We start from the raw sequence: 68,065 nt of genomic DNA on the forward strand, positions 1-68,065 counted from the left end.
TAACCCTACTTCTAATATTATCAGGAAGCTAAGACAATACTGATTAGACAATTGTTATTAAAAAGGCCTTTAGATTATAGGTACTGTAGAAAAAAATAAATGAAAAGAAAACATCTATTCAAATATTATTTTTCTTTGCACTAATATATAATACTTGAAGGTAAAGTATTATTCTTTTAAATTTTGTGAAAGACTTGAGAACTGAGAGAGAATGTTATTTAATCGGTATAAATCAAATTTAAATAAACTACTTAAAAAGGGTACTAAATGAGTTAAATGTATCAATTATATAAATATCAGTGAAAATAATCTTAAATTATAATTTTTCATGTGATTATCATCACTTAATTAAACGATCACTTAAAAATTTTTGCTTTTGGAAATATACTACGTTCTAGATGTTCAATCCTATCATGAAGAGAAGGAAATATATTACTAAGTTTCGTATTACTTGGACTAAATTTTAAAATTAAATTAGATTTACTGAATTTATTTAAAATTTTTATTATTAAGTTTTCTTTTTTATTGTCAAGTTAATAGCCTTTCTTTATATGACTTTCTTTGTATTTGTTAGAAAGATAAGAGAGAATAATAGAAAAAAGATTTGTATGTATTTAAATGATGTGTAATGATCTAATCTATAAAAGTATTTTATAAATATTAAGAGAATCGAAATAATAAAAACTTAATATTTTATAATAAATATATAACTAAATATGCTAAATCTAATTAAATGCTAATTAATTTTAATCTATTTTAATGATACTACCTTTTAATTCAATAAAGTAGTCAAAAGAGGGAGATAAATATTTGAATACTTATATTAGGCATATATTAAAATTAGCTATTAAAATTAATTATCAGGATAAAATATATATTAAAAATAAATTAAATTATATATATTTTTATATATTAAATATATATTTATATATAAATACATAATAACTGATTTTATTAATAGCTAATTTTAATATACAAATAAAATTTTTGATATTAACATGTTGAACAAGAATAATGACAGTTAGACAAAATGAGATGGTAGCTAGTGACCACTTATAGTAGTTAATGCTACAATTAATTTTTTTCCGTGGTGTTAATTTGGTTGACAAGAAGTACACCTAATTATGCTGCTGTTTCTAATGCAGAAAATAGTGTTTTGACATTTCCACTTCACAACTATGAATTTAAATGCTACTAATGAATCCAACAACCACAGGATACATACATAAATCACCTTTTTATTTTTCTATTTAACATAGCATACTGGTGAGGCTCCTTTTACTCTTTCATTAGCAGATAGTAGTAGAAATGGAGCAAGAAATGGAAAAGAGAAAGATAGAAAAAGAAGAAGAAGAAGAAGAAGAGAAATGGGTGCTTGATGGATCTAAAGATTACAAAGGAAGAGTTCCTCTCCGAGCTTCCACTGGTGCATGGAAAGCTTCTCTCTTTGTGCTCAGTAAGATATATCAACCAAAAACTATGTCAAAAATTGTCTACTACTTTAACTAAGATGTTTCAATTTTGGTGCAGCAATTGAGTTTAGTGAAAGGATAAGCTTCTTTGGAATAGCCACTAATCTCATCTCCTACCTAACTAAAGTGATTCATGAAGATCTTAACACAGCAGCAAAGAATGTAAATTATTGGACAGGGACATCAACACTCATGCCTCTTATAGGTGGATTTGTTGCTGATGCCTACACTGGCCGTTTTCTTATGGTTCTGTTTTCTTCCTTTGTATACCTCATGGTAAATCTTTAAATTTCTTATCTATGTGCAAAGTATTTCAATTATAACCAAGTAACATTATGTTACTTTAGTCTACATTTGAATTCTGTCTCTGAGACAAACATAAATATTTTCTGTCACTGTTTATAGTCTTTTAATACATAGGATTTTTTTTTGTGTATACATGAAATGCAACAGGGTTTATGCTTGCTGACAATGTCTCAATTCATACCAAGTCTCAAGCCATGCAAAAGTAGCATATGTAGAAAGCCTAGGAAGGTTCATGAAGTGGTTTTCTTCCTTGCCTTGTATTGTATATCCCTAGGCACTGGTGGATACAAGCCATGCTTGGAGAGCTTTGGAGCCGATCAATTCGACGACGATAACAGGGAAGAGAGGAAGAAGAAGATGTCTTTCTTCAACTGGTGGAACTTTGCACTGTGCTTTGGATTGCTGCTTGGTGCAACTGTGATTGTCTATGTTCAAGATAATGTTGGTTGGGGAGCTGCAGGCCTTATACTCACTATTTTTATGGCTCTTACTGTGATTGCTTTTTATGTGGGGAAGCCATTTTACAGGTATAGGAGACCAGAAGGGAACCCTTTAACCCAAGTTTTGCAGGTCATAGTTGCAGCCATAAGGAAAAGGAACTTGACCAATCCTTCAAGTGCTTCTCTGTTGTATGAAGTTCCAAAGTCAGACAAGTCCCAAGGGAGGCTTCTAAGCCATACTAGCAGACTTAGGTATCACACTATCACGCTAGCATCTTATACTTACAATTGTTACAAAAAAGTTTAATCATCACTATTAGTAGACCAAGAATATGTCATGCCACCTATCATTGCGTGCCACTTAACATGACACGTCAACAAAATAGTGAAGGTTAACTAAATGACTAACAATTGGCTTATCAGAGATTAAGGATTAAATTGAATGTTTACTCTTGATTTGAATCAATAGAACATACATGTGTGCTAGTTTCTAAATGAATGTCAATTTTACAAAGAAGGACAGAGTTGAACCTATCAATGTTGATTGGACTTAAATTAATACTGAAATTCATTAATTCAATGAATAGGTTTCTTGACAAGGCTGCAATAATAGAAGACAAAAACATTGAGGAGAAAGAGAATCCATGGAGATTAGCAACAGTGACAAGAGTGGAAGAGACAAAGCTTCTTCTCAATGTTATCCCCATTTGGCTAACTTCAGTAACAGTTGGAATCTGTGTAGCACAAGGCTCAACACTCTTTGTGAAGCAAGCAGCTGCTATGAACCTAAACATAACCCACAGTTTCAAAATCCCTCCAGCTTCCATTGCCTCTTTCGCGGCTTTCGGCACCTTAGTAGCAGTCCCAATTTATGACAAGATCATTGTTCCGGTTCTGCGAAATGTCACTGGCAACGAAAGAGGGATCAGCATCCTTCGGAGGATTGGCATTGGCCTAACATTCACAGTCATAGTTATGGTTGTTGCAGCATTAGTTGAAGCAAAGAGACTAAGAGCTGCAGAGAAAAACACTACTAGTAGTGTTTTCTGGCTGATACCACAATACTTGTTACTTGGATTTGGAGATTCATTTTCCTTAGTTGGTTTGCAAGAGTATTTCTATGACCAAGTACCTGATTCAATGAGGAGTTTGGGAATGGCATTGTATCTTAGTGTAATTGGAATTGGAAGCTTTGTGAGCAGTTTTCTGATCATAATTGTGGACCATGTCACAGGAAAAGATGGTAAGGCTTGGATTGGGAAGGACATAAATTCAAGCCGTTTGGATAGGTTTTATTGGATGCTGGCAGTTATAAACGGTTTGAATTTGTGTGTGTTTCTGTTGTTGGCAAGAAGGTATACTTATAAGACTGTGCAGAGGAGAACATTGCAAAATGATGGAGTTGAGATCATTCCATGAGTCATGGAATGAGAGAACTACTCATTGTTAAGTGTACCAATTTCTAAGTTTATCAAGGATTGTGATCTAATAAATCTATTACACATACTTCTAGCTTTAATCTTATGATCTTGTCAAGTAAGCTTGCTTTTATAAATGTGAATGTGAGTTTGAATCTTCTCTACATATGCCAACATCACTAGTGGAATAAAGAAGATACATAAATCGAAACAAGGGAATGAAGCATGAATATTATTATCTGAATTTGGACTATAGTTATAGGAACACCCCCTCTGCCCCCCATGGGGCATGAAATAACAAGAGGGACTAACTGTCCAAACCAGCTTCTACATCAAACTTCAAACACTGCATTCCCACTCACTCATACAATACATCAACATGCATGTTCATGTTCATGTTCATGTTCATCCTCTCTTAACTTATTACAGTGGGAAGTGACCAGTCAAACGAATATGATCCAAGGTACAACGCAAACCATACTTATTAACTGCTTCAATTGCAGACCTAAACCCACCTCCATATGCTGGTGACGAATCATTGGCTATCTGGTTCATGAAAAACTCTCCTAACTTGTTCTCAACTTGAGACCTTGCTCCTTTCTTTGATGATGATGATGATGTGGAGTAGGAAGAAGATGAAGATGCTGATGATGTTGATGGCATGTATCTACTAGACCCTGGCATCACTTCTGACTCAAGCCACATGTATGATAGAACCTGACAAATACCTTCCTCTACTTCCGCATCAAGGTTCCGGTAACCTGTGATTGATGTCAAGGCAAGTCATGATTTTATCATATGAACATCACATCATGGAATAATGAGAATCAAGTAAGTTGAATAATGTTACCTTTAAGTCTCAACCAAGCATGCATCAACTCATGGGCTAGGATAGCACCTGTGAGTAACCTGTGTCAGGTGAATAGTGTCAACTCAACAACTGTTACAAGGTTGTCCAATATGTGTATGTATGATTTTGTTACTTACCTTGGAAGACCATAAAGAACAAGAATAGCTGTAACTTCACATTTTCTAGTCAGCTTTTGATGTTGAGTTCTCATTCCTATGAATCTATGCCCTCCCATTCTTGGCCATCTATGTACCTGAAAGTAATAGTAACAAAATCATGATTAGTAGAGATTGATAAACACATTCTAATAACATAAAACCATAAACAAGCAAGTGTTTCTAAACAATCATACACTGGTGACAGTTTGCTCTTCTGAGAGGCACAAACCCCTTGTTTCAGGCAAATGATGGAAACCCTGCAAGAAGATAAATGAAAATAGAGTAAGAGGACTTAAATTAATTCTATGATTGAGAAAAAAAGAAAAGAAAAGAGTGAATTCTGATAGTTAATTTTACATTCTTCTCCCCAACAATGGCTTCATTAAGTGCATCTCTACCCACAAGAAGCATAGGAACTTGCTGATCTATTCTCATGTTCATCCCTTCATAATAATCTCTGATGGCATGGTATAGAGGCTGGCATTCACCAGTATCCGTTATAGCAGATTCCATGCACTCAAAGCACAAAATCCGTCCATCGTCCAGTCTATAATACTTTTCGTTGCGCGACTTTGAGAAGGAAAACAAAGGATCAGAGAAAGGAAACAAGTTGGAAAAGTTGTTGCAATCAAGAGTGAAGTGAGTACCTCTAATCTTTCACAACTACAACAGCGAGCTGTATTATCATACTCATGTGATGGACAATACTTTTGGTACCAATAAGGATGGCACCTATACTCAATCAAACCAGCTGCATTTATTGGAATCTGAGAGTGAAATATATCAGAACAAGTGCATATATATACAATGAGTAGAATGTAAAATCATTCCAGATGAATTAGTCTTACATATTGATGGCAAACTTCACACTTAGGATGTGTTAACTCTTTAAAACAAGACTTGTGATATGGACGGCTCCCTGACAAAGAAAACTTAAAAAGAAAAAAAGAACAAGATAAGCATATATATGTATATGCAAATCCATCCTAAAAGGATGAACTTACCTCACGTTCAGTAATAGGGTGGCGACAAGAGTGACAACGGAAGCAATCTGGATGAAAATAAGTATCCATCCATCCCAAACAATTTCCATATAGTATCTCCTGATTGCACCCTCCACATATTCTTACATTTGCCAAACTGCATGCACATTCATTGAAAACATATGCAATCACATTTTCTGATATATACACACTTGATTATTCATCTTTGAAAGCAGATATGGAGATGGTAATGCAAGATTAGACCTATATCCTCTGGGATATAAAGGTGCAGGTGTATATGGAGGATGAAGGGCCTTTGAGTAATCATCAATATCATCACTGCCTGTGTGCCATCTATAACCTTGTTGAGCAAGTGGGGGGAAAAGGGGCTTTAGAATTTGATCAATTTGACAATAAGAAACTTGATTGAAAACAATAGCAGTACCTAGTACCTACCATTTGGTCTCTTGAAATTTTCACCTAAAGAAAGTGCAATTGCTCGGTTCAAATCCTCTTCATCCTTCCGGGATCTAGCACGGTCATCCTAATCAAGAACAACAATGTCATCAAGTACATAAATGAATGTTTTCGTATGGTAACAAAGAAATGGTGGTGTTTACCAATGATCTAGAAGGTGCTCGCCAAACCATGTTTTCCTCTGCAGGCTGCTGTAGATGACGACCACTACTATCACTCCTTCCTCTACTTGATGATCCAATTTTGAAAATCTTACCAAACCATTTCATAAACCCAGACTTTCTCTCTGAATATGAAGAAACAAAATCCCCTGCTTCCCACCAAATCATACAACACCAGTTAATTCTAATAACATCAATAAGTATACTATATTTACATGCTTTAACAAATCAAATTCGCATATCCATTTAGCAAAACCAATCAACAAATGGAAAAAAAGGACTTAAAGTTGAAAAAGTAGCTGGTGGGGTTATTAAAAACTTTCCAAAATGAACATCCATGAGCATGAAAGTGTAAGAGTACCATATATGCAAGGGTGTGAAAGATGGTTGATATCTGAAGAAGGAGAAGCCATAAGGATGAAGGGAAGGTTATTATGTATGTTAGAGGCGTGAAGAAGGATGCAAAAGGAAGCAGGGAAGGAGGATGACAATGATAGAGAGAGAGAGAGATGGTTAATAGTGGGGAAAAGAGGGTGAGAGAAACAAGAGAGGAATCTCAGGAGGAGGGGAAGTGGCACAGGGCAGAAGAGATTCTTGGCTTGTAAAGTAAATGAACAAAGAAAGAATGGCAGAAAGATAGCTTCTTTTTCCTCATCGAACCAGAATATTAACTTACGCTGGATTGCACACAATCAAACTCTAACGGGTAATAAATATCATCCTACCTTTATTTCAGAAAAAATCATCTTCTATCGAGTGATCAACTCACTCGTCCGTTTAAACAAGCAGCAGACTTTTAAATAAGATTTTGATCTGTCATTAATTAGTTCTTAACCTGAAAAATATCGTAGATAACTAAAAAAATATATCTACAAGTATGAAAAAAAAATGAGTGGTACAAATATATTTTAATGGAATATAAAAAAAAAGTAACGTGTTTAGAGGGATAGAGTGATCCATGATATGCTTGAAGGTTTGAATTTGGAAACATTCCTTTTATATTTTGGCGGTAAAAGGAAGTTGGGTGAAGTCAACTGTGTAGTGTAGGGACTAGGGAGGGAAGGGTCGTTTTCTAAGCTTATAGGTAGCTAGCTGCGGAATTATTCATCTTTTGTGTTAATCTACTAAGCATAGATATTATTATATATCAAAAAAATCAGAATTTATTGTTTTTAATCGTCGATTAATTATTAATATTTAAAATTATAAAATTAAATATATTTTTAAATTATTAGACTAAAAAAACTAAACTGAAATTTTTAAATTAATGATTAAAAATAATAAATTCTAACATTTTTTTATATATTATTCGTCCTTCACAAGAAAAAAGAGTCATCATGAAGCCATGGATTCTGTTCAACTCAGTCCTGAGTTGGAATGGAACTCAATTCAATCAATAGGTCTCTTTAGTGGTTTGATGACTTTCTTCTGCTTTCATACGTAGAATTGATTCCATGTCAACCTCCCTTTGTTCAAATTCATTTTCAAACAAAACTAGCCAATTAACCACTTAATATTTATTTATGAGTAATATTAAGTAACTAATTTTTTCTGTTAATATGAGTTAATTTTTTTTTAATTATTGTGCTTATTTTAAATTATAAACTTAAATATTAAAGTTGACTAATTAAAAATTAGTTAGTTATACTTTATTTATTTATTTATTATATTTTTTTCTTTTATAATAATAACAATTCAAATCTTTAATCTTTGTTTATTTTTTATTTAGTTAGTTAATTCTTGCAACAACAAAAATTGGTTTCCAATTAAAAATTACACTTGAATATATATTTATGTCTATTTAATCATTCTTTTTTTTTTCCAAATATTAACTTGTATATTGTTTACTAAACACAACTACCATGGCTTTTAAAAAATAATGTCTATCAGAGAAGCTCTAAAATTGAAAAAAAAAATACCATCACATATAACTCCCTAATTCTTAAAAGTAGAAACATAAACACAACAATATTATTTTAATTTATTAGACATAAAATATTATCTTATACTTTTGAAAAAATACAAACATCCCTAATAAAGCAATACCCTTAAACCCAACCTAGCCCAATTATTACTCTCTTGCGTCACATCAAACAAAAATATAGCTACTTAATTTATGCTTCTTCATAATAATAAGTCAATGAAACATGATCACGATGAGACTAAAGCATATATTAGTAGTCCTACGTATTAAGTATGAACTAGTGTATACTTAATAATAATTAAGTAAATCAATTATTTTCTTATAGAACAAATTGAGAACAATGGTTATTGTTGGACTTTGATGTATGTCTATTTATGGTAATAATAACGCTTGACAACTTCCATGTCTTTTCCATATTCCATTCCTACTGCGTTGCGAATATAAATCGCTATCCTTTTTTATTCCTTATAACAAAACAAACCCTTTTTCTTCTATTTTATATCTTCTATTTGACATGACAATCAAGCAACCAAAAAAGAAAAAAGAAAAGTTCCCTTCATCATTCTTAACTCATACACACATGAAATAATGGTCAACTAATCAACACGAATTTACGTAAGTAATATATTATTGATTATGTTACTATATACTAAAATCAGGTGCTAAAATTAATTATTAATATAAAATATATATTAAAATATAAATACATATTAAAAATAAATTAAATCACATATGTATTTATACACAAATATATTTATGCAGGTCCTCATGCATATTAATGGAGCACTTGTCCCAGTCTCATTTCATATTTTTAAATTAATTAATATATATAATATGTTTCCATTTTAAATTTTAAATGATCTCACTATAAATAAACTAAACCCAATTATTAAAAGTCCAAGCTGATTTTATTTTTCTATCATTTTGACTATTAATTAATCTAATTAAATTTAGTTTTATTCTATCACCAAATTTTAGCCATCACTCATTTATTCTCTTAAATTCTTTTCTTAGTTTCATATTTTCAACTTTCTTTTTCTTCCTTGTCTCGTGGTTATCTTCTCTTCATTCAAAAGGTAAATTTTAAATCTCTATTTTGTTTTATATAGTTCTCTATGACTCTATGTGTCTTTCAATTTCATTGTTTCTCTTTTTGATATTTTCAACTGCAAATTTTAATTCAAACAATTATAATTTAGGTATTAATCTATTTTTTTATTCTCTTCATAAATTTATATATTTTATTTTATTATCAATTTAGTGATCTTATTTATTTGTTTATCTTTCGTTCTATTCTATATTTCTATTATATATAATTATGTTGCATATAAATTTTTAAAGTGAATTCACCAATTTACTAATTTAGAATATATATTTTTTATTTTTAGAATAGTAATAAAAAATATTTTAAAAGAAAGCCTCCACTAGAATCTGAAGTCACTCCATTAGTCTCTTTTAATAAAAAGAAGTTCTTAGAATTTAATGTAAAAAGTCTGGTAGCTTATCCTGGACAACAACCTAAAATAAAGAGTCCACTTCGTAATTGAATAGGAGATGAGTGGTTGAATGATTATTTAGTTACATATATAAAAAGAAAGACATTCAATCAAGTTGATAATGAAACAATTATTCAATATTTTCAAAATATGAAAACAAAAAGAGAAGTATCTTCAAGATTTGAAACGAAAAAAATAGCGATTAATATAATTTTTTATTTTTTTATTTGAATAATTAATGTGCACTTTTATATTTTTAATTTAAATTAATATATATTTTAATAGTAATGTATATTATCCATCACTGAATTTATGACTAATTTTAGTGTACGAAATAACATTTTTAATATATCACCTCATGGAAGCTAACAGATAGAAAAAAAGAAGTGGGAATTGTAGATAACATGATGAAGCTAAGGGATGAATGGTGTAAATAAATTGCGGTTACTAATGTAATAGTGTGATCTAACATAAGCTCAAAAAGCCTAGAAGCATAATTTTCCCTTTTTGGAAGCGATAATGTAACAGCAAATTATATTAATAAAAAAATAATAAAATATATTTTTTCTCTCAAAAACTTAAAAAAGTTTTAAAAATACTCATAATATTTTATTTCTCAATTTTATTATAAAGATTTTTTATTTGCATCAAATATACTCTTAATAACTAAGTTTTTAACAAATTTAAAACTAAACCAACAATAATGCATGACAATTATTTTTATTTATTTGTATTAAAAGTTGTTCTTATAAATTGTTATTAAATTGATCTTAAATTTTTTGAAAAATTAGCCGCTATGATTATATTTGATACAAATCGAATTGTGGGATAAAATTAAAACAACATAAATTTTTAAAATATTTTTAAAATTTTTGTTAAATTTTAAAAATAAAAAATATATTTTATCCTAAAAAAATATTCTTGTAAGCGATGACAGAAGAAGAAAATGATGTGATTCCTAAATTTGGACGGCCAAGAAATGCATCATATTTATTTTGTGATGGCTTGGCTGCTATTCTAATTCAAATTCTTACAATGCAAGTTGGTGAAGTCACATAAACTTTATTTGAAATAGTACATTATTATTTCTTCCAAGGAACAAATGCTGATCGATGAGAGGGGGAGAAAAATGATACTAATTCTTAATTATGTTACTCAGATCTAGCTTTATTCCAAAGTTTCGGAAAAGAATCTTTCTGAAAATTAGGGTTGTACATTAACCATCTATTAATTTATTAAACTAAATTACTTTGGCTTTACATATGTTTAAAGGTTTAATTTGCACCAAGTAAAAGGAAGCAATATCAATAAAAATAATAAAAAGAAAAAAAAGAAAAGGGCTTTCTGTGGTTCTCAATTCTCACCAATTACAAAGACAGGATCTTCATTGTAAATCAGTCAGTGGTAAAAGTGGGTGGGGCACTGAAAGCTAGGGACTTTCAATTTAAAAAAAAAAGAAAAAAGAAAAGAGAGAAGCATTTTAGTTAGAACTTAGAAGCATGCTCCTCTACCTTTTATGAACATGGCTTTCTTTTCAGTTACCAAATTATACCATAGGCGCTTCTAGAGATCCCATTTACCAAAACAACTAGTTGTAGCCTTTATTATTGTAAGGTATTTTTGTTACATTAGTGTTTGAAAAAGTAATTGAGACTGAAAAATAAAGACTTTTGGATATAGAAAAAAAAATGGAAGAAAAGAAATTAAAAAAAATGAGAATAAAAAAAATAGAAGGAAAAGTAAAATTATTTGTTTGTTGTTTAAGAGAAAATAGATGAGAAAAAATAAAGAATTTTTTTATTTGGATGAAAAAAAAAGTGAAAAGAAAGAAAATTATAATAGTATAAAATTACATTAATATTCTTATCTATATTATATATAAATTATAATTTATTAATGATAAGGGATACATGTGTAATTTTATTCATATTGTCACATTTTTTTTCATTTTCTTTTCATTTGTGGGGAGAAAATAATTTAGTGAACTCCATACTATTTTTTTTTTTTATTTCTATTTTCTCTTCTCGTCCAAACAACAAAAAATTTATTTTTTCATTCATTTTCTCTCTTTTCATTTTCTTTTTCTTCAAATTCCCTCAATCCAAACCATATGTTAAGAGACAAATATTAAATTAAATTTTTATATTATATTTGAAACTAATCAAGAGGAGAGCTTCATGCAACAAAAGTGGGGTAAGGCCCAAACTTTAATTTTTTTTTAAATTATATAAAAAATTTAGTTTAGTTTTTTTAATTTTATTTTATTTTTATTATAAAATTAATTTTTTGCTCCTTCCTAATAAAATTTAGCCTAATTCTGCGCATGACACCAATTATATATGCAGCCATAAAGTTGGAACCAATTATATTGAGAAATTAAATTAATTAGTTTAAATTGTATTTTAATTGATCTATTGGAAAAAGAAAATATATTCATCAGTACGAAGTACTATAAGAATAATGCTTATTAACAGTAAAAGATTTATATAAAAAAGCACACGAATTTGTTGTAGGAGATGTTACAGTAACTGATTTGTTCCACACCATTCATTATTAGTCATCAAGAATTTTTTTTAAGAAAAATGAAAAACGACAAGAGAATTCGTCAAAGCATATATCCGTACTAAGACTTTAATAATATCTAGTAGCAGTAATAGTGCTCAGATCACATAAATAAGTTATTTTGCTTCCTAAAAATGATTATTAATTGATTGATAGAAAATCCATATGATTCTTAGAGTACGTAGCTCTTTTTCAAAGTGCATGCTTTTTCAACAATATATGCAATGCATGTATATATACATAGTAAAAAATCATGAGACTGCTCTTAGCATTTTTCTGAACCCATTGTTTTATTTTCCATGATGAAGATATAAAGCGGATTGCTGTCTTCTATATATATGTATATATATTGGAAGTTGATATCAATACAGCTTTCTTTTTCAATATATATATATATATATATATATATATATATATATATATATATATATATATATATATATATACCTAATAAATTTAAGTATATGTTCTAAAAGTTTTGAAACATTAGAAGTTAATTAGAGAAATCTGCCTTGGCAGCCTTAAGCTTTTACCTTTATATATATAATTAATGGAAACAAGGAAATAAAGAAGAAAAGTTATCTTCCTCAAATATGTATATATTATCTAATAATCCGTTTATTAGCTTTAAAGTTTCTTTGTAAGAAAAGCATATATAACATCCTACCGGATCACATGTTAATATTGAGCACCTTGAACACACTTCTATTTAAAAACCACGTTAGCATCTTGAAACTTGTGCATAAGCTAAGGTAGTTTTCATACTATGGTAGGGTGGGAAATGACATAAAAGTTGGATCAGCTACAATATTTTCTTTTCCTATGCTTGTTTTTGGTCGAGCTTTTCTTGTGCTTTAACAATCCACCCATTAATCATAAAGTAAAGTCGTACCAAAATGGGCCAAAAGGCCCAAAGGTAGGTCAAAGAAGATATTTATTGACAAATGGTGAGTTTGTATCTAGATCAGTTCTGTGAAAGTGAAGATTAGCCGTTGTGTTTTGTTTTACTTTGGGCCTAGGCCCTTTAATTTACCAAAAACATGAAGATTAGCCTAAGAAATTAAACTTGAGCTAGCTCAATTGCTTACAGCAAGGTTCTGAAAACCGGACCGAACTGGCCGGTTCGATCGGTTTAATTACGAACCGATAATATAAACAGTTCGATCCTCTTTTAATAACCGTCTGATAGAAAATCGTTTAAAAACTGACGAACCGGTCAAAAACTGGTCGGTTGGTCTGGACCGGTGACCGGCCGGTTCGAATAAAACGACACTGTTTTGTAGTTTTGTTTATTTGTTTTAAGAAATAAAAAAAGAAAGGATCTCGCTAGGGAGATAACGGACTATTTGTACAATGTGTACAATGGCTATTGAGTTATAAAATGAATATCTCCTATACTATTTAGAATAACCATCCGAATACAATGGATAATAAACATCTTCTCGAAAAATTAATTTAATTTTTGGATTCACCAAGAATCGAACTCTTGACCTTTCAAATCTAGCGCTTTAATACCATGTCATGATACCACTCATGGAAAAATGTAACACTAATGATTATATCTCTAATACTCCATAAAGAAAAGCCAAAACCATGCGTGAACAATACACCCCCTCTTCCCCAAATCATTCGTTTACTCCCTGGAGACCTCTGAAGCAAAGCAAAACCCTAGCCCTTCGTTGCCGCCATCGTGCCCGAGGTCCTCAGCGCCGCTGCCGTTCCCAGGTCCTCAGCGTCGCCGCTTCTTCCTCTTCCCCGTGTCCGGAACTCAGGTAGCTCGTCACGTCGTCTTCATCTTCGCTGGCTTCTCTGTTCGTGGCTTGGAGCAGCTCGCCGTCATCTCGCCTATCGCCTCGTCTCGCCGATTGCCGTCCCTTCCTCCATCGAAGGTTAGTGGCTTCGCCTTCGCTTCTTCCTTTTAATTTCTGAATGTTCGGTCTTCGTCTTCGTCTGAAGTTCTGAAATTGTTGTTCAATTTTTGTTCCATTTTTCTTGTAATGTTCTGTAATTGCCTGTTGGTGATGGCTGTAAATTTTTTTTTTTCAAATTTACTGATGGCTCGATGGTTCTGTTCGTCTATTTTAGTGTTTTACTGTTTTGTAATTGTTGGATAGTGATGGCTCTGAAATTTTTGTTCAAATTTACTGATGGCTCTGTTTTGTAATTACTAGTTACTGATGGCTCTTAATTATTTTGTTCAAATTCACTGATTACTTTGTTTTGTAATTGTTGGTTTTGCTGGGTGAAGGTTTAGTGTTTTGGAATGTTTTATAATGTGCTAATGTTTGTAATTGCTGGATTTGTTTGTAATTGCTGGGTGAAGGTTTAGTGTTTTGTGATTATTGCATTGGTTAATGTTTTGGTTTGTTTTATAATTGTTGTTAGCTGGTTGCTTGTTGCTGGCTCTGTTTTGTAATTTTGCTCTGGTTACTGGTCTGTTTCATAATGTACCAATGTTAGTGTAATTGTTGTTTTCTAATTGTTGTTAGCTGGTTGCTTGTTGCTGGCTCTGTTTTGTAATTTTGCTCTGGTTACTTGATTAAGTTAGTTTGTGTTTGAAATAATAACCTGTAATACAAAAATTTATGACATAGCTCTTGAAAATGGTTTTTTCCCCAAAAATCTCTTAGGGTGTTCAAACTAAGCTAGTGTATATATGATTGTAGATGATCTCATAATAACTGTTGAATCAATTTAATCATAGTCTCAGTGAAACCACTACTGAAGACCCTGCTTATGCTGTGTTGACTTTTAGTTTAAAGGAGATGGTAATTCATTGGTAGGGTTTGTCCATTTTGGCCTTAAGCTTAATTTGGTGCTGAAGTGATGGCTTTCTTTGTGTTTGTTGTCTCCTTCGATTTATTGCAGGTATCAATGGATAAAATGAAATGAAAAACCTGCTCCATGGGAAATTACTCCAATAATTGTATCTAATCATGTATCTTGTATTGAACCTATTTTCTACTTTTATGAATTATTTTCCACTATTGTGGCATCTGAGTCTCATGACTCCATACCTTGTATTGAACCTATAAGCAAAATTTCAATGTGCTGACTGCAATCATTTTGTGTCAATACTAAGATGCTTATGGTGTTAAATGTTTGATAATTTTAATAGTGCCCTTTACTCTCAACATGAACAATTATGAATGTAAATGGGAACTATGCCAAAATCAAATTACAATATTTCTCGCTTGGGCCAATTAGTGATTACTATTCTATATTGGGAAGTTTGTGTTGTAGAGTGTTGACTTGTTTGAAAGTTCACTTTATTTTTCCGATTCAATTCAGGAATTCAGCTGGTAATGTAGCAACAGTGGCTGCTAGTGTTCCACAGCATCAGATCCCTTTACATTCCATTGTTACTAATCTTATTTTAAGATTTATATTAGACTATAATTATATTTTAGGATGTTTATAATTTATTTATTATTCTATTCTAAAACAGTTTTTCTGGTTGAACCATCGGTTGGACCGGTTGGACCAATAAATCAGTAAACCAGTGACTAGAGCGGTTTGATGACCGGTCCGGTTCTCAGAACCTTGGCTTACAGTAAAGATTTTTTATTAAAAATTCGTTATTGAAAATATTGTTAAAACATATATTAAATACGAAGAATTTCAAATATTCCTTAAACATCAATCTTCTAATAATTTTAGTGGTTGATTTTAATTATAAAATAGGGTAATTTACCTAATTAAATAAATTGTGTGAATAGTTTACCTGTATACACAAAATAAAAATTTGTTATGTGCATGTGCAATTTCATTTTTATATAAACCGTGTGAGCTAACCACGGTTTCTAGTTTTAACGTAAACCGTTAGAGGCTAGGAGGATTTATGGTTGGAAGAGATTGGGTATAATCCGTGGCTACCTACCACGAATTAAGAAGAAAAAAACTTAGGCATAAACCGTGGTTGCTTCCCACGGTTTATGAAGAGGAGGCCTTGAACGTAAATCATTATTCCAACTCTCATTTTTGTTTATCACTTTAATCCATAACTGTCATTGTGTTAACTTTTGAGTTATTGAAAATTTGCTAAAGGAATTTTTTTTTCTTATTTGATTTAGATATCTAGATGTATATCTATTATATAGATCCTTATTATTTTTCAGACTTACTTGTTAAGTCATATTTTATTGCTTTTAGACTTTAAGATATCAAAAATTCAGATTTTTTGTTAATCAAATTATAAAATTTGCCAACAATTATAAAAAAATAATATCAAATATTTTATATCTTCTTAAAATAGTAATATTATATGGACACTACTATTTTAGCTACTGTTAACATATACAATTGAATATAAAAATATTATATTATTGTTGAATATCTTTCCTATTCTTAACACTTATTTGTAATAATTTTTAATATTTCTCTAGATCTAATATGTCAACTTCTATATCTCTAACTAATAAAATTATTAAGATTTTCTTAAAATTTTATTTAATTTCAAAACAAAATTGTAATTTTTTATTTTTTATTTTTTTCTAATATTTATAGGAAATTAATTTTTATGTTTTTTAAATTATAAATTTGAGATAAAAAAATAAAAATTTTAATAAATAATAAATTATTAATAAATAAAAAAAATAAAAATTTTATAAGTTATTTATTTTTTAATATATAGAATAATAAAATTTTAAGATAATTTAAGTATGATATTAAAATTATTATGTTGTTATTATATGTAATAATTAAGATTAAAATTTATAAATATTTATAAATTTATTTATTTTTTTAATCTTATTTAATTTGAAACAGATATAAAAATTTAAATTTAAAGAACTATTTTTTTGCATAATTTTAATTGCTAATTTTTTTAATTTTATATTTAATATGTTAAATCATATTTTGTTCTATTATTTTAAAAAAAAATTATTTTCATTTTTATTATTTTTTTACTATTCTCCATACACATATTTATCATTATTTTTTTTAATTAAGTAAAATAAAGATAAGTAGAGAGTATTATATGTACTCCATAAAACAGGAAAAAAGACAACATAAGTAGAAGTTATGTGTAAAATAAAAAAATAACTGTACAAAAAACAAAAAAAACTAATAATTACATTTTTGACCAAATTTTAAAATGACAATTATATTAAACACTATTTATCAATAAGATTGAGATGGAAAAATGGAAATTGGATACCAAACTCTCCTATTCACTTTATATATTGTTATAGATTGTTATTGTTAGTAGAATTATTCCTGTTGGTACTGTTGTTATTTCTATTGTGACAATAATCTCTTCACCAGCTTGAATCTCACTCACATATATATAGAATTTCTCTTCTCTTGCAGCTAACAAAGGTTTATGCCTACTCAAACTCCTTCATAAATCGTTGATGCTTACTATATTTTATGTGCATTTGCCTCCCTTAGTAAACTGTGGTAGCTTGCCACGGTTTATGATATATTCCATTCACGAGTAAACCGTACCTAGTAGCCACGATTTATGTATTAAATTGAAACCGTAGTTGGCTCCCACGGTTACATAAATATAAAAATGCACATACACGTAAGAAGTTTCTGTTTTGTGTATATAGATAAAAGATTCACTCAATTTATTTAATTAGGTTGATTGTCCTATAAAATATATAATATATTAATTAAAAATTAACGATTAAAATTACTAAAATATTAGTGTTTTAGAAATATTTAAAATTTTTTATATTAAATAAACCTAAAAAACATGCAAGAAAATTATATTTCACTAGACCACTTGTAGAATTTAGCTATACACTTGTTAAAGTATTAAATATAGAAAGTTTGTGTTAGAAAGACTAAGCATTTAAAATTCTTAAAATATCTAATGTGTGTAAAAAAATATAAAAAATATAAAAAATATAAAAAAATTTCAGCAAAATAGTCTTAACAAATGGCTAAGAAAATCCTAACTTAATAGTATTTTATATTACTTTAAAAATCCAAATTATTAGTAATAATATTTAGGGCGCGTTTAGATGTGATTTCCTCTTCCAAGTAAAATGGCTTAGTAATTTTTGAAAAAATAGTAAAATACAGAACAATGATTGTGTGACGTGGCATTATGACAACCCCACCAACCGCAACATACCCTGAGATAGAGAGAGAGAGATAAGAGAAGAAAGAAATGGCAGTGCCATTGTTACGTCTTTGCTCCTTCTCACTCTCACCAACCCCATACACTACGCCTTCCATCTTTCATTCCTTCAATCCCACCACCACTTTCCTCCGTTTCAAGCTCCATTCCACCCTGTAACTCTCTCTCCCTATCTTTCTATCTCTCTATCTCCTTTATCTGTAACCCAATTCACTTTTTTTGGCTTCTCTTTTTTTCAGATTTCACTCCACAATACCCATGTCTCAAGGTATTATATTTCCTCTCATTTTTACCCCTATTGTTGAATTTCAGACGTGGGTTGTTTTCATCTACTTCTTTTCATTGGGTGTTTCTTTTCTATACGTCAATGTGCTCTGCCTTCAATTCAAAGTAGTTTTTTTTTTTTTTGATGTTCTTTGCACAAGGAGATAAAGGGTCCACAAAGTCTTCATCAATGACTCCCTATGAAGAAGCATTGGAGGCCTTGTCTTCTCTCATCACTAGACGCACTCGTGTTGGTGATGTCAATTTAGAGGAACGATTCAACGTGCTGTTTGAGTACGTGAAGGTATGGTGTTTGTGAATTTGCTTCTGAAATACTTGGCCATTTTCTTGGGACATGCTTAGTTGCTTGGTGATGTTGACAAAATGGCGTGCCATTGATTGCATAGATGCTAGATTTGGAGGAGGCGATTTCAAATATGAAGATCATCCATGTAGCCGGTACTAAAGGGAAGGTACTTTCTTTTTTACTTTGATGGTTGCTTGGGACTGAAGGCATGTTAAGGGCACTTGAATCGTTCATTGCCTTGTTGCTCACTTGCTCTCTCTACTTTCTTTTATCTGTTGAAGTTGCTGAGACTTGAAACTTAACTGCTTCTTATCATTAACTTTATATAGTTTTGGAATTTATGCTGTATTCTAATCAGTGAGAAGTTGAATTTTGTGGTCTCAAACCGAGGTCTAGCTATGGATTCTAGTCTTTATCCAGCTGTACTTTAGTGTTTACTCTTGCATTTGTAATGAATTACACCGTGTTTTCACAGGGATCTACATGCACTTTCACAGAGTCTATTTTACGAAACTGTGGTTTTCGCACTGGGCTCTTTACTTCTCCTCATCTAATTGATATCCGAGAAAGATTTCGTTTAGATGGGTGAGTATTTCAATTTCACAGATTGATTTATTTCCTTTTACTATGAGTAAGTCTTTTTGTTATTCTGCATATTTGTACGATTTTTGTAACAAACTTACCTTTTACGTCGCTATTCGGTAATTACTTTACCATAACATCATCACCCTTGAAATCTATGCCTTAAGCCAATTTTGTATACCTACTAAATTACATTGTATGATGTATTTGAATTAAGATAACTAGTGCACTCTGATTTATCAGCATTATTCTTGCTTCTGCAGTCTGGAAATCTCTGAAGAGAAATTTTTGGCATACTTCTGGTGGTGTTATGATAGACTAAAGGTATCTTTCTGTGAGTAAATACTTGATTAAAAATTTAAAATATTTATCATAGAAGGTCTTTTAAGGTGTAAACAAGATTATGCTTTTCTTTCTTTTGTTCTCTTTATATTCTGAACCAGACAAGTTGCCTTTCTACTCCCATTGAACTACTGGTACATTTTCTGATTTATCCTTGCAGTCTATGAACTACTTTATTTATAACTGTTAAGAGCGAAAAGATGGATATTTTCTGTGAAATGCATTGAAGTTTTGAAGCAATTTTATTTTTACTACTTTTGGATCATTTCATTGATTTTGGAGGATCAATGATTTTCTGAGCATGTTGATATTACTCAAAGTGATTAATGTTAATATTTTATTATCCGAGTGCATCTGGATCAATAAAAAAGAAATGGTTTAATTACAAGTATGATAATCCTAGCACAGCCAACTTCTGTTCTCCGCACTTTCAATAAAATCTTCTATTTTCATAGTCCCAGTTTCAATTTGCATGACAACAATACCATACTATTAAACTAATACATGCCTGATTATCAAAGTGTTCACTTCAAAATGATGTTTTCGGACTCTGGTAAAACTTTTATATCTAGATGTGCTTGCTTATAGTGTTAACATAGCTGGAGTCTTATTTCGGGATGTACAGGAGAAAACTGATGACAAGGTTCCAATGCCTCCTTTCTTCCACTTCCTTGCTTTACTTGCCTTCAAGATATTTTCAGCTGAGCAGGTTTCATTACCGTGCCTTGAATTGCTACACATAATGCTCCATACCGATAATAATGTGTACATTTTTCCTACAAATGAACAAAACTTATTTTATTATCACATTTCATGTAGGTAGATGTTTCCATAATGGAAGTTGGTTTAGGTGGCAAGTATGATGCAACAAATGTGGTATGTATAATCATTTCAGCAGAAATTTGTTGGTTTCTAGAATATTGCCACTATCAAGCTGTTTGAATAGCTACTATTCTGGAACAAGATCATGTGGTGTGTCGATATTTCAGGTGCAGGCACCAGTTGTGTGTGGTATAACATCCCTTGGGTATGATCACATGGAGATTCTTGGTAAGTGTTATATTTTTATAATATGGGAACCGCTATTTGATGTGTTTTAATGAAAATCATGAAATAGCATGAGATATAATAACCAACTTATATTTGCCATGATATGTATTTTGCCTTCCCATACTGAGCAGCCTAATATCTCATTTGCTGGTGAAATATGTAACTTGCCGCAAGTTACATAGGTGAATGGTGGGACACATTTTTACCTGTTAATGACAAATATTTACTATCATATGCTGGAATTTAATTTGTTCACCTAAGTGATGGTATGTCCGACTGCAAGAAAATGGGAAAATAATTAGACCTTTTAAGAAGTTTTATTGTATGTGTGAAGTATTATTTTTTAAACTTCATGTTGCATAGCCACTGATTTTGTCTAACCAATTGGGTTTACTGTTATCTGTGGGGGATTCCATTAACAGGGAATACTCTTGGAGAAATTGCTGGTGAGAAGGCTGGTATCTTCAAGGTAAGTTTAGAATAAAAAAGTTTCTACTTCTTTTCTAATGAAGAAGAGAGCCTGCCGCTAAAAACCAAGGCTATCAAGAGTGTAAACCATCTACTTTAATAAGAGTTGTGTTCATACCCAGCTGATAAAGGACTCATCATAGCCCTGCACCATTTCGGTTCCTTCTTTTTGTAAAGAAAAAATAACAACTCCTTTTGAAGTTTATATCAACAATGTCCTCTGTCATGTGCAGCGAACCTGTGATAATATCTTTCTTTTCTTTATACTTTCCTACCTTTCCATGTAATACCCAATGCTGAATTTGAATCTTTTCATCCTAAAGATTTTTTTTTCCGCATTTTATAATTTAATGTAGCATCGGATTCCAGCTTTTACTGTGCCTCAGCCTGATGAAGCGATGCATGTACTTAAAGAGAAGGCTTCTCGGTTAAATGTAAGTAAATTCTTCTATGTTCCTCCAGAATTTAATCAGAACAACTAATACCTAAACATGAGTTTGTCTCATGAAATTCCGATAAGAGGGTATTAGTTGGTGAACGTTTATTTTACAATAATATTACAACTTAATTATGTTTATTAATTGGTTGCATAACTTGTAACCTTACCAAATTTGGGAAGCAAATTTCATCATTGTTTTTTATCCCATGTACTTGAATCTTGAACTATCTGTTTATATGTACATGACTTAATTGCCCTGCCCAAAGATGCGTCCTATGATTGTGTTGGTACATCTGCTTGCTCTGTCAAATGGATGATATATTGTTATACCATATAGAATTGTGGTTGTCCTTTTTTGTGTAGCTTTACTCTTTGGTTCTCATGTTCAATCAGCTCAAAAGATCCTGTTAACTATAGGTACCTCTTCAAGTGGTTAACCCGGTAGATGCCAGATTGCTAGATGGTTCAACACTGGGGCTTGAAGGTGAGCATCAATATACAAATGCTGCTCTTGCTGTCGCGTTATGCTCTATGTGGCTGAAGATGAGCGGGCATCTTCAAGACACTAATTTGGAACAAACAGTGAGTTGTTAACAAGAAAATAGTTTGATTTTGACCCTTTACTTCTTTTCCTTTTTGTGCTCTTTCTTTTCACGCTGCTGAAGTGATTCACCTACATGCATGAAGCAACACACTTTGCCAGAGCCATTCATAAAAGGGTTAGCAACTGCAAGTCTGCAAGGAAGGGCCCAGATTGTTCCTGATCAACACGTCAACAATGAAGCCTCAAATGAACTTGTCTTCTTTCTAGACGGGGCTCATAGTCCTGAAAGCATGGAAGCATGTGCAAGGTGGTTTACTCTTGCCATTAAGGGCCAGGACCAGACTTCGTTTCATCAAAAAATGGATAATTCTAAGTTCTCTACAGAAATGGTGAAGATGAATATAGGTGAAAGAGACCATAAAAAATCCACACAGGTAGAGTATATTGATTTTAAATATTTTCAAAATGATCTCTTATTGATGTTCGCAAGTACAAGCTTAAAAATTTGCAGTCAAAGTTTGATATCTGTCAAATAGTTTAAAAAGTTAAATCTGATTCACAATGTCGCTTGAACATATCCCGTTGCCATGCACACAAATTCAACAAATGTCTTTGTGCCATTAAAATGAAAAATTGTAGAACAAGTTGCTTTGTAGAAAAAAAAAATGCTAGCATAAAACTCTTGGAAGCAAATTGCATGGCTCAATTACCGAAAGCATGTCTGTAAGAAATACAAAGATCAGGTGAGATGGGATGTAAATGCTAATGTTTTGACTGATATTGTTTCTGTGACATGGAACTTCTTTAAATCATTGAGTTCTATGCAGATTTTGCTGTTCAATTGTATGTCTGTTCGAGATCCACAGTTGCTTCTTCCTCAATTGATGAAAACATGTGCTGATCATGGTGCGCAAATCTGGACTTTGCTAGAACATGGTTACATCATGATATATAACATGAACAATTATGATTAAGATTGCATAATTCAAAAATGTTTAGTAAATAAGTGATCTTCTCCTCATTTAGTTCTGTGATTATTTAGTTCCATGTGGAGGAAAATGTGATGCTGAATATTTTATATGACCAACCATTATGATTAAGAACTAAAGAGCTAAACTGAAATTATAGGTGTCTACTTCAGAAAGGCTCTCTTTGTGCCTGCTTTATCAATGTACCACAAAGTTGGATCTCATGCTTTAACCCCGACCGATACTAACATTAACCTGTCATGGCAGTTAACTCTTCAAAGAGTGTGGGAAAGTCTCATGCAAGGGAACAAAGGTATAAGATACAAATTACACATCCATAATTCACTCATTCATTTAATTATTTGAGTTTCGTTTCCAAGTTTTGGGAAATGACAATTTTTATTTTCCTGAATCTAAGTTGCTTCTGATCCGCTGGCTTAGTAGGCAAGAGTACTGATGCCGCTTCAGAAGAATTAAAAGATGATATGGGGATGAGTGCCAATAATTTCGAACACAGCGCAGTGTTTCCCTCGTTGCCGGTGGCTATCAAGTGGCTTAGAGATAGAGTACAGCAGAATCAATCAACTCGTTTTCAGGTAATCCTATACATTGATAATTCATGAATAGCTTATACAAATGAGCATGTATACTGAGATTTATCTTAACGAAAATGATTGCTTGAGTTTGATACTAAGACTTGTAATAGTTGAAATACAACTCTAGTGTTATTGAGTGTCAATTTTTATTTTCAAATTTTATTATTTATACATAGTATAGGATCTAACTGCAACATTTGTGTGGTAAATAATACAATACATACATCAGGTACTTGTAACGGGTTCTATACATCTTGTTGGTGACGTGTTGAAATTAATCAAGAAGTGATCAAGTGCTACCGTGCCAACTATTCTAAGATCTTGTCCCACAAGAGATCCCTCTCAATCATTCAGTATCCATTGAGGATTTGAAGAGCTATCACACATGGTTGGAAACTGCTAACACAATGTTTTCAACACAAGCAACCGACTAACCATCTTGGTTTTGGACAATTTATTGTAGATGAAGCTTGGTGGTTTATTTCAAGATGAGGCTGGTTTGGGTTTCTTAGTGGGATGTCTTTCAATTTTTTTTATTTGATTCTTGTAGTTGAAAAGGTGAAAGATGGATTAAGGAACATGGATAAAAAGATAATCCACCTACCTAGTCTAGGGTCTTATTTGCACATAAACTTCATTAAGTTGTCACTATCATACTAATGCTTTCAACAATCAACATGTTTGGATTCATAATGCCAACTCTTTACAAGAGTGCCCTTTGTGATTGTGTTATATATATATTGAAAGATGCTGAAACTAAAGAATAAAATAAAAAATGTTATAAAATGATATTATTGTGGATGTCATGGAGTATGGAGCATTATCATACATAATAGAGTATGAAACATTATCAATTAATGAAGCATGAATTTTCATAGCGTATTTTCAGTAATTAGTAAGTAGGTTAGGTAAATAATATTCTGTTATTATTTAATTCAAAACCTTCATTTATATCCTAAAGAGAAGGTTTCAAGACACATCAAATTTACAAGTTTACATTATCTTAACTCTAGTGTTGAATTTTTGTGTAATAGAAAATCTATTCTCATAAATTACCACGTGTTATATTGTGAGGAACTGAGAATAATATCATCAAGATACAATTCTTTATATTCTCATATATAAATTTTTATCTTTATATGTCTATGTTCATCATACTTTCACAATAAAAAGACGATAAATACAAGGTTATATCGTATAAGAAAATAACTTTTTTTCGCGCATAATTTCAAAGGCTCTGTCAATGATTACTATTGGCTTTTCTGGAGGGCCTTGTGGTAAACACCTTATGTTGCTGCCATGAACAAAATTAACTAATTGTAAAAAGAGAGAGCGAATTGCTAAAGCTATGAAAAGTGAAAACAGAAAACTATAGTAAGAGTTTTCACTCGTGTTGCAACAAAGTAATGGGCCTCGGCTCCAAACTATGGCCCAATATGATTCGAGTTAGTTTTCAGTTAGAGACGTTGACCGTTGAAAAGCAACGGTTTTTTGAGCTTTTGACTTTTTGTTCAAGTGCAATAGAATAATCCCAAATCCGAATCTAGGGATTCAGAATTCTGATCCAAAACCAATCATCCTTACAATTCGCATTTCCCGTTTCCACCCCAATGATTGGCGCTGCCACTGTGAGACTGAGCTGAGAGACGTTGCTGCTGTGAGTTTGCGTTCCATGGAAGAGTCATACACCACCGGCCTCCCCACCAGCCATTTGGCCGGTTCTGTTCCGGTGAGTCCTCCTTCTCCTCTTCATAGCAGTTGAAGTGGTTTTATATAATTTGGAATTAAATTTTATTAAGTTATTTGATGCCAATGAACTTTTCTGATCTAATTAGTAATGAACTATTCCTGTTTGAGAATCAGGCTGTCACAGCTGGAGAAAAGAGTACTACGAAACAAGATGGTATGTAACTATAGCATTAATTTTTTAAAATTTTTTTCAATTGGAGCTGTGTATTATTGTAATGCCTTGCGTTGAAGCTTGGTTCCCCTGATAATGGATGCAGCCCCTTTGGCAAATATGCAAACATTCCCTCCCAGCAATGCAGGGGGAAGAAGAGGACAAGTATATCAACCTATTACAGCTCAAACTGCTGGTATGTCAATCTTATCTATCATACTTCTTTATAACCAAATATGAGATGCATGTTTCTATTTGTAGCTCTTGTTTTCTGGTGTTATATTCTTGACAATTGACATGCTACATACCTTGGTATGTCTTCAGTATTTTTTTGTCGACGGATGGATTATATCAAAAGAGAAAAGGTAAACCTCAATCTTGTCTCTAAACAAAAACATGGACATCAAATTAGTTCCTCGGGATTTGAAAGTAACAAATTTGTCCTTCATCATTCAGTTTTTTATGCTAGGATTAATCTGTTACCCTTTTTCTGAATTGTGAGGGAATTTGTCATTTCCAAATCTGTCACTCTTCCATGTGTTTGGCCAAGGATGAGATTGGGAGTCTGAAAAGTTGGGGTGAACTTGAGCATATGGCTCCCAACTAATTAACCTTGTTTCTAGATTCTAAGCAATCTTCTGTTGTATTGGTTGACCTAGAGAAGATTCATACTGCTGATTTATGCTGCAGTCAGATGCAAGACTGATTCCAATTCTGTATTTTTATTGTAACTTAATTCATAATAGTGCCATTCCTTCCTGTCCAAAAAAATGCCATTCACTGATCTTTAATTTGTTGATCGGTGCAGAATCATTTGAGCAGCAGCCAACAACTAACTGGCAGGGAGTTTTTAGTGTCTCATCGTACTCACAGTATTTCAATGTGGACACGGATGTTGTTGTAGACAGAATGATATGTTCCTTGAATCCAGTCCGTGATGATTTTTTCAGCAAGATAGATGCTAACCCTGATTTGTGAGTTTTGACTTTTGACTCGTGCAGCACTCCTGCTATGATTTCAGTAATCAAAACTAAGTTATCGGTTTGGTTCAGATGTGAAAATATTATGCATCAAGCAAAAATAGAACTGCTACCATAACATTTACTGGGAGAATGCTGCCTGTTTGCTTCTGCCATCTGCTTTCTCTTCATTTTATCATTTCCTCATCTTGGTCCTGTGTGTGCCTTGTTCTCACTCACAATAAATGTCAAAACCATTCACTTCCGTAACCATGATTTGGAAAAATGGGTGTCACGTACGAAAAATACACAATAAATTCAATTATGGGAAGGACATTTTGCTTTTTGAATACTGATGGTCTATGATTGAAAACATACATTTTTTTCCTTCCCATCACCCTAGCCCATAAAGCATAAGCGCGTCACTTTCTACTTGTCCTTATCATCCCATCACAGAGAAGCAGACACAGTTAAAATTTTACTACTCACAAATATATGCTGCCACTCATGGAAAAAGGAATAATGAAAGTACAGTTCTTAAAATAACCACCTTGATAAATTAAAATTGTGTATGCCTAAGGGGGATACTAACCTTTTATGATATGGACTTAGATTGTGCAGTTAGGCAATGGCCTTTCCCTCTTTTAGATCCACGTTAAATGAGCATCTTGTAATGCCATGTTTTTCTATTATTGTAGGTATGGAATGGTATGGATCTCAACAACATTGGTTTTTATTCTTTCCTCAGTGGGAAATCTTGCTACATACTTTTCAGTGAAAAAAGCTAATGACTGGAACTTTGATGTCAGTTATGTGCATTCAGCTGCATGGTCCATATACGGCTATGTCTTAGTGGTCCCAATGGCATACCACTTCTATCTTCAGTACATGCGTTCAAATAGTAACCTTGTACGCTTTTGGTGCCTGTGGGGATACTCCCTTACCATTTTCGTCCTGTCCTCTGTAAGTTTCTGTTTTCTACATATGGCATATTGTGTAATTAATCATTTAATCTTGTATGCACCATTGCTGAGATTCCCTCCCACCCCCTTTTGTACTAATTCATATTTCGGGTGCTGGAGATGTGATCCTATATGGAAAAGTTTCTCTCAGTACAAGTTCATGTTCCTGTTCTGTTCAATATAATAGCTATAAGGCTCAGATTGGCTAGCCATGACATGCATTTTATTTTATTATATATTATAAAATGTTTTCATGATACATTGTTATTTATCATCTTAAATGTTCAAGCTTTAAATGTACATTGTGACAGAAACTTTTGTGTAATTAACTAGCTACTTATGATTTGAGATGTGTTGTCTTCCATCTTTCTAATGCTCATTACTTGTGATATTTTCAGTTTTTATTGCTTATCCCAGTTGGGGTTCTGCGGTGGATGATAATAATCACCTCTGGTGGTGCCTCAGCTACCTTTGTTGCCTTGAACCTGAAATCCTTCATCCAAGAAAATGATCTTTCAATGGCTGTAATTGCTGCATTTGGATTGCAAATAGCATTAGCAGTCTTCATCAAGGTTCGGTTCTTTGCATAGCTAAATGGGGCTGCAGCGCTGCAGAATAATACCCCCAAATTAAACAACAATCATTGTTAGCCTACTCCACTGAGTAACTTCCTTTAACACATGACTGGAATTGTCTGCATCATCAGAATTGGTTTTTGTGTTTTGGATGATGATGGATGCAAGAAGAGCTACAAAGAAGTTTTCTTGGGCTCTCTACAATATTATTTGTTTTTGTTTTTTTCAATCATTACTATTTATTATTATTATTTTATTTTTTTATTTTTTTGTGGGAGGAGAGAGGGGGGGAACAATTGTGGGTGTGTAGTATTTGCATTTAAAAGTTTCCATCTTTTTGTAAACATATCAGATCTCTAATTTAATTTCATTTCTTTGGTGAAAGCTAAAATGTGTGTAAATGTCTTTCTCGTTTTAGCACAAATTAGCCACAGTAAACAGTAATACACATTCATTTTAGACAACTGTTTTAGAACAATATAAATTTATATATATTCAAACACCATTTTTATTATCATTAGATTAAACTGTAGAATTTTCTCATTTGTTATTCATCTATTTTACTTGTCCATTGTAAAATCTAAAAGATGTCTAAAGAGACAACAAATTTGGTATGCAAATAACATCTATTATTTTTGTTGACAAGAATGTGAGGAGGGAGGGTCCTATATTACGGAATATCTACCGCTATTCATATTCCATACGTCAAAGCAAGGAAGATATATGAAAATGAGTTTTCTATATTTGTGGTGTTATAACTAAGTACCACAGATACTAAAATTTTGAAAGGATTCATTGCTTTTAACTTTTAAAAACTAAAATGATGTGATAGACATTAAATTATGCCTATTAAAATGGTAAGCAGATTTAACAATGATGATCTCATCAACTCAAAACAAAACAAGGTGGTCACTACTCACTGGTCATCTCATCTTAAACTTTGCTTTAGATGTTGGAACTTGAATGCAAGTGGTTGCCACTTAACATGTGTATTAGGAGTGTGGTTTGAACTCAGGCCCACTTTTTTACACAGTGATGGCAGATATACTTCGAATCTTCAATCAAAGTTTATATTTTGTCGTCTTACCAACTTAACTTGGCTCCCAAGTAAAACTAAAGTATGTAGTTAGGCACATAATAATTATGAGATAAAATGTGCATAATAACGAGCGTTTGAATCAGAGAATTTAGAATGATTGCAAGCTCCTCTATAAAGACTTTTCGAAAAAAAAAAAAAAAAAAAACTCAATAGAGATTTACAAATAAAAGATTCTGAAATTCCATCCACTTGTATTATATATACATGAATGAATAGCTTTTTGTACAAGTTTAATAACATGGTTGAATTATAATTTCTTATTATGATAGTTGGCTCAGCAACGTACACGGTGTTGACTCAAAAGCTCATTATGCTTAAAAAATAAAATGCTTTAATATTAAAATTTAAAACCCCCCAAACTTTGTTATATTTAATTTTGATTTATTACCAGCAAAGTAATGATGTATAAGACTGTGTTTCGTTTTAAAAATAAAATATAAAAAATAAAGATATAAAAATTAATATTTTTATATTTTGTTTTGTGATAAATTAGAATAAATTATCAAAGTTGAATTTATTTTATTTTTTTATTTAAAAAATTTAAAAAATATATATATAATTATAAAAAATTAATAATAATAATAAAATAAAAAATAAATTATATTTTTTATTAATATTTTTATATTTTTTTATCAAAATAAACACAATATACTAAATAAATGTCTTTAAATATAATGTCTATATTTATATCTCATTTGTCCGATCTTATGCCTCTATGTCTCCATCTCATGTTTCATGCCAATAAACAAGCGCAGATTAAATCATATGCAACAGCGATAGAGAAAAAGAAAAGAGTAAATAGTAAATATGGTTTATTTTCTGTAATTGCAGTTACACCCTTATAAATACATATCATAAGAAAAGTTAATCACATTGAAAATTGATTCACCCGTGTTGTAGTTGGTGATAGCCGCGACTGTTTTCTCTTTCTTCTTCTCTCTTCTCTCTCTCTTCGGAGTTTGGAGTTTTATCTGTGTGGAGCACTTTGGTGGCTGCAAAAATGGAGAACGTGGATCCTTCGCGAGATTTTGTCAAAGACGTGAAGCGCATAGTCATCAAGGTCCCTCTCTCACTCAATTCTCTTCATTCATCTCTGTTTATTATCACGGGGCAATGCTATAGGCCCAAGCATGCAACCATTGCTGATGCAAATGGGGCTTTAAGGTTTCATTTGTTTCCATTGTTGTAAGGTTGGAACTGCTGTTGTTACCCGCAAAGATGGACGCTTGGCAGTTGGAAAATTAGGTGCACTTTGTGAACAGGTTACTTCTCTAATCTCTAATTCCATGCATTATCCTACACTTATGCCATCTTCCTTTTTTTTTTTTTTTTTGAGAACTAAAAATTGGATTTTTATTAACAAATGGCAGATTAAGGAACTTAACTCTCTGGGATATGAGGTTATTTTGGTCTCTTCTGGTGCTGTTGGCCTTGGACGCCAAAGGCTTAAATACAGGAAATTAGTTAATAGCAGGTAAGCTAAACTTTTCCAAATCGTGGCTACAAATTCATTGTTGTTGTTATTATTTGCCACATAATTTTTGGGGGGCTTGAAGGTGGTTGAGATGTTCATTTACATGGGTGCTCTTTTATGAGCTCTTTGCAGCTTTGCTGACCTTGAGAAGCCACAGGTTGAGCTTGATGGCAAGGCGTGTGCCGCAGTTGGACAAAGCAGCCTCATGGCTATTTATGATTCCTTGTTTAGTCAGGTAATTAATGATTGGTGTTCATTTAATGCATGATCGTAACTGTCCATTTCATTTTGGTATTTATATGAATTTGGTCAACTTGACAATTCAACGATGTTGTGTCTTTCTCTACTTGCCTTGCAGCTGGATGTCACATCTGCTCAGCTTCTTGTTACAGACAACGATTTTAGAGACAGAGATTTTAGAAAGCAACTTACTGAAACGGTGAAGTCGTTGATGGCACTTAAAGTTATTCCTGTTTTCAACGAGAATGATGCTGTCAGTACTAGGAAAGCTCCATATGAGGTTTGTTATTCTCCTTCTTGCCAAAATTTGTTGACTATGCCGAATTTAACCCCGGATCTGATTATTTCATGCTTTGCTCTGTTATGGACAACTAGTGGCTGTAAGTTTAATCTAGAACTAGGCTTATGCTAGCAAGAATCTGAAACTAGAATTGTGTTTATTTTCCCATTCATTGGTTTCATGAGCTTTATGTTAGACTTATATATTGATCCTATATCCAGGGTTCTCTTTGGATTCATCTGTGTGGTAAAAGTTATCTATTATTTTGCCCACAAGCTTAATACCACCTATATATAATCAAAATTAAATCGTTAGTGTTCCCGGTGATTTCTTCAAACTTTTGTATTAAATTTATACCATATACTTGTACCATTGTATCATTTGTGCCATTGAAGTACTTAAAGTGTTACCAACTATTTCCTGCAGGATTCTTCTGGAATATTTTGGGATAATGACAGTTTATCAGCTTTGTTGGCCTTGGAGTTAAAAGCTGATCTTCTTGTTTTGTTGAGTGATGTAGAGGGTCTTTACAGTGGGCCTCCAAGTGATCCAGAGTCAAAGCTCATTCATACATACATCAAAGAAAAACACCAAAATGAAATTACTTTTGGAGACAAGTCTAGGGTGGGAAGAGGTGGAATGACAGCCAAAGTGAAGGCTTCTGTTCATGCTGCTGAAGCTGGCATTCCTGTGATTATTACCAGGTACACTATTTCTGTTTCGTTTAGTTTATTTTTTGAAAGTATCATTGTTGAAGGCAATAGGCAATTTTCAATAATACCATTTCAGTAAGAATATTTTATTGAAGTCATGACTTGTGAACACTAATTTTTCAAACAATAGAAACGATAAGAAATCTATATTAACTACTTAATACCTACTCTGTTTTATTCTCATCTTTGGAATTTTGTTTTTCCTTGATTCTGCTACCTTTTTTATCTTTTCAGTGGCTATGCGGCAGAAAATATCATTAAAGTTCTCCAAGGACAACGTATTGGAACACTCTTCCATAAAGATGCACATAAGTGGGCACCAGTTAAAGAGGTGGATGCACGGGAAATGGCAGTTGCAGCTCGGGACTGTTCCAGACGACTTCAGGTTTCGTTTTTATCTTCACATTCAGCAAAATGTGTGATAAATCATGGATATTACTAGATTTAGTGTACCGTTCTCAGTTCAGCATTATAATCTAATGATCTTACTTTACAGGCCTTACCTTCAGAGGAGAGGAAACAAATTATGTTAAATATAGCTGATGCGTTGGAAGCAAATGAAAAGGAAATCAGGACTGAAAATGAAGCTGATGTTGCTGCTGCACAAGAAGCAGGATATGAGAAATCCTTGGTTGCTAGGCTGTTTTTAAAACCTGGGAAGGCAAGACAATTCAACTAAAGAAAAAATTATTTAAATACTGTATAATTATTTGAATCTTAGCGAACTACAATTCCTGATGATAAATATGTTAACTAACAGATTACAAGCCTTGCAAACAACATGCGAACTATTGCAAACATGGACGATCCAATTGGTCGAGTGTTAAAACGAACTGAGGTAATGACAACTCTATTCTGGAAATGTACATAATTTGGCTATTGTGAATGTGATTATTCTTCTAAGATCACCCTGAGTAGAACCAGTTGCCTTCGACTTGTTGTAATTATTAGCGTTTCCAGTTTTATTTGCAGTTGTGTAAGGCAGATATCCAAATCATGTGAACGTGATTTTTGCTTGGTCATAAAGGACACTGCTTTGATTTTTAGACAAAGTTTTTCATGGATACCATTGATTGTTCTAAATTTTAATGATAGGTAATTGTTTATTGTCTGTCTGAGTTCTTAAAACTTCTGTTTGCCTTTTAGCTTGCAGATGGGTTAATTTTAGAGAAGATATCATCTCCTATAGGAGTTCTCTTAATTGTTTTTGAATCTCGCCCTGATGCACTTGTACAGGTGAATTGAACATTTTTTTTTCAATTTTTCTCCCAACTTTCTCGTAGAACCTACTTAATCATTGTCGCTTTCAATTGGTGATGGCTGTGATTATGTGTCATTCCTGTTCAGTGGGCTGTTAAAACAATCACATAAGTGGCAACCAGGACTTTCTTTATCATGTGAACTTGTTTAGATTTAAGCAATTTCTAGATTTTATGTTATTTTATCCATATTCTAAGCTGCTGGCCTCACCTGAGCAGATAGCTTCTTTGGCGATCCGGAGTGGTAATGGGCTTCTTTTGAAAGGAGGCAAGGAGGCTAAGCGATCAAATGCAATTTTGCACAAAGTTTGGTTTCAAATTAAATGATTATTGCAAATTATTTTAGTTTAAACTTTCTATTTAGTTTGACAGTTCTCTTTTCTTTTCTTTTCCTTTTTTCCCCCCGTAATTTAACATCTTTGACACTGCAGGTAATTACTGAGGCCATACCTGATACTGTTGGCGGAAAACTTATTGGACTCGTTACAACAAGAGCAGAGATCCCAGAGCTACTTAAGGCAAGCACACAATAGAGATTAATGTCTGAGTTTTCTTATACACTTGTTTACTGTATATATATATATATATATATATATATATATATATATATATATATATAAAACTCCAAAATAAAAGAAGGCTTACTGTAAAGATTGGCAATATGATCGAAAATTGGAATTGGCAACTTGCACTCTGTTTATCTTTCAGCTGGATGACGTAATTGATCTGGTGATTCCTAGAGGCAGCAACCAACTTGTTTCTCAGATAAAGAGTTCCACTAAAATTCCTGTTCTAGGTCATGCTGGTAAGGACTTTCTACTTGATATGCAAGCAAATTCCTGATTCTGGTAGGCATAAAGAATTCAAGAGATTATCATAATAAACCCTCGTCATTGCCAATCAGATGGAATTTGTCATGTCTATATTGATAAATCTGCTAACTTGGAGATGGCAAGGCGGATTGTTCTGGATGCAAAAATAGATTATCCAGCAGGCTGTAATGCCATGGTAATTTGTGATTGGAGGATGATGCAAACTTGATTTGCCACCTATTTTTCTTTCTCATTTGTCACTGTTTGATTTGAACTTTTAGGAAACACTTCTTGTTCACAAGGACTTAGCAGATAAAAATTGGCTCAATGATATTATTGTTGACCTACGAACAGAAGGTAGGACCTCAAGCGAATATTTCCTTTTATTAGACTGCTAAATTATATGACTGACTATTTTTCTGTAAATTTTGAAGGGTGGTTTCTTCAAGTCCATTTAATTGTAATCATTCCAACTGCCAAGTGTATTTTGTGATTCATAATTGTCTCTGGAATGGCTAAATGGTGTAAAATTTTTGCAGGTGTTACATTATATGGAGGACCCAAGGCAAGCTCTCTGTTAAATATTCCACAGGCACGTTCGTTTCATCATGAGTACAGTTCGTTGGCCTGCACTATTGAAATTGTGGATGATGTGTATGCAGCTATTGACCATATAAATCTTTATGGAAGGCATGTTACCCTTATTTCTTGATAAGAAACATGTTGAATCATAATTTATTTCTGTTTATTTTCCCTCTGTTCCACTTCAAATTTGATCTGTGGTAGTTCAGTGAGCTTACATGAAAATTTTGTTGCAATCTCTCCGTTGTGGCAGTGCGCATACCGATTCCATTGTCGCGGAAGATCATGAAGTGGCTGATGCTTTTCTACGCCAAGTTGACAGGTAATATTTGGAACATGTGTATTTTGCTTTTCCTTTCAAGTTATCTACTTTGCTGTATGCCATTATTATGTGTAGTTTCGTATTCAGTATCTTGCAAATAATTTTTGCTATATATTGGCAGTGCTGCTGTTTTTCACAATGCTAGTACAAGATTCAGTGATGGGGCGCGATTTGGATTAGGCGCAGAGGTATCATATTGTTTCTATTCTTTGAATAATCTCTGACACTAAGTTTTTTTATTTGAACAATGCATAATTCTTTCATGTATTAATAGGTTGGAATAAGTACAAGCAGGATTCATGCTCGGGGCCCTGTAGGAGTTGATGGCTTGTTAACAACCAGATGGTATGAATTAATGATCAATATAATACTTATGAATCAGTACAAAAGATTATAGTTTCTTTAGAACTAGCAATTGCATTCACTCAGTTACCCTCTTATTTAGTTAGTATGATCAATTTCAAGGACATGAACTAAAACTTAGGGAAGGTGCAGAAAATTGGGAAGTAGATTTATCAGCTATGAATATAACAAATATACCTGATAGGCTTATACAAGATCATAACTGATACTGGAACTACTGATTTGGTTGTGCAGGATTCTAAAAGGGAGTGGACAAATAGTTGATGGTGACAAAGCAGTTAGTTACACTCATAGAGACCTTACAGCTACTTGATTTGTAGTTGTAACTACAAATTCACATCATTCTGAAGAAGGGATAGGATGCTTGGAGGCGATTGGGTTGTCCTTTAGAGTGTGGCAGAAACTGTATAATTCAATAGAGGGAGGGATATCTGTGTTATGTATTGTTGCTTATCCGTTCATTGTGTTATGTTGTATACGCATTGTTAGGAAATTAATGTTCTTTGTTTAGGATTCTTTTTATTCTTATTATTTTCAAGTGAAATGATAATAGCTCTGTTTGTTAATGCAAATAAAAAAGATGATTTTATTGCTCTTCTTGAAGGTTTGATTTGTAATAGGATAGAAAAGAGAGGTAAAGAGTGAAGTGGATTAAATCAAAACTTTTATGTTTTTTGGTTATCCACGGTATTTCCTAGCTCGACAAGCCAATGACTAATCCGTTGTGGATCTAAACACCTTTTCATAAGTACAAAAAGTTGGCGTTGTTTGATGTTTGATCTATGTTGTTGACTCCATCTGGTAGGATAACGTGGTGTTGTTTTTGTTAAAATAATAGCATAAAGCTTCATCTGCTTTGCCGGCAAATCATGTCAAGCAAGGGAAATTATTCATTCATATTAACGTTTTGTTGTTTTTGTTCAAATAATAGCATAAAGCTTCTTTTGCTTTGCCGTCAAAGCATGTCAAGCAAGGGAAATTATTCATTCATATTAATCTTGTTTAGATATTTGAGATGATCTTATTCTCCATTGGATGAGATATTGAGATATAACTCGAAGCACCAAGAATAGAGAATGTAGGTATGTGCAGAAGATACTTGATGATCAAGTCAATATAAGTGAATTTCGATATTACTTTTTTATACAAAAATACACACTATTTTTTGTTCTTATAACCTATTATTATCACCATTTTGAACTATGATTACAAACACTATTCCAAACTATATTTATCATTCCAATTTATAATACCACAAATATTCATAAGCTCAACCCCTCGTATCACCACAAAAATACTAAATTAGAATCTGCTTAAAACTAAATAAACACGTATGTGGAGTACGTGTTTTGCTCTCCTAACCAACTTATCCGATAAAATCAAATAATCACGTGTCAACTCAAATCGGTACAGGAATCTCTCCATAAATCTCTCTACACAAACTCCAAACGAATCACTAAAACACAGTTACCGCATGATTAGCCATAACACTTTAAAATAGTTACGGAAATGTTGATAACCATTTCAAATACAACAACTTTATAAATATAAGTGACTCACTAGGTTATAGGTACGTTATTCACTCTGAATATCATCCCTTGTACTCATACGTTGGAGTGCCTTTGCAGGTGCCCACCGCTGCCGTTCTTGAAAGAAGCCGACACATAATCCACTTGATCTGAGGAGAGGCGAGCTTGAACTTGCAACTCAACTAGCTATATCTTAGAATCGCTCTCCACCCAAGAACAGAACCCTTTTTAATTTTTATAAGGGGGTTGAGAATAAATTCGATGATTATTCAGTTTAGTTGGCCGTCCATGAGAATTAAGTTATAATAAAATAATTTGATCGTTAAATTCATAATTGACTTATAATGTTATAAGTACTATTACACATACAAGTCTTTTTGGCATACAAGTCATACAAGTTACTTACATAACACGCGCGTGAAATCACATTGTTCTTCTTGTATCCCGCGTTCCTTCTCTTCCTCCTCATTTTCCTTCTTCTTCTTCTTTGCGTTTCTCCTCCTTTTTCTTTGCGTGTTTCATCTTCATCGTCGTTTTTTTATTACTGTTGTTGTTGCTGCATTTTTTTTCCTCCTTCTCTTTCTATTGATTTTGCAACATTATGTATTTTTTTCTTCTTTGTTTGATTTTTTCCTCCCAAGAATAATTATGAGAATATGAAATAAAAAGATAAAGAAAAGAAACAGCAGAAGATGAGAAAGAGTTTTGAATTATATAGAACTTATCAGCACACATACACTGAAAATTCTTAAATAATACACTCGAATATCTTCGTGTTACACCCAAATTTACTGCAAATATAGAAAAATGTTTTCTCTAATACTGCATTTTTTTTCTATATTTCATTCTTTCTTTTAGTTGAATTAATGTAAGTTCATCCTCTTTCAAGTAATTTTGCAGCATTATATATTTCTTCTTTTTCTTTGTTTAATTTTTTTTGTTTTTATTCTTGTTACAAGAGTAAAACAAGAAGAAACTTGAGAAGGTAAAATAAAAAAGAAAAGATGAATAAGAAAAAAGAAAAATACAAAGATAGTGATGATGATGAAAAAAGAAGAAGAAGTAGCAGAAGATGAGAAAGAGAAAAAGTAAGAGTTTTGAATTATGCAAAATTTATCAGCACACATACACTGAAAATTCTTAAACAATACACTCGAATATCTTTGTGTTACACCCAAATTTGCTGCAATACAGAAAAATGTTTTCTCTAATGCTGCATTTTTTCCTTTCTTCTTTTCCTTATTTCTTTTTTTTTAGTTGAATGAATGTAAGTTTATCATCTTTTAAGTAATCTTGTAACATTATGTATTTCTTCTTCTTTGTTTATTTTTTTATTTTTATTCTTGTTAAAAGAGTAAAACGAGAAGAAACTTGAGAAGATAAAATAAAAAAAGAAGATGAATAAGAAAAAAAAGAAGATGATGATGGTGATGAAAAAGAAGAAGAAGAAGCAGAACATGAGGAGGAGGGAGAAGAAGAGTTTTGAATTATGCAGAACTTATTAGTGCACATATACCGAAAATTCTTAAACAATATACTCGAATATCTTCATGTTACACCAAAATTTGCTGCAAATACAGAAAAATATTTTCTTTAATGCAGAACTTTTATATTACATTCAATTCAAACCATCAATGATGAAACATTATTCACCTATAGAATCATAAACTAATAACGAAAAAATTAACTAGAATCGAACTACACTTCAGCCACTTGATTGGATTCAAAACAATAATTAATTTCGTTCTGGTTTAATTGATAACCTGAAATTGAATTATTCATTATCTTCAACAACGAGATAATTGATGATGGAGAAGAAGAATGAAAAAGAAGGAGGAGAAGAAATTTCAATGAAAAAAAATGAGGAAGTAGTGTTGATGACGACGATAACGAAAGAGAAAAGAAGAAGAAGAAGAATGTGCGCGCGTGAAAATAAATAACTTGTATAGACTTGTATGGCAAAGGATTCGATGGTCCCAGAACGTTTGGACCATTAAATAGTACCATAACAAAACATGTTTTTTAAGTTTTTCAATAGCTAAATAGTCCGTTTCTAATTTTAAGTACAAATTAACCTCATATATTTGATTTAATCATAAAAACTATTTTTTATTTTATAAATTATTATTTTATCATTCATCTATTATATTTATTAACAATAAAAAACAAAAACAACATAACGAATTAGATCTTTCATTGATCATAATAACTTTTTGGCAATCCCAATCGATTAAAAGTTTATCTTTGATCTATTACATCCATCGAGGATTTTGAAATCGTGTTTTTTAGAAAATCAATCTATTGGATTAACAAAACGATCGATTGAATTTCAGGTTCCCATAACTCAATCGATTGGATTTCAGGTTATCACAAAACAATCGATTAAAAGTTACAAGACAGTATGATTTTCGCAAAAATCAATCAATTGATCATATTACCCAATCGATTGAACGATGATTAGAATGTGGATTTTTTTATAATTCAATCGATTAATTTTTCCAGCTATGTGCTTTTATTGTTAATTATCCTCTACTAGTAATCAATATCATCTTTTATTTTTACTATAAAGGATAACACTGTCCTATCGATTAGAGAGCTTCGCAAGTATGGTCCTCAATTCGCCGGGCACAAACAAGTTCGAGTTTCTAATGACAGATCTGAAGCAGTATTACCTTCCAAAGAAAGTTCTTCATGCTCAGCATTACACGCTTCCACCTCCAAAGCAAACCGATGTGGTACCTACTCTGAAGTAAATAGAAGTTTCTCCATTATAGTTAACGGCAATTTCATAAGGAATCTGAAAATTGTTAGAGAAGTATTTTGTTGAGCTGATGTGCTTTTTAGATTTTTTTGGAATCTTGTGTCATCCCAGTGCTAATTGCAGCTGTTGCAGCCAAAATAATTCAGTATTTATTTATAGGGTTCATGCTATATGGTTGCATTTGCATACGATGATTACTAAAATAATTTCCACATTGAAATGGAGTAAAGTCTCTTATTGAAGTTGAATTTTGGATCTATTCTTCTAGTAGTAAATCAATTACGTTTGATCGTGTACAGTTCCAAACATTTAGATGAAGAAATAATTGATCAAAATCTGAAGTGTTATTAATATGGGCTGTTGGTGTACTGCTTTACCAAACAATTGAATTATGGAACCTGAAATTCAATCGATTGTTTTGTTAATCCAATCGATTGATTTTCTAAGAAACACGATTTTAAAATTCTTGACGGATGTAATGGATCAAAGATAAACTTTTAATCGATCAAATTGCCAAAAAGTTATTACCATCAATGGAAGATCTAATTCGTTATTATTTTTATTTTATAAATTATTATTTTATCATTCATCTATTATGTTTATTAACAATCAAAATAAAAAAAATAACGAAATATATTTTTCATTGATCGTAATAAACTTTCTGACCATTCCATTCGATTAAAAGTTTATATTTGATCCGTGACGTTCATCTGTTTTATCATTCATCTGTTTTAACTGCTTTTGTACTCTTCATCGTGCAAAATGACGAATTGCCGAGTGATGTTGGTGTCATCCCTGGAGCTGTAAAACAGATGTTCTATATATTGAAGGCTCAGAATACAAAGCACAACATAAAAGTAATGTTATTAGAGCTTTACTATGAGAAAATAACGGATCGTGTGTCTCTTAAAAAAACTGTAAAATCTGAAGATGATAAGTCTAAAAGTTCTATCGCTCTAATGGAGGATTGGAAAGGGGGCTTCCATTGTTAATCTAGGAAGAATTGATTAAAAATTTGTAATTATATACTTCATATATGTCTTACCAATATATGAATAGATTATTAAAATGCTTTGATATATATTGCATGGTGTTTTTTTTTCTAGTCAAGATTCAATAGAGAGGTCAAATCTTGAACAAATGAAAAGAACAAAATAGAATGCAAATAAATAAAAATATATGAAATTTTTTTACATAAATTAATTATATAAAATAAAATATAATTCACAAGACATAAAATTTGTATGGCACTGTTGTTGAAATAATAAATGAAAATGACATTACTTCATCATAAAAATATGAGTTTTTTAAATTAAAATATCTCTATAGTGCATAGAAATAGAAAAAAAATTGTAAAAGCTTTCAATCGATTGAATTGTGAGATCTCAAGTTGTTTTGAAGCATTCAATCGATTGGATAGTATAAGCAATCGATTGAATTTTTAAAAACCCACATTTTAGTCATCGTTCAATCGATTGTTTTATGATAACCGTAGTTCAATCGATTGAGTTATGAAAAACCTAGAATTCAATCAATTGATAATCCAATCGAACAGCCCTGGACGAACGTCACGGATCAAATATAAACTTTTAATATTGAAATGGCTAAAAAATTTATTACGATTAACGGAAGATCTAATTCGTTATTATTTTTTATTTTGATTATTAATAAATATAATAGATAAATGATAAAATAATAATTTATAAAATAAAAAATAATTTTTATAATTAAATAAAATATATAGAATTAATTTATAATTAAAATAAAAAATTATTTAATAATTATTAAAAAATTTAAAAACATATTTTATTATAGAGCCATTTAATGGTCCAAACCTTTTGAGCAGTCGAATCCTTAGCCTTGTAGGAGGAGAATAATTTTTTAATAAGTTTTTGAGAGAGAGAATGAAAGCTTACCCAAAAAAAGGAAGAAAAAAAAGCAGGGTTCACCGAAACATGTTGGTCCTAGAATTATTGAGGATTGAGTTGTGTAAATTACAAAATGGTCCAAATTAATTTCCCCTCCCAATTCATTTCCCGCTCTACAAAACCCTAACCCCTCTCTCTTCCCTCTCAGCTTAGAAACATGGGGCAGAAACAGCAGCATAATACAGATCCCAACATCGAACCCAAGAAGCGACGCCGCGTTGGGTTCTCCGCCGAAGACGACGGTGTTGAAGCCAAACACTGCATCAGAATCTTCCTAGGTACTCACTGCATTTTGATTTGGCCATCTCCACTTTCTGACGCGAAAAGGTTTTACCTTTTGAAAATGGGAATGTTTAAAGAGATTAGTTCCGGGTCTAGTTTAGTAGCTTCTCACTTTTTCAAAGTGAGATTGGTGTTTTTAACATTGTAGGTTTCCAGGAATATGTTATATTGTTTATTTGTTCAAGTTGGACATTTTCATGTATTTAAGAAGCTGACTATGAAATTAAACATTATTTGTGGGTTCGATGGAGGCATGGAGCCTTTGTTGGTGTAGTTTCTGCACTTTATTATCTTGATTTTGTTATTCAATTGATTTGTTTTATATATGTTTGAAAATATGAAAATGTTTGGTTGTTTGGCTTTGGTACACGGTCTTGCATTTATTTGGTTTATTATTTCTTCCCGTTTTCAGTCTTCATATGATTGAATTCTAAGAATTGATGTGCAGTGTCAAAAAAAGAGGAATTCCTGGCTCCAGAGAGTTCGGCCATTGAGCCTGTGGATTTGAATGCCTTTTTTGGTGATGATGGAAAAATATATGGATACGAGGGGTTGAAGGTCAGATATGTTTGTTGTAAAACGTTCTTATAATCTTATCTGAACATTTCATTATGGTATATGATGTTATCGTTCTATAATTATTTATGCAGATTAATATCTGGGTTAGTAGCATATCGTTTCGGGCATATGCTGATATTACCTTCCAAAGTTCATCTGATGTAAGTGCTGAATTCGTAGACTATTGAGGGAAAATGGATGGTACCTCGTCGGTGGTTTTAAAATTTACAATTTTTCTGTTGTTTGTATTCCTTTGTATTGTTTTTGACACTTTCTGTAAATTTACCATTCAATGTTTCAACTTTCAAGAGAGGCAAGGGGATCACAGACCTAAAAGTTGCTCTTCAGGTTGGCATCAATATCCATTGTGAGACCGATATTTGTGTACCTTTTACCTGTTATAGTGTGGCTTATGTTTTTTTTTACAGAATATTTTTGCTGAGACTCTTGTTGAGAGCAAAGATGAATTCATTCAAACTTTTATCACAGATAAGGATTTTATCAGGTAATATATGTTCATCACTTTCTTTGTGCTCTAAAATATCCCATTTTCTCTCTGAAGCCTTTCCGTGTTTTTAATATATTAATTGAAAAATGGATTTTAAAACTGTATTACTGTGGATGGTATTGCTAAATTTTATTGGTTTACAGAACAACTATCTCAAGTGGCAAGGTTTTGCAGCAGAAAGTTTTTAATGGGCAGATCAGTGATTCTAATACGGATGCAGATTCAGTGACATCTAAAGTTGAGGTTGTAATTTAAATTTAGGTTTAATATATTGTCAATGCTGATGGCAGAAGCATAGTTGCTTAGTTATGCACATGCATATTTAGGGTAATATTTTAAAACTGTGTTGTTTGATATATATATCTCCTGAAGTAGGTTGTTCGTATGGTGGTAGGCAGCATGGCTACTGGGCACCTTTACAGTCGTCTAATACCTCTTGTGCTTCTTCTTGTCGATGGTAATTTTCACCCATTAGTATATCATAGTATTGCTTGTCTATAGGGATATTCATCCTTCATATAAATGTTTTTAACAAGTTCGGTTTATTTGTCATTTAGGTAGCAGTCCAATTGATGTTACGGATCCACACTGGGAATTGTATCTTGTAACCCAGAATGAAACTGATCAACAGGGAGAGACTCAATGTAGGTTGATTGGTTTTGCTGCTATCTATCGATTTTACCACTATCCTGGTGGTACTCGTTTGCGACTTAGCCAGGTTTGTTGTGTTCTTGAAATTCACTAATAGCTGTTGGACCCCCAACCAATTTCAACATGCTTTTTCATAATATGCTGAAACACTTCTTTCTGGTACTGTTTATATATGATATTTTCCCTATCAATGGCATGGCAGATACTGGTATTGCCTCATTACCAGCACAAAGGCTATGGCCGATATATTCTTGAAGTGCTAAATGATGTTGCCGTATCTGAAAATGTTTTTGACATCACAATAGAAGAGCCATTAGATAACCTGCAACACATCCGCACATGTTTGGATATACCTCGCCTGCTTTGTTGTGAACCAATCCAGCAGTCAGTAAAGGCTGCTGTTTCACTGCTAAAGCAAGGAAGACTATCAAAGAAGACTAATCGTCCACGACTAATGCCACCTCCCAGTGCTATTGAGTATGCCAGGAAAACTCTGAAAATTAACAGGAAGCAGTTTCTCCAATGTTGGGAGGTTTTGCTCTACCTTGGCCTTAATCCTGTTGAAAAGCACATGGATAACTTTTTGAGCGTTATCTGCAACCGCATAAAGTATGAAATCTTAGGAAAAGATTCTGGCACTTCTGGGAAGCAACTCATTGACGTTCCAACTGAATTTTCAGAGGAGATGTCATTTGTCATGTTCAAATCAGGAGTGAACGAAGATAATGCTGTGCAGGTGGATGACAGTCAGCCAAATCAAGAAGAGCAACTGCAGAAGTTGGTTCAAGAAAGGGTGAAAGAAATACAGTCGATTGCGGAGAAGGTATCCCTGCATCGCAAGAGCGCAGATGTTGCTGTAAATTGACAAGATGGCGTCAGGGTGGACAATTGGAGGTTTTGTTTCTGGACAAATCTTATGCTTACCTTGGTAGGCATTTCTGAATCCATCCCTGGAACCAGAAAACATTGTTTGTGGTTCTTTTTAATAGGCTATATTTGAAAATTTTTCCTTCTAGGCTGTAGAGGAACCAGTGTGACGTAGTTTTTGCTTTTTAGGATTTACAAGCATGTAGCGGACATGAGATGGATTGATCGGAGTAAATTGTGTTAAATCTAGTGCTGTTGAGCAGTTTCTTATATCCTAGACATAAAGACGAATTCAAACCAAAAATGATCTTTGACGCACTCAGCTTAATATTATATTTTACACGTGTAAAATAGGAACCGGATGCTTGACACTAAATTATTCTGTATAAAATCTAAAGCATCAAGTGATAAATGGTTTTTTTATTTAATAAATTTTGTTTTAAATTTTCCTTCTGCCACGTTCGTCGTAAGAAATACAGAGGTGATAAATTGTAGTGTGCCTTTCCCTTTCGGGACAATGTCGCATCAATTATTTTGTTTTCTAGCTAGATTTGATTCTATTTCTAGCTCATAATATACGAACGATTTTAGATAGAATTCAGAAACAGCTAAATAAATAATTTCTATACACAGTGAAAATTATATGACTTTGAACTTTTGAAGCATGACTAACTTAATGCCATTTAACATTTGTTAATCATGGCACCGACTGATTCTAGACAAACTGACGTGTATAAATGCAGGTAAAGAGAAAAGAACTGTGATGAAGGGAAAACAAATGGATGCCAAATAAAACCAAAATACAAAATGTAAACTTAATAACTTACCACCAAGCCACATGCTAAGAATTTAGTTGACATTCATTTAAAAGAAAAATTTGAAAGACATCAACATCACATGACTATCTCTGGCGTCACAAGGCTTGACTTGATCTCCTTGTGGGGCAAAATAAGGCAACCATTGGTGTAAATTTCATCACACACATGCACATCTTCTCCAAGGACAGTCATGTTCTCCAAACGAGCCCATTGCCCGATAGTGCAATGCCAACCAATGATGCTGCTTGATATGCAAGCATGATTTCTTACACGAACTCCTCGCATTATTGTGCAGTTTGAGAGCCTGACACCTGACTCAATAATGCAGCCAGGGCCAATGGCAACATCAGGTCCAATGAGGCACCCCTCGCCGATTTTGGCAGTTTCATCCACAATGACATTCCCCACAATGTTGGGACCTGCGGCCAACTTAGAAGGAGTCTTTTTCCTCAATGAATCCAAATAGAGTCTCAGGCCGGTAATGTAGTCCTTTGGCATTCCAATGTCCATCCAGAATCCGGGCAGAACCATTGCATAGAGCTTTTTCTCTTCCGCTATCTTTGGAAACACCTGTTTCTCAATTGAAGTGGGCCTCAGTTCAATCCGATTTAAAACTGAGGGGTTCAATAGGTAGATTCCGGCGTTGATTTTATTACCAACAAACAACTTTGGTTTTTCTACAAATTTCTCAACCTGCCCGGTGGTGTCCTCCATCACAACCACACCATATTTGGATGGTTCATCAACCTACAAAAATATACTAAAAAATGATATTAACTCTGGCATGTTTCCAATACTTCAAATTTTTAAATCCGGTTACCTTTGTCACCATTATGGAAGCCTCTCCTCCATGAGCTTTGTGGAATTTGATCATTTCTTTAAGTGGGTACTCACTGATAACATCACTGTTGAGAACAAAAAATGGATCTCCAGATTCATCTATCAACTTATCTCTGGCAAGAGCCAAGGGGCCTGCTGTCCCCATTGGTTCAGCTTCTTGAGAACAAGTGATTTTGATGTCAAGCTTTGCTTCAAAATCCTTCAGGAAATTCAACATTACCTACAAGGAAAAGTATTGCCAAATTCAGAGAAGAAAAAAAAAAGGGAAGCCTTGACCACATAGTGTGATAAGGAGGGGTTACAATCCTAACCTCCGGTTGGTAATTGATAGCTAGTACCACTTCACTGACTCCAACAGCCTTAAGGGCTTCAATCTGTAAAATAAATAAAATGAAAAAGGTAAATCACTATGATGGTCTATTAATCCCTCTTAAGACAATTATACAAGAAGGAGATGCATAAATACAAATTTGGCTCATGCACATGCACATATTTTAAATACATGCACGAGGTTGGTTATTGGATAAGATAAAAATTGTAGGTAGGGACCATTCATCCATCTAACAGGCTATAGCTTTCGTGTATCCAAAATATAAAAATCAGAAATGTCTTATTTATACAAACTTCTGAAAAGATGACATATCCATGATATCTTGAAGAAACTACATTAGAGATAGCACACGTGCTACTCAACAAGCCCAATCACTAATTTACTCATACAGGCATAAGTGAGGTATGAATTCCAGAAAGAGGAATCAGAAAACCTTACCTGATGCAGAATCATGGGTTTGTTAGCAAAATCAACAAGAGGCTTGGGAACACTGAGTGTCAATGGCCTCAACCTTGTTCCAAACCCACCAACCAGAATCAGCGCCTTCATTGTTATATGCCTTTTGCTTTTCCTACAAATTCTAAATTTAGAATCAGATCAATAAAGGTCAACAGAGAACACAACCTCAAATGTGAGAGATTCTGCCCTGTCCTATAAATATACATCCAAGTAAAGAAAGAAGTTTCTTAAGACATTTGGCAAAAGTAAAAAAACAAAAAGAATTCGCACCTCAGCTAGCAGGTGTTCTTGGGAGTGTGACTCAAATACACATAAAGATAGTGACTGAGATATTAAAAAAAAAAAACTGAGAAAAACAGTATGTTAATTAAGCTTTAAGACATAGGACCTGAAAATATTTAATACACATCCAAAAGAACCAACAAAAAGATCAGGTTATGCGTCTTAATAAGAATCATATATGTATAAAGGGAAGTAAGAGTGATGCAGGAGGTTTATCTGGAGGTGGAAACAAAGACAAAATCCAGCTATTCATAGGCACTAACTTTCAGTGAGAATGACAAAAAATGGCTTAACTCTGGAGAGGCTTGATTCCTAAATGGCATTGTATCTAAAGTGTAACCATACTACAAGGTAAAATTCAGTATTGTGCTGTTAATTTATAGTACAAGGATGCTTCCTTATTTCAGTTCTAAAATATTTCCTACATAGCTTTCACAATGACAAAATGTCCACTGGAAAAGAGTTCAAGTAATTGCATTAACTCTGCATTAGAAAACCAAATATGCTACAGATAGGGAGTTAAGTTCGACTACTATTGAAAGAAATCCATAGGAATAATCTAGTTCCAAATTACACATTTTGGTACACTGATAACTTTGCCAACAAATTTTGAACTACAAGAAATTTGTAAGAATATGGTTATTATATAAATCAAACACAAGATTGAGTCAGGCCAGTTCAGCTCAGGGCATGGGATAAAAGGCTTCTTCTTTACATTGTTTTCGGACACAGATTTCTCAAAAGAGCAACTAAACACATCACATCAGGACTTTTTTACGTCAGAATTATTCTGTTACATCACAAATGCACCAGGCATAAAATCGAAGAACACGAAAAGACATCTACTAAACAGATAAAGCAATCCAATAACTAAAAGAAAACAGAAAATTTAAGAAACAGTAACACCAGCTGCACCAGATCTGACTAGTACAAAATGAATTTCATTCACCCTTGTTAAATACAAAGTGAATAACAAATCCACATTACAAATACGAACATCACGTGAAAAATATGAAATATAGAGCAATCACGAATTCAAACATGAAAAGCATAATTCATAATCGGAACAAACATAAACAATGTTATTGTAAGAATAGCCTCATCTCAATCAATCAATCGCAGGAAACTAATATCAACACAAAAATACGAAAAAGAAAAATCTATTACTCAACGTGAACCTGAATCGAGAGAGAGAGAGAGAGAGAGAGAGAGAGAGAGAGAGAGAGAGAGAGAGGGGGGGGAGAGAGGAATTGAATTGACCTGAGAGAAAAATAAAATGAGATCGGAGAGATCCGAAAGGCGAAAATGGAGGGAGTGAAGACGGTGAATTAGTGGGTTGTGGAATTGGCTGAAACAACCAAACCCCGTAGACCCTCTGTGTTGCGATGGCGTTGGTGGATTCTGTCTTCTTCGTCAATCGTCATCTTCTGTTTTTAATGAACTCTATCACTTTTTTTTTCTTTTTCTAGAATACTTAACAGTTAAACTGATTTATTCCTTTTTAGTCCTTCAAGGGAGGGTAAGCTAGTAAGGCCTTGTTTGGCGGAGCAGCGTCGGTGAGGTCTTAGCTTTTAGTTTTAGGCCTTTCTCCACTTTGGGTTACTAACTTGCTTATTTAAACATGAAATATGATTTTTTTCCTTTTCTTTATTACATGGTTATTTTATCAGTAATGTTATATCAGCAACACAAATAACATATATCAAAGCTTCGTGTATAAGGAGTAAAGTTTCTTTTTATCTTTTTTTAAATTGCAGTCAAAACCTCCACGGGATTCATGTCATTTGAGCCTTTCCCTTTTGTAAAAAATTTGGTCATCATTTTACACATTTGAGTCATTTAATTTGGCAGCAGCCCTAGGAGACTAGTAGTTTTAAGATTGTGCGTCCGGCCAAGACATCTGATCTAAAATTTGAGATTTCAATCATGCAAACATATGTCCGCTATTATTAGTCCATAATTATTTGTGCCACTTAATGATTAATTACTATTTGGATAGAGGAGATAGGAACACGTTTCAAGCACATGTAGATGCTTCCATTTTTAGGCACGTGTGGTAAGCTGTCATTTATAAGACGCTTGGTTTTCCAGCGCACACCTTAATTAATTCCATACATTTTGCCATTTTTAATGCCGTATGCTTTGTTTATGCTTTTCTTTTCTTTGGCCTACTATAGTTTATGCCTGCCTTTTCTTCCAACAAGAAAAAACTCTTAGATCTTCGTAATGAAACAACATAATTTGAATGACTTGACTTAAGTAACCAATTCATTACAAACTTTCCTGCCTTCTCTTCTGGTATGAATGGACTCCACAAATGCTTGATGTAATGCGGTGCCGACGTTATAAATTATAAAACGATCAGGATTTAAGGTCGAACATAGTACATCAAATAACTTTATTTTATTAAATTTTTTATTAATTATATATTTAAGTTAAATTACATAAATTATCTTAAACTTCAAAGCACTCTCTCATTATTTGTTTATTCAGTTCCAATTATTTATTTATTATTTTTTATTATATTCTTTTATCTTAAATTTCAAAACACTCTACCATGCATAATTTTTACACATCATACAAATATAAAAAATGAGATCCACACTTTTTCTTCTCATTTTTTAAGCTAGGTACCAATTCTTTAGGAATCATGAAATTCTCCTAAAAGTAAAGGTAAAAGTCATGAATGTTTATAGAGACATCAATAATCAACCATATTATTTATACACTAAAATCAGCTACTAGTATAAAATATATTTTAAAATATAAAAATACATATTAAAAATGAGTTAAATAATACATATATTTGTACATAAATATATAGTGACTAATTTTAGTGTGTATTTTAGTGTGCAAATAACATTTTTGATCAATAATAATGCAAAACCTACTTTTCTGTAAATTTTACAAACTAGAAGCAAAACAGAGCTACTTCGTCTTTGTGCAGAGTTATGTGCTATGGACTACTGGGCTTCGTAAAGCATATCAAACTTCAAATGTTAAGGAAATAATCATTCAAATGGATAGAATGTAAGATGATACACGGAGCATTTCTTTAGTCCTTATAAGCAGCAGGGGTTAAGATTGTACAAATGGTTCTTTCTACAACACAACTTGTTTCGATTTAATTGGTAAAAAAGCGAAGAAACGAGCAACAAAACCCTGAAACAAGACATAAATGAAGTGAATAAAGGAAAGTGAACACAACTTTACATTCAATTCTCCACATCCTTTGCAGTGGCAATACTAATGATATATTCAATCTCCTCTGCCACCTCCTTCATGGAAGGACGGTTCTGCCTCCTCTCCTCCAAGCATCCAAGCGCAAGAAACGCCAACGCCTTCATCGTGTCAATCTCCACGGCACCAGCCCCATTCTTCAAGACCGGATCAATCACCTCCAGCAGCCTCTCTTCCTCCACCATCCTCTGCACATAAACAGCCAAGTTCACATCATCCGCATCCCTGTTAAAATCTATGGCCTTCTGCGCTGTGAGAAGCTCAAGCAGCACAACACCAAAACTATAAACATCACTCTTATCCGTCAATTGGTAGTTCCTATAGTATTCAGGATCAAGGTAGCCAAGAGTACCCTGAGCACAGGTTGAAATGTGGCTCATATCAGTTTGGGCCAACCTAGATAAACCGAAATCGGAGACCTTAGCATTAAGCTTGGAATCGAGGAGAATGTTGCTGGACTTGACGTCTCTGTGGTAAATAGGAGGAACAGCCATGAAATGAAGGTAAGCGAGGCCTTCAGCGGTGTCACGCGCGATTCCAAGGCGGTGCTTCCATGTCAAAAGGCTGCGTTCCTTTTGTAATTGACCCTGCAAGTGGTCGAGGAGTGTTCCGTTTTCTATGAACTCGTAGACCATGATTGGTTGCTGGAGCTCCACGCAGCAACCAAGGAGGCCCACGAGGCTCCGGTGGTTGACTTGGCAGAGTATGCGGACCTCGTTCAGGACTTGGTCCGTTCCTTTGGCGTTGCCGAGCTTGGCGATTTTCACGGCCACTATGGTGCCGTCTTGGAGGGTGCCTTTGTAGACCTCCCCGTAGCCGCCTGCTCCGAGGAGGCGATCCGGTGAGAAGTCATTGGTGGCCTTCTTGATTTCCTTGCCGCTAAAGAGCTTTGCGGGCCTTCCACCACCGCTGGCGTTGAGAATGCCTTCGCGCTCTCTGGCTAGGCGCTCTTGCGCTTCCACAATACGCCGGTGGCGCTTGTAGAGCAGGACAAAGATTGCGGCCAGGATGAGCCCTGCTCCGATCCCGCATGTTAAACCTGCCGCAGATAATTAAGTTAATCTTCTATGGTTAAAATGTATACGTTTTGTTAGTTATTAGTGTACATATCAGTACCTTAAAGTCTTAAACAGAGTGTGTCAGTTATTGTATGAAAATCTCAATGCAAATAAATTGTGTAGTCTTCAACCATATTAAGCTTTCTCTACTTTTGATTATCAATACCTGCTATTAGTGCTGTTCTATCGGTTCCTCCACAGCCATTCGGATCCTGACAAGTAACCTCTGCACAAGTCAACATCAAACTCAACACATCAGTCAACGGTTCCATTTTTTTTACAAGAGAAATAATTCGAAAAAAAAAATGATAAGAAAAAAAGTTCAACGATTCTGTACAAGTACAACTTACTTTTTGTGCAGACCCCATTAATGGGATCCCACACAAGATCATTGATGCAGAAGCACCTCTTAATCCCACTCCCATTGTTAGGGTCTGGTCCACACGCCGACGTGGTAGAATCACAATCCTTCTGCGACGCGCAAACCGTTTCCCTAGGCGACAGCCACTGGATCTCCAAACCGGGTTGGGGCCAGCGGTTCACCGGAAGAACCGGGTTCAAGTTCACAAAACTCGAATAGGCACTGCAACCAACATCCCTAACCCGAATCTGGTAGGAGTTACTAGAGCCGCCGGCACGGAACGTGCAACAGAGCGGTCCGTTATTACATACGGAGGCGGATGAGGTGGCGTTGATGTAGGTATGGCAGAGGCTGGAGGAGGAGCAGTTAAGCGGCGACATAAGAAGCGTTTGGGTGCAGTTGAGGTAAACAATGGTATTGGAGCTTGTGATGTTGAAAGGGAGGGTGCTGTTGAGCTGGATCCCTTGGTGAACCTTATCGGTGGTGACGCACGTGTTCGGCACGAGCGGCGCAGGACGGATCACGAGGCGCTGGGACTGAGGGTTTATGGACTCGATCGGGTAGGAGTTGTTGAGCGTGTCGAAGACCAGTGTGTTGGAGGAACAGCGGATCTTGTAGGCGGGGTCGCCACAGGTTGGCGTGGTGCTTAGTGGGAATGGGACGGTGGCATTGCCGCACCGGGGGCAGGGGGTTGCTGGTGTCACGTGAGGAGCACGTGAGATGAAAAGAAGGGATGATAGAAGGAAGAGGAGGAGTTTGGTTGGGGTGGCCTCCATTGTGCGCGGGAGATCAATGAAGAACGAAGAAACTGAAGGGGTTGCATTAACGGTATAGTATATGTGGCGCCACTTATAGTTTTTGCTATTTTCATTTTTATTTATTTTATTTTGTCGTTGTTCAATACTGAGGGCTTTGACTTTCATGATCACTAAATATATTTATTTTCACCGAAAAAAATGTTTGGTGTTATCTATGGGGCGTTTACGTGAGAAAAAGAAAAAAATCAATTACTCTACAAATGACAAAGGCAGTAATTTTATATTTTCTTTATGACATATAAATACGAAGACCGAAAGATAGAAATATTAGAGACAGAAAAGTTAAAATTATCAAACTAAAATAAAAGCAAGATAAATTTCTTTTCTTCTTTAATTATGTTCTCCATGAAAAAAACTTCATAAACTTTTGTCTCTGAATTTTTATTGTTTTGGTTTTCGTATTTCTGTCTTGGAACCAAAAGCAAATGTAGCTTAAGTTCATGCATTTGGGATTTTCAGTTGTTAAAATAATTGATTAGGCATGCAACGTTATCTTATTATTATAAATTAGATGTATCCATCATGGATCGCAATATAGTAGTAATAATTAGACTATTCACTAATCACTACAGGTCATCTCAAGGGTAAACACAACATGTAGTCACTAGGTGTCCATGCCCGGCCCGATTCTATTCGATCCGACCTCGAACACTTTAGAAATTATTTTAGTGTAATTTTACCGGATTTAGAATTGAATAAGGATCTTAAAAATAGATTCGATTATTATTTTGGGTCGGGTCTATGCCATGACTCGGGTCATCCGAACTCGACCCGGTGGCCCGGTCATCATACACAATTAATATTTTGTGTTATTAGTGATAGATGATGACTATTCTTATGTGAAATTTAAGTGTTTGTAAACTTTAATATTTTGTGTTATTAGTTATTATATGACTATAAGTTAATATTTTATTTTTAAAATGCATAAGATTTTAGACTAATGTATAATATTATGTTATTTGTATTGATTTAAATATTTGATGTTATTAGACAATATTAGTATTAATTATGATTATGCTTTAATTTTAGAGAAGAGTTGATTCTTATTATATTTTTCTAAGTGAATTTTATTATGTCAAATAATGGTTGGAGTCTTGAAAATTTGGATATTTTTACATGCTAGCTTATAAGAAGGTACCAAGGTAATGTAATATTAACGACCCGGTTTTCACCCGATATAATCGTGAACCGAAAATGTATAGATTTTATCGGGTGTAGGGCCAAATTCGGATCTAATAAATAGACCCGATATATATTTCAAGTCGGATCTGGATCACATCAAACCTGATTTGGCACATCCCTAGTAGTCACACTATCCATTTAGAAATTTCACTGGCTAACTAACATCCAATTTGCCAACTTCCAATTAATTTGTCAAAATTAGTAATTTAAATTGTTTTAAATTATCATTACTTAGTAATTTTTTAAATTTTATTTTTTCAAAAATATAAAATTAATAAATATTAATTATAGTTGTTTAAATTAAAATTTATTTATCTGTACTTTTCCTTCGTTTATTCATCATAAGAAAAGAGAAATCGAGTATGTCATTGAGCTAATAGTGAATAAATTTAAACTTGTATTTTCCTTTAGAAGTGCATAGGTCATGAATTCGTGATCTCACGTATACATGTGACACAGTTCACCTTTGATTGCATCCATCTATTATTTTATTTTTAATTAGAAATGTCAGCGCTGACAGATTAAGGGGGAAAAAAGAGTAATATAGGAAGATTCAATATGAATGTGTTCATATATATTTGAATGTTCTATACGAAATATTCCAGCCTAACACAGCTCATATTTCTGAAGTTTCTGATACCTTTTTTTTCCCTTGGGCGTTACTACTTACTACCTGTGTTCTTAATTAAAATGCAATGAATGGCAAAGAATATCTTCCCACCTAAACATGATTTTGTATATTTGTTGATATTCTTTATCTTACCGTTGACTTTGATTTTATAGATGGAAGTGGAGCAATAGGTCAATGCCACAAAGAGAGAATCAGACAAGAGAGAATAAGGTAAAGTTTCAAATTGCTCAGGAAAAGGGATAAAATAGGGGGTTTTATTAACACATAACAAAGGCTTTATTACGTGTCAAACCAAAATGTAAAGTAAAATTCAAAGGGAAAAAGTGGTAACATTCAAATAAAGCGGGTTGACTTCGAAATATATAGAGTAGGTAGTAGCATACAAAAATGAAAACAATGTGCTGGTTTTGGGTTAATGCAAATAACATCCATATACGAGCTATCTAGAAACGCCACTAACTAATGGATTCATGAAGATGAATAACCTTAATCCTAATTCTCAACTTGTCAATAAATATATTATGTTGACTTTTACGACATTAGCTTAGTTTTTGTTTCACACAATCTATCTTCAAATGTTTGGTATTTAGCCATGAGACAAAAATAGACTACTAGGATAAGATCAGATGAGATGTATGGCAACTGGCAAGACCCGCAAAATAATGCGGAAAACCACCTTTGCTATTTGACTTTGGCTCCAACCATTAATTATTTCTTAACTTTCTAATCTTTAATTCTTTATACATTTAGCTCGATCCATGTTGAAATTAGAATTTACTCCTGCCCAGTACATAAGACACTTTCCATTCTGAATCTAGTTCACTACAATTAAGTGTGACTAACATTCTTGTAATTCATTTTCAAGTCATATTCGACTTAAAAAGGCCAACAGAATAATTGTGAAAAATTAGAATTTACTCCTGCCCAGTACATAAGACACTTTCCATTCTGAATCTAGTTCACTACAATTAAGTGTGACTAACATTCTTGTAATTCATTTTCAAGTCATATTCGACTTAAAAAGGCCAACAGAATAATTGTGAAAAACACGTCGCACATGAAAATGACGAGAAATCATAAGAATTATTGCCATTCTTATCAGAAACAAATAATTGAGAAAATCGCTGTTTATGCCGTTATTGTATCAAGTATCAATCCCGTACATTTGATTCGGATTCCAAGGATAACATGTACATCATATCATATATACTAATCCAATTCTAATAATATGAAACCCCCTTAATCCACAACTTGATGCCAGCATAGCATACAAATTTCTAAGGCACATATAATTACACTGGCAGAGTTTTATACAATAGAATAAAATATACACACTATGAAGAAGACTAATGTTACATCATAAGATGAAAGGGAACCCCACTATTTCCTTTTCAAAACAGAAATCACTATGGGATGTTGTTAAATGCTAAGAGCCAGTAGGTCATGGTGATTTCAGATATTCACACCATGAAAGAATACAAAGCGTATACATATGCATATGTATACCACTACTACTGTATGTACATATACATATGACTTACCATAGCTTAATAACTAAATCAAGAAAAGATGGTGCCTAACTAACTACCAAAATTGGGGTCAATGAGCCTCAAAGGAAGAAGCCATGACTTCAATCAGGTGATCGACTCTGCCAGAACAAGTGTGTGCCACCACCCACATGCTACGTTCTTCGCTACACAACCTTCCATGGTTACTTCTGTAGGGATGTTACGGTCGATCACATCCCCGAGTCCTAGCTGCCACACACCCCAAATTACTCCTTAGAACATTGTGGTAAGAATGCAGCTAATTCATAAAGCATTACATACATCCTTGCCACTTTATAGACTCGGAGAAAAACTTCAGCAATATTTTATTGACTGCATAGATATAGAACATTGAAATATAAACAAAAAACACATGAAAAATGGACAGCAAAAAATAAGCACCTGGCCATACTTGTTCCATCCCCAGCAGAAGACTTTTCCATTCTCTGTCAGTGAAAAAATTTAAAAAAAAAAAAAGCAAACTAATGAGAATATGTTAATGTTAGGAACGTGAATTTCCAGTATGTTTATAAACTACCAATATAATCAAAGATACAAGAACGTGACTAGGTATGACACTACGATTTAGGCCAAAACGGAAGGCATAGATATAACTTCTTTGAAAGTGAAGAACACTGGAGAAATCAAACATTCAAACAGACATTCAAGTCAGTGTTAGAGTTCAGTAAAGTGACTTCAGTAGAGTAAAGGCTAACTTCTCCTATGCAGGAAGAAGAACGCTATCACAGCTCTGAAGGTTAAACTATACCTGTAATTGTTGCAGTGTGACGAGCCCCACAAGATATCCTCTTCACGCTCACATTTTCCAAGCTCGGAGCATCTAGCAGCCTTGGTATTGTCTGTCTCAAAAATTTCAAACATAAGGGAAACTGTATAACAGACCATAGAATTTAGGAGCATGACATACATTACAGAGCTTTAGGTGACAGAATTTGTAGTTTCTTTTTTTAATCCTTAAACAGCATTTGTAGTTGATTAGGGAATAATGTTATCACATCATTATGTTCCATTTTTAAATTTGCATGGCAAGTACAGTGGAGAATGGATATCAAGGGTGCACCTCGGCTTGATCAGTACCGGTTCCCAGCTGCCCAAACTGGTTCCCGCCAAATGCATATACATCCCCATCGGCAGATATACAGACAGTATGCCACAGTCCTGCAGCAACTCCCTCTATTTGCATACCCAATAAAGAAGATACGCACGTTGGGCTCAATTCATCATCTGTACTTCCTTGCCCACACTTCTCCAAAACAAGATGACATTAGTTTAGTATAACAAGTATATGATTGCATCAACCAATAGTGATTACAAAGGTAAACATTGTAAAGGAATAGAACAGATTATCCCTTGTTAGAGTGAACTTCATCTTCAACATCGTTGTCCACCATATTCTACTTTACCTACATGTTGATCTTAAAGAAGGTTAACAGTTGATAATATGAAAACACTGGCGTACATGAATAGATTTTTGGCTTAGTTTGGTTTGAATCTTGTGGAAAGGAAGTGCATGGGAGTATTCAACACCTAAGAGCAGCTATCGAAGGGAAGGTGCAACCCCTGTGGCTGATAGTGATACATCACATATCAAGAAAACACGTATCCCAATCAATAAATTGTCTTTTTTGTTTATATATCTTTTCGAGGCCTCGAGGAGGTGAAAATCACATATGCTGCTCTTAGACGGATGAAAACACTGTCTAATATTAAACCAAGCAAGCTTACCATGGGTTAGAAGACATAAGAATTTATTTATGAACAACCTTGACAAATTTTTACTGAATGAAAAGGGAATGCACAGGTATTTAGATATAATTCACTTCCATTTAGGATACGCAACCAAAAGCTCCAATGATATCCATAGATCATTTTAAATTACCTGTCCATAAAGTCCCCAACCAAAAGCAAGCACCGCTCCAGCATCTGTATATTGAATAGACAAACATTGGAATATCAGTATATCTGAATTATGGAGGACCCAAAAAATGAGAAAATTTTTAACTTAATAAGAAACTAAGAAAGTTGTATTGTAACTATCCAACTCTTAATCTGGTATTAAGAATGACATGCCAGATATAGACATTATAGATGTTTTCCCAAATTTATGGACCAATCTAAGCATAACGTTTCTTCATCTCATCAAATAATACAATTCCTAGTCTGATTGTAGCATCTGTTAATTTTCCTTTTCTAAAAGCACCTTCAAGCAACCAATCCTGATACCAGCTAGGCAAATTGCATCATATATGATGCATCTGGATATTCTCTCTTCTGGTTTCACGTGTGACAATGAATAGACAGACACAAGTACCTGTGATTACCACACTGTGTCGACCTCCGCAGGCAATTCCCTTAACATAACTTCCAGGAACTCTAAAGTTATGTCCCTCCGAACCCATGCTCCCACAAGCCAACGATGACAATCTATCTTTACCATAAGGAGAGGAATCAATACAAGGAACAAGATGAGGAGAGGACACCATACGTATTCTGGAACCCAAACCAAGCTGCCCTTCACCTCCATAGCCCCAACCCCACACCTGTCCCATATCTGTAACTTCCAGAAAATTAGAATAAATGATGTGCAATATTTTGGCATAGGTTTATAGATTGTCCATAATGAAATAAATACCTGACAATGCTAGGGTATGGCGTCCACCAGCTGCAACACTTGCTATCCTCACCCCCGGGTTTAGTGTGACAAGACATGGCAATGCAGTCAGAACATCATCACCAGAAGATGATGTTTCAGCTGTTTGCTTTGCTGAAGATACTCTCCTTCGCTTTGTAGTTTCTTCTCCACTGGTACTGGAGGCAGTTCCACCAGTAGATTTTGAGCCTTGAGACCGAGGGCTCACTGTAGCAAAACCACTCTACATCAGTAAGACAGATAAAGGCTAAGTATCCTTCTTTGCTCATTGTAAAAGGCAACACTCTTTTCTTCTTTCTTTTGGTTGCAAACATTCTATCCTACATAGCTGCAGTCCCCTGCCGCCCCCACTTTTAGGCCATTTCAAGAAAGATCAAACATACCTTGCTCCGTCACAAATGAACTCTGCCTTCCAGTTACATCTTTTTCAGGACTTACCCCAGTTGATGGTTCACCAAATACCTTCCCAGAGGGAATACACTCCTTCCATCCCCATGTGTAAACTTCTCCACGTTCTGCAAAGAGACATCAAAGGATGTGTTTGCAATGAGGGTTAAATTTACACATGAATCAAATTTAGCCCCAGTTTTACTCCACTCCAAAGACATAATACTACACATTCAATGTTCCTTCACTCATTCTATTTCAAACCCAGCAAAACAAGGAGATCAAAGTTACCTGTTACAGAAACACAATGTGCCCATCCAGCAGCAGCTTTTACAATAGACACCTCAGGCGGAAGAGGGAAAGGCTCTGGAGTTTCCTTTTGCAGAAAAACTATAAAATGTTAGTTGACTAACAAAGAAGCAACAAAGACTGCAGGAGAACAGTGTCATGGTTATGCATTACCCCGTGCTTCCCAGATGTAACATAGCTTTGGCCTAAGTCATCTGTTGAACCCCATGTTATGAGCTTTCCAGAATCTGATTAAGGAAAGAATTAAAAATAAATAAATAAAATAAGAACAATGATAAATCATTTAAGCAAATATACAAAAACTAAAAGTAAATTACGAATACAATCATCTCACAAATAAAAACAAACAAATAGAGTTTAACTCAAGTTGATTATGACAGCAACATAAAGAAGTAAGAACAACAATGTATTCCATCGGTGAGTAAATGGAGAAGAAATTGATAAATATATTTTCTCTTTAAAAAAAAAAAAAAAACAAATACGAAGAGGGTAAAACTCTGTCTCTCAAGTTTCAACAATCTAACAAAATAACAAGGAAAGGAAAAAGACTAGCTTATGGTGTAGCTGGAGCAAATAGCAAGATTGAAAGTTCAAACAGAAATTTGTAAATAGACAAATCAATAAACTGTTTGCTGGTAACAGAGAGAAAAATTCTTTGATTTTAAAAAACACAACTTGGGTTGCTAGCAAATTAAAAGAAAAAGGCAATTCACTGATAACATCATCAGCATCAGCTTAGTCAAGCTTAGTCCACTGAACCAAGTTCAGTAAGTTGAGCTTCTTCTACTTCCGTCGAAATGGAAAATGAAAAACGCAACATTCAAGACTTTTTAAGAACATAAATAAAGTAGCAGAACCAAAAAATAAATAAATAAAGGAAATTCAATGAATTATCGGTTCCTTCCACAACTTGAACTTTAAAACAAAAAAAACAAGCTTAATTCTCGAATTCCAACCAACAACGAAAACTCAAAATAATACTAATAAAAAGAGGTTTCGAAACAACAAAATAAAGAATTTTCTTTTTTTTTAAATAAAAAAGGTGAATCACCGGAAATGGCCATAGCAAATCCACAACCACCACCGCAAACATCCCTCCAGGAGTGACCGGGTGCTGGAACCCTAGCAAGAACCGGCGTTAAAAGCGGCGTCCTCTGCGGCAGAGCTCCCGGCAGGTAACCCCACATGTACACCAACCTATCCTTCGCCACCATTTCCAATGCCGCTTCGCTCCCCTCCCCATTCATGGCGAATCACACACCCAATGCAACAAAGTTCAAACTTTTTACCCCTCAGATTACAGTGCTATTCTTATTCTTTTGGTTATGGGTGTTTCCGTTTGGTAAGCTCTCAGAAAAAAAAAATGCGATTTTTGGAGTGGCGGAAAGTGCCCTAATCTTTTTGCTTTCGCTCAGCTTGGTGCATAAAAGGGGGCGTATCATTTTCCGCGAGAATGCGGGTGCCACGTTGGATGCTCACGTGGTGCCAAGTACACATGGCATATTTCTAGCCACTACTTGATTCGGCAGTTTCTAGCCACGAGTACCGCGGAACTTTCTGGAAGCTCTGCTTTTTTTTCTTTTTCCTCTGTTCATTCTCTCTCTTCAAACAGCAGCTACGGTGTCTGCTTCTTCTTTGGCCACGTGTTGGGCCCTCATGGTGTCTCCAATCATTATGAGTTTCCACGTGTCGACTCCAGAAAAGCAACACGTCATGAACGTGTGTGTCTCTACGGCAATGTGAAAATGGTTTCGGACTGTGCTATTTACGCGATGTGATACGTTGATGTGTGAAATGATGTTATTCTTGGTTGGAAATTCAAGTTTTCAACTAACGTAAAGGGGGTGAATTCTAAGGGCTCTAATTTTTGTTTAATTTATTTTTTATGATAAAATTTTAATATTTAATAATTATTTATTTTTATATTTTTAAAATTAAATACTAATTTTTAGTTTTTTGATAAGTTTGACAAATATTTGAAGGGTTTTGTTATTAGTGTTATAATAGTGTGACAAAGATGGTTGATATGTGGCAAATCAAAATTGATTAACCAAAATATAGTGTTCCGTATGGGAGGAGTTAGTTGGTGATAACTAAATAAAACAATTTGTGCTAATTAGATTGGTGTAATGGTGTGCATGTATGCAAAATTCATTGTGAAAAGTGAGCCATTAGTTTATTACGTATCCAAATTTTATATTCAACCGGCCACTAGTTCATCTTTTCTTTCTTTTCGATCTTATTGGTACATGGCTTTTTGTCAACCTTCGTGTCTATATTATCTACAGGGACAAGTAATTTTATTTATATAGGCAAGTAATTATAGTTAGTATATACATCTATTATATCTATTATCTATTATCTATTATTAAAATCGAATTCTTTCGCAGCATGTTTTTAAATATATTTTTTAATTTATTTTATTTAATTCATTTAAATATATTAATTAATTATTTATTTAATTTAATTAAAATAAATATCAAATTATTTAATATTTTATTTGATTACATTAATTATAATTAATCAATTACATTAATTATTTAATTTGACTGAAATAAATTCATTAATTTTATTTTAATTTACATTAAATTTTTTGTCTTATATATTTTAATTAACAATTTTTAAGAATGACATAATTATTTATTTATTTGATTTAATTAAGATAAATATCAAATTATTTAATATTTTATTTAATTTTATTAAATATAATTAATTAATTATATTTATTTTTTTATCTCATATATATTTTGATTAATGATTTTTAAGAGTGACATAATTAATCATTTATTTAATTTTATTGAGATAAACATCAAATTGTTTAATATTTTGTTTTACCATATTAACTATAAGGAATCAATTATATTAATTATTTCATTTGACATAAATAAATAAAAATTTGTATTTTTTTTGTCTTATATATTTTAATTAATAATTTTTAAAATATTATAATTTTTACATGGCATATTTATAAGATATTTTTTATATATTTAACTTACTTCATTGAAATATATATGTTATTTGATTTAATTTATTAGTATGTTAATATTTGAATTGTTGTTTATATATCAAAAGTTCTTTTTCATTTTCTTCTTAATTTTAAATATTTTAATTTGATTTTAAATTTCATAATTTTATTCATTGATAATATTTTTTATTTTAGTATCAAATCTAATATTTTTATTAATATTTTTTGTAATTTATTGTTTATTAATTATATGCCCACCATTAATTGTATGATGGTGAATATTTTTTCAATTTATTAAAAAAATATAATTTTATTTCTTCCAAATTTATTTTATCTATGTTTGTATTTCATAACTTATTCACTGTAAAAAAGTTAAACGTACTATAAAAAATATTATTCTTTTACTAATTACTCTTTCATTCGATAATAATTTTTTCCTCCTATAATATATTATCTCTAATCTTTGAATTTGTATCAACTATAAAATATTATTATTTATTATTGTACTTTATCTCTTATTTCTTTTATTTTGTTCTTCTTTATTTAAGTTTTATAATTTTTTTGTAAGTTATATATTTTTTCTATATACATTAATTTATTATAACTCTTTATATGTTGAGTCTTTAATGTTTAAATTATATTTTTTATGTGTTTAATTTTATTTTTAATTTTAAAAATTAAGTAATAAAATAATATCGATAAAGGTTGTTGTGCACCTTTCTCTTAATCTTTTTAGCTTATGTTCTTTTTTGTAAGGTATACAATAATATTTATGCATAAAAGATAAATATAAATTATATCATATCTTCTTTTAGTAAAATTTTACTAAAAGCTGCTATTTCTTTTACTCTATTATGTGATTCATTTTTTCGCTGAAATGATGGTAAGTTTGTAATGATTAAAAAAAATCAATTTAATTATAAATTATATAATATTATTAATCAAATTATATTTTAAACATCAATAAAAGTGTTATTCATTAATTTTATTATTTTTAATATTAAAAATAGTTAAATTTTAAATTTAATTAATTTTATAAAAAAAATTATAACATAAATTACTATGTGTATTTTTAAAAAAATACTTTATATATTATTTCGTATAAGACACGATTTCTACTAGTATATTTAGGGTTTTTTTTTAATATCGGTTTATGAAAGTACATTAATGGCTAAGTGCTAATTATTAAGAATAAATTATACTAGTTCTGTATAAATATAATATTGCCGTTCTCTTATTGTGTTTAACTTGGAAAAAAAATTTTAAAGTGAAAAGATTAATGAATAAATAATAAAATAAAAAGTTAATCATCGCTAAATTTATAAATTTATAAGTTTTATTATATGTAAATTCTATTATTTTAATTTAAGAATAATTAATTTTTATTTAATCATTTTATCAATCTTCTCATTTTAAAAAAAATTGATCCACTTAGTTTATGCCATATACAAGTTCACAGAAGAGTAGATTTATTATTTCTATACTAGCTATGTTTAGGAATAATATAAGTTAATATTTAATCAAAACGTCATAAGAGTATTTCTGGTGAAGTATTTTTAGATTATTAATTTTGATATTTTTAAGAAATGATGTAACTTAAAATTAAAATTTACATTAAAATTAATTTATAACAAAAAAATTGATATCACCTTAAAGATATAATATTATTTTAATAGAAAATTAATAAAAAAATATTTGTCTAATTATTTTGATAAAATAATTATAAATAATATAAAATTTTAAATGCATTGAGTCTAAGTATTGAAAAAATAAATTTTATTTTTAATTTTAAATTACTAATTACAATATATAATTTAAAATAAAACTAAAATTAAAACTAGTATTAAAGATGTTCGAAGCAGACGATAAAATTAATGAAAACAACACTAACAACAATAATAGTTTATATACAGAGATCTATCTATAAAATGTAATAGAAATATTTTTATTATTATATAATAGTGTAGTTTTAGTGTTTTACTATCAATTGAGTTAAAAATTCCGAGTCCTTTAATTTTGTTGGTAGTGAGAAAAAGCTCTTATTATTAGTCTAATCAAATATAATATAATTTGAGTAGTATACTAAATTTCAACTCTTCTTAACAAATTATTGGCCCAACATCAGGAAAACACCAGAATGTTCTATTTTCAAGAAAGTAAATAATATTTTTTTAATAAGTGAGTCTGATTGTCTTATATATATTCAAAACTTTTACGTTAGACATAATTAGACAAGAGAAATTAAGAATTAGGTATATAAAGTTTAAAAAACACATTTTATAAACTAAACGTATGATTTATAGATCATGAAAAACTGTAACTTTGAATACACGAGAGGTTGATGATTTAAACGATAACTTCATAGTGTGACATAAAGCTTGATGTTTAATTGTTTAGTATTTACCAAACAAACATAAACCGAGCTACGTAAGAGGAAATACCAATATATACAATAGTTTTCTCAGCTTAATCGGAATATTCCATTTGGATATCCAAAACATTTTTCATACAAAAATCGAATAATATTCTCACTATTACAAGGGGAAAAGGGCATATGATTGTGGCGTAAAAAAAAATTATATTATGTCTCATGTGTCAAATGTGTTTTATTTTATTAGTTCAATTAAGTAATATAATAAAAAAAATTAAGTAGTTATCTTTTAAAGTAACTAATTTGATCGAATTTGATTTTAATAAAAAATCAAAATAAATATTCAGGCTTCTCTATTTTCCTATTAAAAAAAAAACTTATTTCCTACTCACTGTAACAAAAGAACTGAAGAAATAATAAAAGAAAACAAAGACAAATTAATTCTCTATATTGATATTTATCCATGAGTCGGGATTAGTAATGAATGATAGTTTCATAATATATATTCGAAATTATATTAGAAGAATGTTAAGGACTAATATTTTAATTTTAATGCAAAAACAAGAGAATTGAGTAATGTTAATTTAAACGTACGAGAAAAATAAGATAAAGTATTGTAACTTATAATTTTATTTACTTTAATATTCGGAAGACTATAATATATTAAAGATTTAAAGTACGTCCGTTGAAAAGTATAATGGGCCATTATTGCGTTCAAATAGTACTACAAATGAAAAATATAGGTAAACACCCCCTGACACATAAAGCCAATTTTCTCTTGCTCTCTAATAATTCCATTTTGGTACATTATATAAGCCGTTTTGAGCATATGCTCTAATTAACTTTTGACTTTTCCTTTTACCCTCTGCCTTTTTCATATTTAACCATGCTCCACCAACTCTACGAACTACTTTATATGAACAAACATAACACTTGTGAGTGGTGATCATCATTTTTCACTTTCACAATCCGTCTGTGAGAGTTCCAAGCACAAAATGCTTTACTTTTTTGTGAGGTCCTCCAACTCTCATTGCTTCAAAAGATCTTCTCACACTTACGTTCATATTATTTTTCCAACTTCTTTTGCGTCATCTAATTTTTTCTTAAGTGCGTGCAAGATCACTTTGTTTGCTGCCTCTACTAGTCCGTTTGTCTGAGGATGTTCAACAGAGGCGAAATGTTACTTGATTTTGAGGTTCTGCAAAAAATATTGAAATTTCTGATCGACAAACTGGCGACCATTGTCAGTTATGATATGATGAGGAATGCCGAAACGGCAAATAATGTTCTTCCAAACAAAAGATATTATCTAGTGTGATGTTATTTTTGCTAAAAGTTGGGCATCGACCCATTTTGAGAAGTAGTCAATTTCAACTATGAGAAATTTTACCTAGCCCGGCGCCGTAGGGAATGGACCGAGAATGTCCAATCCCCATTGGTTGAAAGGCCATGTGACATCGCTATGATGCATATCCTCGGCTGGGATATGGATGGTTGGGGCATGCTTTTGGCAATTTGTACAGGTCCGAACTTTGTTTTGACTGTCTTGTTTTAGTGATGGCCAAAAGAACCCGGCGCGGAGGATTTTGGATGCTAGGCTTCGAGCTCCTGTGTGTGTTCCACAAATCCCTTCATGTGCTTCTAACAGTGCTATTTCGGCATCGGAGCTGCCGAGGCATTTGAGTAAGGGGCGAGTGTATCCTCGTCTGTATAATGCTCCGTTCAGTAATGTGAAAAAGGTGGCTTGTCTTCAGAACCTTTTGACATTGTCAATGTTTTCTGGAATATGGGACATTTGTAGATAATCTATGAAATCTGTCCGCCAATCACTTTCCTGAGTAACACTTAGCACTTTTGTCAGATCAACACTTGGAGATTTTATAGAAAATTGATGTAATGTGGAGATCTCGGACTGAGTACTGCCGAGCTTTGATAAAATATCGGCTCTTTGATTTTGTTCTCTTGGTATGTGTTGTATTTCAAAATTTTTAAAGTGTGAAATTAAATCTTTGACTAATAATAAATATTTAGATAGAAGAGGATCTCTTACTTGAAATAGGTCGTTTACCTGTTGTACAACCAACAATGAGTCACAATATACCTTGATTGTGCGTATGTGGAGATCTATACAAAGCCTGAGTCCGACGACCAGGGCTTCATACTCGGATTGATTATTGCTGGCTTTAAAAGATAAGTGCAAGGAATGCTCGAGGATGGAACCATCATCGGCCTCTAGCCGTATTCCAGCGCCACATCCTTCTTTGTTGGATGATCCATCTATGTACAAAGTCCATTGTTTTGTGTGGTCCTCTTCCGATGGGATTGTAAGCTCTGCAATAAAGTCGGCTAAGAATTGTGATTTAATTGCCCCTCTTGACTGATATCTGATGTCGAACTCGGATAATTCGATTGACCACTTTATAAGTCTCCCTGCAATGTCGGGCTTGTGTAGCACTTGTCGTAGTGCGTGATCTGTTCTGACATTGATGACATGACTTTGGAAATAAGGTCGGAGTCTTCGTGCCAAGAAGACTAATGCCAAGGCCAGTTTCTCTATTTTCGGGTAATTAAGCTCGGCATGGTAGAGGGTTTTGCTGACGAAGTATACTAGATGCTGAATTTTGCTTTTTTCTGTGACAAGAGCAGAACTTATCGCCCAATCAGTAACTGATAAGTAAAGAAATAAATCTTCCCCTTGGAGGGGCTTTTGTAGAATCGGCGGTTGTGAGAGAGTTGTTTTTAGTGTGTTAAAGGCTCTTTCACAATCGTCGGTCCATTGAAATCTGTTTTTCTTTTTTATTGTTTGAAAAAAAGGATTAGATTTTGAAGCTAAGCAAGGGACAAATCTTGATAATGCAGCAAACCTTCTTATGAGGCGTTGTACTTCTTTTATAGTCCTCGGGCTTGTCATATCCACCACTGCTCGGCATTTGTCCGGATTTGCTTCGATGCCCCTGTTTGTTAATAAAAACCCTAAGAACTTACCACCTTGTACTCCAAAAGCGCATTTTTCTGGGTTCAAGCGCATGTTGTAGTGGTGTATCTGGTCGAATATTTCTGTTAGGTCGTAAATATGGTTGCTGCCGACCTTTGTTTTGGCGACCATATCATCGACATAAACTTCGATGTTTCTGCCGATTTGTTTGGTGAAACTTTATCCATAAGACGTTGGTAAGTTGCTTCTGCATTCTTTAGTCCAAAAGGCATAACCTTATAACAGTAGTTTCCGAAGTCAGTAATAAAAGCTGTTTTACATTCATCGGAGGGGTGCAT

The 68,065-nt window shown here is 32.9% G+C and overlaps 9 protein-coding genes and 1 long non-coding RNA gene across 32 annotated transcripts; 6 read left to right on the plus strand and 4 right to left on the minus strand.

Moving 5' to 3' along the window:
• Positions 1-1,093: 1,093 nt before the first annotated feature.
• Positions 1,094-3,737, plus strand: LOC112791571 (protein NRT1/ PTR FAMILY 5.6). Its single transcript, XM_025834453.3, has 4 exons — positions 1,094-1,456; positions 1,531-1,748; positions 1,926-2,470; positions 2,806-3,737. Exons 1-4 carry the CDS (start codon positions 1,309-1,311, stop codon positions 3,635-3,637), a joined length of 1,743 nt encoding a protein of 580 aa, XP_025690238.1. The 5' UTR covers positions 1,094-1,308; the 3' UTR covers positions 3,638-3,737.
• A 114-nt stretch (positions 3,738-3,851) lies between these two features.
• Positions 3,852-6,966, minus strand: LOC112791572 (protein DA1-related 2). The gene is made up of 12 exons (XM_025834454.3): positions 6,627-6,966; positions 6,248-6,414; positions 6,084-6,171; positions 5,892-5,988; positions 5,649-5,784; positions 5,493-5,576; positions 5,292-5,411; positions 5,002-5,214; positions 4,839-4,901; positions 4,624-4,739; positions 4,487-4,545; positions 3,852-4,397 (listed from the first exon to the last, which is right to left on the minus strand). The coding sequence occupies exons 1-12, from the start codon at positions 6,676-6,678 to the stop codon at positions 4,060-4,062; spliced, it is 1,533 nt and encodes a 510-aa protein (XP_025690239.1). The 5' UTR covers positions 6,679-6,966; the 3' UTR covers positions 3,852-4,059.
• Positions 6,967-13,777: 6,811 nt separating this feature from the next.
• LOC112791574 (uncharacterized) lies at positions 13,778-15,346 on the plus strand. Its single transcript, XR_003197241.2, has 2 exons — positions 13,778-14,136; positions 15,116-15,346. It is a non-coding gene; the product is annotated as an uncharacterized lncRNA (long non-coding RNA).
• A 2,958-nt stretch (positions 15,347-18,304) lies between these two features.
• Positions 18,305-24,684, plus strand: LOC112791575 (folylpolyglutamate synthase). Of its 17 annotated transcripts, none has more exons than XR_011877413.1 (17): positions 18,305-18,493; positions 18,578-18,606; positions 18,764-18,906; positions 19,010-19,075; positions 19,385-19,494; positions 19,755-19,815; positions 20,459-20,542; positions 20,653-20,709; positions 20,823-20,883; positions 21,306-21,352; positions 21,708-21,785; positions 22,208-22,372; positions 22,478-23,077; positions 23,162-23,240; positions 23,463-23,615; positions 23,721-23,898; positions 24,128-24,684. XR_011877413.1 is itself a non-coding variant. In XM_025834459.3 (17 exons), exons 1-17 carry the CDS (start codon positions 18,369-18,371, stop codon positions 24,185-24,187), a joined length of 1,764 nt encoding a protein of 587 aa, XP_025690244.1. In that variant the 5' UTR covers positions 18,305-18,368; the 3' UTR covers positions 24,188-24,684. The 17 variants fall into 17 exon arrangements, 4 of the variants coding, with proteins under 4 accessions (XP_025690244.1, XP_025690245.1, XP_025690246.1 ...); XR_011877414.1 differs by having other exon boundaries at positions 23,744-23,898; XR_011877410.1 differs by having other exon boundaries at positions 23,747-23,898.
• A 691-nt stretch (positions 24,685-25,375) lies between these two features.
• Positions 25,376-28,685, plus strand: LOC112791576 (uncharacterized). Its single transcript, XM_025834466.3, has 6 exons — positions 25,376-25,627; positions 25,762-25,801; positions 25,905-25,994; positions 26,607-26,772; positions 27,456-27,720; positions 28,118-28,685. The coding sequence occupies exons 1-6, from the start codon at positions 25,571-25,573 to the stop codon at positions 28,307-28,309; spliced, it is 810 nt and encodes a 269-aa protein (XP_025690251.1). The 5' UTR covers positions 25,376-25,570; the 3' UTR covers positions 28,310-28,685.
• Positions 28,686-30,258: 1,573 nt separating this feature from the next.
• LOC112791578 (delta-1-pyrroline-5-carboxylate synthase) lies at positions 30,259-36,033 on the plus strand. 4 transcript variants are annotated; one of them, XM_025834468.3, is made up of 20 exons: positions 30,259-30,453; positions 30,584-30,655; positions 30,764-30,867; positions 31,000-31,102; positions 31,226-31,387; positions 31,814-32,091; positions 32,335-32,485; positions 32,597-32,761; positions 32,861-32,938; positions 33,247-33,336; positions 33,579-33,665; positions 33,791-33,877; positions 34,068-34,164; positions 34,264-34,367; positions 34,453-34,528; positions 34,711-34,861; positions 35,007-35,075; positions 35,197-35,263; positions 35,350-35,420; positions 35,673-36,033. In XM_025834468.3, exons 1-20 carry the CDS (start codon positions 30,394-30,396, stop codon positions 35,749-35,751), a joined length of 2,151 nt encoding a protein of 716 aa, XP_025690253.1. In that variant the 5' UTR covers positions 30,259-30,393; the 3' UTR covers positions 35,752-36,033. The 4 variants fall into 4 exon arrangements, with proteins under 4 accessions (XP_025690253.1, XP_025690254.1, XP_072083519.1 ...); XM_025834469.3 differs by lacking the exon at positions 33,247-33,336; XM_072227418.1 differs by lacking the exon at positions 33,247-33,336 and having other exon boundaries at positions 30,266-30,453; positions 31,025-31,102.
• Positions 36,034-41,571: 5,538 nt separating this feature from the next.
• LOC112791579 (histone acetyltransferase type B catalytic subunit) lies at positions 41,572-44,826 on the plus strand. Of its 2 annotated transcripts, XM_025834471.2 has the most exons (9): positions 41,572-41,934; positions 42,387-42,496; positions 42,589-42,657; positions 42,806-42,844; positions 42,925-43,001; positions 43,148-43,247; positions 43,380-43,461; positions 43,562-43,722; positions 43,858-44,826. In XM_025834471.2, exons 1-9 carry the CDS (start codon positions 41,814-41,816, stop codon positions 44,518-44,520), a joined length of 1,422 nt encoding a protein of 473 aa, XP_025690256.1. In that variant the 5' UTR covers positions 41,572-41,813; the 3' UTR covers positions 44,521-44,826. The 2 variants fall into 2 exon arrangements, with proteins under 2 accessions (XP_025690256.1, XP_072083527.1); XM_072227426.1 differs by lacking the exon at positions 42,806-42,844 and having other exon boundaries at positions 41,585-41,934; positions 42,589-42,672; positions 42,901-43,001.
• Positions 44,827-45,107: 281 nt separating this feature from the next.
• LOC112791580 (mannose-1-phosphate guanylyltransferase 1) lies at positions 45,108-48,940 on the minus strand. 2 transcript variants are annotated; one of them, XM_025834472.3, is made up of 5 exons: positions 48,513-48,940; positions 46,950-47,091; positions 46,492-46,554; positions 46,161-46,400; positions 45,108-46,087 (listed from the first exon to the last, which is right to left on the minus strand). In XM_025834472.3, exons 2-5 carry the CDS (start codon positions 47,058-47,060, stop codon positions 45,416-45,418), a joined length of 1,086 nt encoding a protein of 361 aa, XP_025690257.1. In that variant the 5' UTR covers positions 47,061-47,091; positions 48,513-48,940; the 3' UTR covers positions 45,108-45,415. The 2 variants fall into 2 exon arrangements, with proteins under 2 accessions (XP_025690257.1, XP_025690258.1); XM_025834473.3 differs by having other exon boundaries at positions 46,950-47,082; positions 48,513-48,843.
• A 1,311-nt stretch (positions 48,941-50,251) lies between these two features.
• LOC112791581 (wall-associated receptor kinase-like 20) lies at positions 50,252-52,753 on the minus strand. Its single transcript, XM_025834475.3, has 3 exons — positions 51,901-52,753; positions 51,717-51,776; positions 50,252-51,531 (listed from the first exon to the last, which is right to left on the minus strand). Exons 1-3 carry the CDS (start codon positions 52,685-52,687, stop codon positions 50,468-50,470), a joined length of 1,911 nt encoding a protein of 636 aa, XP_025690260.1. The 5' UTR covers positions 52,688-52,753; the 3' UTR covers positions 50,252-50,467.
• Positions 52,754-55,654: 2,901 nt separating this feature from the next.
• On the minus strand, positions 55,655-61,062 carry LOC112791582 (ultraviolet-B receptor UVR8). Of its 2 annotated transcripts, none has more exons than XM_025834476.3 (11): positions 60,508-61,062; positions 59,610-59,683; positions 59,439-59,523; positions 59,144-59,275; positions 58,743-58,967; positions 58,422-58,661; positions 57,990-58,033; positions 57,171-57,353; positions 56,859-56,949; positions 56,492-56,535; positions 55,655-56,299 (listed from the first exon to the last, which is right to left on the minus strand). In XM_025834476.3, exons 1-11 carry the CDS (start codon positions 60,701-60,703, stop codon positions 56,177-56,179), a joined length of 1,437 nt encoding a protein of 478 aa, XP_025690261.1. In that variant the 5' UTR covers positions 60,704-61,062; the 3' UTR covers positions 55,655-56,176. The 2 variants fall into 2 exon arrangements, with proteins under 2 accessions (XP_025690261.1, XP_025690262.1); XM_025834477.3 differs by having other exon boundaries at positions 55,655-56,422.
• Between the last annotated feature and the right edge of the window lie 7,003 nt (positions 61,063-68,065).

This window comes from Arachis hypogaea, chromosome 3, assembly GCF_003086295.3.
Source record: "Arachis hypogaea cultivar Tifrunner chromosome 3, arahy.Tifrunner.gnm2.J5K5, whole genome shotgun sequence".
In the NCBI taxonomy this organism is placed as follows: domain Eukaryota; kingdom Viridiplantae; phylum Streptophyta; class Magnoliopsida; order Fabales; family Fabaceae; genus Arachis; species Arachis hypogaea.

What these genes read in the sequence shown, in the direction of transcription:
- LOC112791571 (XM_025834453.3), top strand. Translation starts at nt 1,309, where the DNA reads ATGGAGCAAGAAATGGAAAAGAGAAAGATAGAAAAAGAAGAAGAAGAA. An exon ending in CTTCCTTTGTATACCTCATG is followed by an intron (nt 1,749 to 1,925) that starts GTAAATCTTTAA and finishes GAAATGCAACAG; the next exon opens with GGTTTATGCTTGCTGACAAT. An exon ending in AGCCATACTAGCAGACTTAG is followed by an intron (nt 2,471 to 2,805) that starts GTATCACACTAT and finishes TTCAATGAATAG; the next exon opens with GTTTCTTGACAAGGCTGCAA.
- LOC112791572 (XM_025834454.3), bottom strand. Translation starts at nt 6,678, where the DNA reads ATGGCTTCTCCTTCTTCAGATATCAACCATCTTTCACACCCTTGCATA. An exon ending in TTCACACCCTTGCATATATG is followed by an intron (nt 6,415 to 6,626) that starts GTACTCTTACAC and finishes GGTGGGAAGCAG; the next exon opens with GGGATTTTGTTTCTTCATAT. An exon ending in TTATATCCCAGAGGATATAG is followed by an intron (nt 5,785 to 5,891) that starts GTCTAATCTTGC and finishes ATGTGCATGCAG; the next exon opens with TTTGGCAAATGTAAGAATAT.
- LOC112791575 (XM_025834459.3), top strand. Translation starts at nt 18,369, where the DNA reads ATGGCAGTGCCATTGTTACGTCTTTGCTCCTTCTCACTCTCACCAACC. An exon ending in TTCAAGCTCCATTCCACCCT is followed by an intron (nt 18,494 to 18,577) that starts GTAACTCTCTCT and finishes TCTTTTTTTCAG; the next exon opens with ATTTCACTCCACAATACCCA. An exon ending in AGATATTTTCAGCTGAGCAG is followed by an intron (nt 20,543 to 20,652) that starts GTTTCATTACCG and finishes CATTTCATGTAG; the next exon opens with GTAGATGTTTCCATAATGGA.
- LOC112791576 (XM_025834466.3), top strand. Translation starts at nt 25,571, where the DNA reads ATGGAAGAGTCATACACCACCGGCCTCCCCACCAGCCATTTGGCCGGT. An exon ending in ATTTGGCCGGTTCTGTTCCG is followed by an intron (nt 25,628 to 25,761) that starts GTGAGTCCTCCT and finishes TTTGAGAATCAG; the next exon opens with GCTGTCACAGCTGGAGAAAA. An exon ending in CCATTTTCGTCCTGTCCTCT is followed by an intron (nt 27,721 to 28,117) that starts GTAAGTTTCTGT and finishes TGATATTTTCAG; the next exon opens with TTTTTATTGCTTATCCCAGT.
- LOC112791578 (XM_025834468.3), top strand. Translation starts at nt 30,394, where the DNA reads ATGGAGAACGTGGATCCTTCGCGAGATTTTGTCAAAGACGTGAAGCGC. An exon ending in ATGATTCCTTGTTTAGTCAG is followed by an intron (nt 31,103 to 31,225) that starts GTAATTAATGAT and finishes CTTGCCTTGCAG; the next exon opens with CTGGATGTCACATCTGCTCA. An exon ending in GGCTTGTTAACAACCAGATG is followed by an intron (nt 35,421 to 35,672) that starts GTATGAATTAAT and finishes TTGGTTGTGCAG; the next exon opens with GATTCTAAAAGGGAGTGGAC.
- LOC112791579 (XM_025834471.2), top strand. Translation starts at nt 41,814, where the DNA reads ATGGGGCAGAAACAGCAGCATAATACAGATCCCAACATCGAACCCAAG. An exon ending in ACAGATAAGGATTTTATCAG is followed by an intron (nt 43,002 to 43,147) that starts GTAATATATGTT and finishes ATTGGTTTACAG; the next exon opens with AACAACTATCTCAAGTGGCA. An exon ending in CTCGTTTGCGACTTAGCCAG is followed by an intron (nt 43,723 to 43,857) that starts GTTTGTTGTGTT and finishes ATGGCATGGCAG; the next exon opens with ATACTGGTATTGCCTCATTA.
- LOC112791580 (XM_025834472.3), bottom strand. Translation starts at nt 47,060, where the DNA reads ATGAAGGCGCTGATTCTGGTTGGTGGGTTTGGAACAAGGTTGAGGCCA. An exon ending in AACCCATGATTCTGCATCAG is followed by an intron (nt 46,555 to 46,949) that starts GTAAGGTTTTCT and finishes TTTATTTTACAG; the next exon opens with ATTGAAGCCCTTAAGGCTGT. An exon ending in CTATCAATTACCAACCGGAG is followed by an intron (nt 46,401 to 46,491) that starts GTTAGGATTGTA and finishes TTTTCCTTGTAG; the next exon opens with GTAATGTTGAATTTCCTGAA.
- LOC112791581 (XM_025834475.3), bottom strand. Translation starts at nt 52,687, where the DNA reads ATGGAGGCCACCCCAACCAAACTCCTCCTCTTCCTTCTATCATCCCTT. An exon ending in TAATGGGGTCTGCACAAAAA is followed by an intron (nt 51,777 to 51,900) that starts GTAAGTTGTACT and finishes TGACTTGTGCAG; the next exon opens with AGGTTACTTGTCAGGATCCG. An exon ending in TAGAACAGCACTAATAGCAG is followed by an intron (nt 51,532 to 51,716) that starts GTATTGATAATC and finishes TATCTGCGGCAG; the next exon opens with GTTTAACATGCGGGATCGGA.
- LOC112791582 (XM_025834476.3), bottom strand. Translation starts at nt 60,703, where the DNA reads ATGAATGGGGAGGGGAGCGAAGCGGCATTGGAAATGGTGGCGAAGGAT. An exon ending in TTCATTTGTGACGGAGCAAG is followed by an intron (nt 58,968 to 59,143) that starts GTATGTTTGATC and finishes GTTTTGCTACAG; the next exon opens with TGAGCCCTCGGTCTCAAGGC. An exon ending in ACACAGTGTGGTAATCACAG is followed by an intron (nt 58,034 to 58,421) that starts GTACTTGTGTCT and finishes TTCAATATACAG; the next exon opens with ATGCTGGAGCGGTGCTTGCT.